This window comes from Callionymus lyra, chromosome 7 (genome assembly GCF_982586985.1).
Source record: "Callionymus lyra chromosome 7, fCalLyr1.hap1.1, whole genome shotgun sequence".
NCBI classification, from domain to species: domain Eukaryota; kingdom Metazoa; phylum Chordata; class Actinopteri; order Syngnathiformes; family Callionymidae; genus Callionymus; species Callionymus lyra.
The window spans coordinates 27837570-27904479 of NC_141824.1; the positions used below are offsets into that span (position 1 = coordinate 27837570).

A 66910-nucleotide genomic window follows, 5' to 3' on the forward strand; every position below is an offset into this window, starting at 1 on the left:
CTCTCGTTTTTCATTCCACCGGTCCCTTATTCTGCACGGGAGGATTTTAATTACATATTCACCACCATCTGGTGTGCCCGCTCGTCTCTGCCCACTGCCAGTCGGTGCCAAAGATGCCGACAATTTTCTCCACGGCGCATAGCTGGAACCTCATGTTTGCTGTCCCGGCGGACGTGTCACTACACTACATGCTCAGACAGGCAAATCCAAAGTGTTGAAAGACAACACGCGCAAAGTGAAGGTTGATGAGAAAAGGGAGAATAAAACAAAGGCTGTAGGAAGTCACACAGAGTAGATTTTCCACCTGACAAACTACCAGCATTTTAAAAGTCCAGCATTTTTGTTTGAAATTCACAGATCATTACACATTCTTTGCTAATTTTATAGAATAATTAATTCAATCTACAAATCACACCAATAAAATGCAACTTTTCTCCTCAGAAATGTTTCTTTCTTCATATCTGTAATTATCTCCAAGTTTAAGTAGTTACATTCCTTTAGGTTTCCTGCATAATATAATGTATAATATGATCTTAATATTATATAGCCTGTCAAAATCTACAATCTGGTGGAAATATAAGGATTGAGCAGTGTTTGCATGATGATCTCTGAGGACACAGGAGTTTATGGCGCCAGGAGAGCAGAAAGTTGTACTGTCATGCAAACATATGGGGGACATAAATAAATTGATTACATTTGTGGCATCATTGTTACAGTTTGGCTAATAATGCTTGTTGAAAAAAAATATGTTTTAAAAAATGCAGTTCAGACAAAAACAATGCTAATGATGATGTCAATAATTACTTAATGTCAACATGTTTTAATAGACATTACATAAAAAAAACAAAATAACAATTTAAAGTATCATGGAGAGTATAACAAAATAAAGCAGTTTTAAGATGTGCTTTGATACTAAGCTCAAGACAAGATGATGCTTATAGTAATAGTTAGTCTAGACAATTATTCACACGTTGGTTTAAGAAAGGAACAGAATTGCAGTTTACAGCATCAGCTGCTAACTGAGAGCAGCTGCTAATGAAAACCAGTGATGGCACTAATTAGACAGTTTCACTGTGAACTGAAACACATTGTCAAGTGAAACAATTTTAGATGAACAAGGTGTTGGAATTGTATACATTTATGGAATTGGTTTAAATAGCTTTGTCGATTGAAGCATATTTGTGTCATATTTGTTTGTGGACTCCTACTTAGTTATGTGTTGTAGGCATGTCAGTAATTTATATTTGTAGAGCGCTTTTCCAAGGTCACAAAGCACTGAAACAATCCATAGATGTTTCTTGAAGGAGTCAGTAGACTCAACGACAGCCTGGAAGGATTTCTCTCCTCTGGTCCTGAGCCGTGTGCGTGGAACCATCAGTAGATTCTGATCCACAGACCTGAGAGCCCGAGCTGGGGTGTAAGGCTGGATCAGATCAGTGATGTAAGGAGGAGCCTGACCATGAATAGTTCTAAAAGTAAGAACCAGTATATAAAAATTGATCCAGAAAGAAACTGGCAGCCAATGCAGAGAAAATGTAAGTCCTCCTACTTGAACGGGTCAGAATTCTCGCTGCAGAGTTTTGTATTAACTGCAGGCGAGACAGCTCCTTCTTGTTAAGACACAAAAATAAAACTATTATAATAGTCTAAACCATTTTCCTTAAACCAGTTTAGAGATTTTCCTCAGTTGAAGGAAACAGTTTTTGGTCAGTTTTTTGCGATGTTGCAGTAGGAGGAGAATTTTGGGCTGCAGGAAGTCTTGGTCTCTTGCTGCTGCCCCCACGACCCAAGTTTGGAAAAAGAAATATGTGTTTTTGTCAGCTAGAAAATAGTTTTATTATTGAATATACTGGTTAAAATGTTGAGAGTGTAATAAGCTTTTTTTCTTGGCGTGTATGTGTTGATGTAAAGCAGTCCAGCATCCAAACTGTGTTCTCTTGTAGTGATGAAGCTTCATTAAGCAGGTAGTGCACTTTGTTTTCCAAGAGAAGCTTCATCCGTATATCTCTCCTCTTAGAAGATCTGGGCTCTTTGTTGGTTCTGAATATGAACACTGTTTTTTGGCAGATTCTGGATCTGTTTCCAGGCCCGGTTTCTCTATTGTTTGAGTAGAGGCGACTCTAAAGCAACCCAGTTGGAGACCCATGTATTTTTAAACCAGTCCATCAACCTTCGCCAAGTCTGGACACGGTTGATATTCCTCTCACGTATGGCTCAGAGAATCATCTCCCACAGGCTTTGTGTTGGATACTTTGTGGGTTTCACTATTATTTCCAGCATTCCGATGAGCTGCTCACATGCATCATTCAGCAGCGCCGGGAGCAGCCGGACCGCACTGATTAGGCATCAGTTGAACCCCACGCTGACTCACAAGGTTATCTTAATGTTTTTTAACATAAAAAGTGTGAGCCATCTGCTTGCAAAGCTGACTCAGGGGATTTCTCAATATTTACACTTAAAGGCCAGAAGAGGTTCAGACAATGCACGTTGCATCATTTGTATTTCACAGCTACTGCTGCTAGAACTGCCGAGAACTAAGCAGTCGTGTGCTCATTTTATAGGATTATTATTTGTAGCAACTCAACAAAAACAATACTATATAATTATGTCTGTTGTTATCTGTAAAGCAAAATCACTGAAAAACAGATTATTATGGTTTTTCTTTGTCTTTTTAATATTGTATTTTTTCTGAAGAAACATTAGACTGCTGACTTTTATCATGTCAAGACACTTTGAGTTAATAAACCTGTAAACTAGTGATTTATTTTTTCCTTTTTTATCTGAAGTTCGGTCCGTGGATATAATGCTGACATTAAACTAGTACGCAGTGCAAAGAATGTTGGGGACCCCTGGTGTATAGGACAAAAAATAGCTGCTTGCTGGAGGTCTGTTCTCTCTGAATACTTTTGCTGGTAAAAAATATTTCAAACTACAGTATTTTGATATGCATTTGATTTTTTTTGCTTTGATTTTTTTTACTTTATTTTCGGTTTACATTTTTTTTACATTTACTATGTACAAATGGTTGTTTTAAATACAAAGAAAGTATAATCATAATTACTGGTTTATGACAACCAGTGTTATTGTGAGTTTTCTGGGAAATATTGAATATTTAATCCAGATAAAATCATGGTATAAAAAGTTAAAATATTGATTACCTCTTATAGATAAAGTCTGTGATAATGGAAACACTTTTAAAGTTCAGTTTTGATTTTTTATTCATATTTTCTCCCACTTGTTCCTGTGTTTTCTATTTCTTGAGCCTCATTTCCGATGTCACAAAAGCACCAGCACCCTTTTAAAGCTACTCATTTTCTTTAACTTATCCGTAATCTTTTACGAAAAATGGTCTCTACTCATCTTAAAATATCGGCAAGTTTGGCGGGTAAAGAATTGAGTCAAAAATCATCTTTTGACCTTTTTTCTCCTCTGGATAACATTTCATTCTCAAGTTTTGACTTCATGGATTTGTTCTTGTTTCTTTTGTTCTCACGGCTCAAGGTTTCTCTTTTTACTCCACGTGATTCCTGCGGCTCTCCTCCTGTGAAGGCCGTGCTGCCTCAGCTTTCCGTCCCACAGTTCTGCACATCGTGCCCTCGCCCCGTCGACCTCCCCGAGCTCAACCCGTCAACCCGGCACGCCCTCATGATTGGACACGAAGGATGCATCTGGAACCAAAGGGCAAGGAGTGCAAGAAAAGAGGGGGCTAGCTGGAAAACGAGGGAGGAGGAAGGAAATAATGGGAACAGGGGTGGATTCTGGAAATTGAAAGTCCTCTTCCTCAAATGTGCGCCGTATTCATCACCTCAGAGCGCAGACGATTTCATATCGCTTTCCTTTCACTTTCTCACCCTTGGCTGCAGGTCAAAGGAAAAAAGGCAATTTCCCCCTCAGCACGTGCGCGAGCTGCCCCATTGCTCATGGATAAACTGTACTTGTGAAAGAACCAGACATTCATCACCAGGCCTCCACATTCATCCCAGCCCCCTCCCACGGTCCTGAGCACAGCTGAACTTTCTCCTTCAAAGACAGCTCAGCACGGCCCGTCAAGAGGGGGCAGCGTTGGGCCTGCTGCCACCTTATTCTGTGACCAAGCTGGGGCGACATGCCCAATGACTGAAGACCATCTCAGTCTTTCTTTATATCAGAAATACACCTGAGCTCAGAGCTGACATCAAGCTTGCAGGCAACTGTCTACACTGGGAGCGCTTACAATATTTACCATAGCATGTTAGCCTTTAAGCTTCTGCTAAAAACAATCTTGAAATAAAGACTTATTTACGTAAGGCTTCAATACAAGATGGACATTACAGATGAGCAGTATTGGGGTATTTGCATGTTTTTAAATGTGACTTTTTGGACAGAGATAAAACAATCCCTTAGTTGCTACATTAAAATGAACATTGCACTTTGTCTATAACTCTAAAAAGGAACAGATTACTCTGAAAATAATCCCAACCCTTCGTGGGCTTTTTTATCAACGCCTTTATGTAGAGTAGTAGGTGAAGCCTCTTTACATCTGTTTTATTGATATCTATGTAATACCACAGGGTTGTTGAAGGTTTTTGGTTTGTGTATTTGTTAGAAAGCTCAGGTTTGTTGGAGTGAAAACACTTCAGTAATAGTGTAGTAGTCTCATTCCATTATATAATTCCTACGCCCTTGAATGCATCATTTTTGACACTAAAAAGTTGATGCATGACTTCTTTGTGTTAAGGCCATAGTATGGTGTATGTTTTCCTTAAGCATGTTCAGGTAGAAAACCCTTGAAAGCTTCAACAATGTGATTATAATACAGCATGTGAAGTACTGCAGGGAAAAAGGAAGTATTTGAATTTACCTGCATATCAACAACCATGACAACAACATGGGGCACGAGGTGCAGGAAAATCGCAGCCGCAAACGTTTGTGAAAACACAATTGTTCTCTGTTGCATCAAATTTCCACATAGGTTCAAAAACATCCAGCACTTCAGAGGAGTGGAGGGAAGAGAAAGCGGATGGATGGTGATTATTCCGACTGACTCTCCCTTCCATTGATCCCTACCCATCACAGGGCCTATAAATATTAATCGCAGGGGGCTTTGTTTTATCAACCTGTGTGAAGATCAGTTCACAGAACAATAGAAGTACTGGACATGTTTTTTTTTCCTACTCCAGATTGACTGGCAGGCAAGCTTGGGGGGAGGGGAGGGGAGCCTCGGGGGGTGGGGGGGGCAGCCTCAGCCAACCGCCTCAGGGGCAAAACGTTCAAGTCAAGGGCAGCTCAAGGGGAATCTGGGCTGGCACTTAGTTAATATTAGCCTTTTATGAGCTAAACGTAGATGAAAAAACAACAGTAAGGTTAGCTTGTTTCAGGTAAAAATTTAAAGAGCAGGTAAAATGTCTCAAAAGTCCATTTATTTTACGCAGTTTGACGATGTTAATCGTAGAGTTTTCACATCTTGTGTCCAAAATTCACTGGACCTCAATAGTATGTTTCTGTGAGAACTTATTTTGATCTTCATCTTTTATCAACAAACAAGGTGAACCACAAGGTTGTAGTTAAGGTCCCATTTCATTAAGCTAAACATTTTGGAAAAGATGATGTTTCTTAAAAGTAATTTATTTTGTTATAAATATTTTGCCTGAATGAAAGAAACATTTTCTAATAACTTCAGTTTTATACATATATACTCTCTTAAAGATGAAGGTTATGAGACAAGTACTGTATATATCTGTATTTACAGGGACATCTGAGCTTGCTACAAAGATTTAAAGAAAAGTGCATACTTGTACCATAAGATTGCCTGCCGCATTGAAAAAATGTGTAGTTCTTGTTGTAACTAATAGCAGTATAGTTATTCCTCAGGTATGTAGAGTACTCATTGTTATTCATAATAATATAATATTATAATACAATATATTTTAAGATATATTATATCATTGTATCATTTTATTATATATATATATATATATATATATATATATATATATATATATATATATATATATAGATGTATATGTATATACATATTCCTGTGTTGTGTTTATCACTTTTTTGTTTTGCTGTTGTATTAGCATGATAGAAAATCATTGAATCTCCGCTGAAGTCAAACAGATGCCAGAACACCAAATATCTCACCATAAAATACAAGAGCTTGTCTGAAAATATACAAGTTTCCTGACATGAGGTAGTCCGATATGGTCCTGCTGCTAGAGGGCGCTGACAGTGATGGAAAACGAGGTTGGCTGAAAGTTCAAACAGGAGAAAAAAATGAAACCAAGACAATTGTTTGACCCCCGGACCGAGCAAGAAGCCTCATCCCAGGATGGATCTCTGCTCTTAATGGAAGTTTATGAATTAGAGTCAACGAGAGCTGGCCGCCTTTTCAATCCAGGAACAATATCTCCAACATCATTTCTACCAGCGAGCAGATCGATCGATGGACCAAATCTGCTGCAGATTTTTATGAGGAGTTGAGCTGTGAGGGTTGGACTGATGCAAGAGAGTCAAACAGTAGGAGGGTTGGCAGATTATTGAAGAGGCGTCTGGATGTTCTGTTGTTTTTCTTTCTGAGATTATTACGATCGCAGAGGGATGACTGTGTTCCACATCTTGTGCTTGAGATTCTCTTGGAAAAAGAAGACAGTTTTGACAAAATTACCATTAAAGGACTAACTGATTGATCATGGGTTGGCCGGGTTTCATTATAGTGTAGAAACACAGTAGGTGACACATTAGCTTAAAACAATTTGAGGGTCATTAAAATGAGTCAAAGATAAGGATGGTTTTGAAAAGAAAGACACTGTATCATGAAGCCTCTTCAGCTGTTTCACGAAACCTCATGAAGCCACAACTATATATACATATAATTAAACTGAAAAATACTTTCCTCATCAGTCATTTCAACTGCTTTAAATCTGTAGCAATTATGTATCAGAAACAACATCAAAAGAAAATCCCAAATATCCCCACACAAACGGATTTTCATTTTGATAGTTGTACGGGGGGAGTTGTTGAAAGATGTGAAACAGATTGTCGGAGGGCTTGTAGCTCTTACAATCCACTTTTGAAATCAACAGGACACCATTATTTGTTGTCTGCCTTCAGAAACCACACTGCTAATGGAGTCACTGTCTGGCCAATTATTTTCCAACTGGTGGAAACAAAAACCAGCAGTGCAGATGGAGTGACTTCTTTGCTGAGAGGATGTGAGAATCTTTCCAGCAAACCTTTGTTTTTAAACTTTTAAAGCACTTCAATCCGATCTCTGTGTTTTTGTGTCCAAAAAAAGGGATGAAAAAGATCAAAAGACAATTTTGCTATGATGAACTCGGAATACATGAAGAAAGTTGAAGAAGAATGGTTAACATTAACAATAAAACACGGTAACATTGTGTAAAACGATGTCAGAAATAGCATCAAAGATGGACACAGAGAAAACAGCAGTAAACCAGCAGACAGTTTTATCATTCCAGCTCTTTGTTTTCCATCTAAAAGCAATTTCAAAGAGCCTGCAAAGTTCTTTGTTCCATTTAATTCCAGCCACTTGTGAGTCGCCGGCGTGACCTCTGAACACGGTCCTCTGCATCCTCAAACCAGTATCACCAGTCTTCCGTCGGCAGCGAGCCAAGTGTCGACCCTGTCACGCTCCGATAGCTCAATTTAAATGGATATTGGATGAACTGTTTGGAAGCGATCCAGCCGTCCGCCACAATTAGCCCACTTTACTGGCAGCTGAGAAGAAAGTCGCTTGACTTTGAATGAGCGAATGGCTGGAATTTGATTTTCACTGCCTGTGTTTTGACCATTTTTCTTTTTTTACTCTGACTAAACTGTCTAACACAAAATATAGATTAAAAAGTCAGGACTAGAAATATCCTAACACCACATCAAATTAAAGAATAATGCCAAAAACACGAAATAAAATTAAAAAAAACGAACAAATATGACATTTAAAAAAAAGTGATTTCCAAAACGCCAACTGCTTTTTGAATAAAAAACACTCATGTTAGGCAAGAAAAAATGTTTACATCACCAAAAACACAACCACACAAAACACCTAAAACAAACAACCTCAAAACCAAGGAGTTAGGAGAGTGGTTAAGTGAAATAGCTTGATGTTGAAAAATAAAAAAAGGACTCAACAAATAAATAAAACACAACAATAACATGACCAGAAGATGGGATTATATTTGAAAGCCAAAACACACATCAGCCCAAGAAAATACACTATACGACAGGTCAAAGCAAAAGCAGACAATACATTTTTTTTTAAGCAAAAACAATGTTCACTTTAATAAAAGTGCACGACTGTTAAAGCAGAAAACACAAGGCCAACAAAATACAAGAAGCAGAGTCTCTAAAACTCTGGATCCCTCTAAAAGCTAAAAAAGAAAACACCTGAATGGAGAAGCAAATGCTTAGAAAAAGACACCACATATAGCAAAAACAACAGAAACATAACAAAAGTGCAGAGAAAAAAAGACGATGTAAAGAGAAAAACAAAACACTAATCAATAGAGCTATAAAAGAAAGCTAGAAGGACAAAAGGAATGTTGTTTCCTGTGCGTTCAAGGAAGAAACACACAACTATCAAACCAAAACACAACCAGTGTCAAAACAAATACAACACAAGCCAATAATCAAACCAACAGATTTGTCTGCATTTGTTCCAAAGTGTGTTGTTATCATTGATCCCTCGTGGAGAAGCAGGTATGCATGTGGCCAGTATTGAGGTGTCAGCGTAAACAATGCTACACACACATTCACAGACAGCTTCTCTCTCTGCTCTGCAGCTGAGGACGACCTGCGATTCAAAGTCAACAGCTGGATCAGAGTCTCAGTATGCAGGACTCTCCGCCAGGTAATGGGTGAAATTGTGTCTGCTGCACAGCTTATAAATCACAGCTCTGGCAGTATTTATCTGCGTCTCAGACAATCCTGCTGGGAGACAGAGACGCTGAAATGAGAATCAACAGCCTGCCTCCCGTCACGTCGCCTCACCCTCGCCTCGGGAAGGCAACTTGTGGGGGAGAAAGTGATAAATATAAAGCAACTTGAACCCAATGTTCTGCTCACCTTCGGATGGAAAAGAGGTTGAAGGAACTGAAACTTTTTCATTCTTGTGTAGAACAGCACATCTAATTCACTTTCACTCTAACACGTCTATAAATGTCTTGAAGCGCAACACCAGGATTCAGGACACAAGGACTTGATTTTCTCCTTCACAAGGTCAAGTCTGGCAATATAACAGCTGCATGTCTGACACCACATTTTCCTGGGAATGACACGGACACAAGGTTCCACTGGACGCTGACGAGACATTACCATTAAATGGCATATAAATAAATAATAAATCATTTACATTTATTAAACAATATTCATGATCCGGGCAGCAGAATGAGTTCTTGAACCGTGATTTTCTGGTCCATATTGATCTAAATCTCCCGGACAGGAGCAGTTGTAACACGGGGTGTCCCTGGTGAGGGGGTGTCGGCAACGATCCTGCCTGCACGCCTTGTAACGTACAGGTCCTAGGACCCAGGGATGGGAGTCACCTTCTCAGCAGAACGGATAATCCGACTGCAGTCCGTTCTTGTCCGGAGCTGTTGCAGCAGAGTACCACACTGTGATGGAGGAGGTGATATCGACAATATACAGATGCTTCCAATGAAATTAAAAATTAAGTTAAATGAAAGAAATTTGCTTGTGGAGTGTTTGATGGCAGATGAAACACAGATAAGATGGATGAGCCTCCAATAATAATGTTAGTATCACAATCAGACTCATTTGTACTATCGACACCCCTGTTATCAATACTTATACTTTTTCACATTATTTTATCGAGCAGTGTATCGATATATACTGTATGTATATATATATATATATATATATATACATATATACAGTATAATTCATGGAATTTGTTCATGCTGCAATGTGTGGTTCAACTATGGGCAGCTAGATGGCAGCAGTCGTTACATCCTCCACAGCTAAAGAAACAATGACTTCTTGGCGATGACTGGGGGCGAGAGGATACAGTCTGATGTTTGGACATATTTTGTACTCAAAAGAAATAGCAGTAACGAGTAAAGACATAATTCATGCAGTCTGTAAATTCTGTAACACAAGGAAATTCGGAAAATGCTACAAATATATACTTTTTCCTATAATACTGTAATACATCGCGATATATCGTATTATTGCCCCTGTTGTGATACCATTGAATCATGCCAAAACAAATATCCTTGTTATATAGCTAACCACACAAGAAAATACCTATGAGAAGCAAAAACAATCAGACCCTCCGGGGCATTTTACTTTATCATGGGTAAATAAATGTACATCAACTCTAAAACAAAAGTGGGGACATGCCCTTGTTCCTCACAACCAGTCGTGCTGCTGCATTAGCGGCTCTGGACAGGAAGGACAGCTCAGACCCCAGGAGAGACGCACAATAACACACAAGCGAGGGTTTCATTGTGATTCTACGTGAGTCTCAAGTGCGAGCGGCGAGCAATTCAGGACTCTAATCGCTCCCGCTGTCAGACCACCACCCCGAGTGAGATCCAGATGATTGCTCGAGCAAATTTGCAAAGTAATGACGCGCTTTGTTGCGGAACATCTCTGGGGGAATATTGCTGAGAGCACACTGCACTCTGTTGTGATAAAGAGACGTGAAAATTAAACATCACAGAGGGGCGAGAATTAAACGCTTGACGGGTGAAATGATTAGATATCATACACATGAGGTAAACTCTTTCACAACATAGAGATGATATTCAATCAAACAAGGGGCCACAAATGCAAACTCAGTTTAGGATGTTACCAAACAAGTCTTTCAAGCGTCACTTCTTTAACAGCAAGTCTCATTCCATAGCGTATCACCTACAACTGAAGCATCACCACAAAGTACAACAGCTTCATGAAAAATTGTCCTCATTTACGACACAACATTTAATCTACTTAATAATTCAACTATAACTTTCCTTGGATCAAACTATTGAGCACTGATGAGGAGGTAACTGGTTTTCAATCTTTGATCTCTGACAAAGTCAAACAAAAATAACATATTTACGGACACTTTTGTACGGGAGCTTTACGCCTTCTTAACGGGACATTTCACAAATGTCCAGTCTGTCCGGGGGATAAAATCCTTCAAATGTCCAGGTTTTCAATTTGTGTAATGTGTTCCTCTAAATAAAAATCTCACTGCCTCAAGTCCCAATAGGAAAACAAAGGGAGTCATTTATTAGAGCTTTTAACACAAAAGGACATTCTAAGTAACTGTGACCCTGAATAACATGATGCTCTGCCGCCCAGTCATTCGATTCAAACTGTTCATTTTCCTTTAGTATTTAGTATAGTATTATAGCCATAATAAACATTAGAAATAATCCACGTCTATTTTTCTTATTGTTTTTGGTTTTGAATTATTTATAATTTTACATAATTGACACAAGTGATGTTATTGTAAAGAATGTACTTTTTGAAATGTATGAAAAAAATAAAAAATATATAAAAAATTGAGATTATTGATACATAACTATTACAGGCCATCATTTTGTTGAAGACATATTTTTGGTGGGTAATTTTGTTGTGGAATGCTTTAAGTAAAATATTGTATTGTTAATCAACACATCTTTACTCACCAACAGGTGTCTTTTTAGGAATTCTGAATTGAGGTAACTGTACATGAAAACCCTGACAATTTCTGACAACTTCCCTTCACGTGGTAGTATCCTTCTGTAAGACTTTCAAACATGGTCACCCTAAATAACAACTGTGGTGTTGTCACTCGTTTGATGACTGGAGCATGACTGAACTGCCGAGCAGCAAGAATCACTGAAAATGTTTCGTGGACTCTGTTGGGTGATCCCACTGGCAAAGCAATTCCCATGCTGGTTGAGAAAGGATGAGCTTTTTCAGATTAGTCTGCTAATCCTCAAATGAACGCCTCCAGGAGAGTAGCAACATGGTGAGCATCAGTGTTTTCATTTGTCCTTACCTCCTGTGGAACCAGTGGGACGAGGAGTGTCTGTTTCTGGGATTAATAAACGTTTTTATCTTGTCACTGATGTGAGTGTCAGTGTGTGTCATGTGACACACACTTTACAGAGTAGGTCAGAGACAGTGTTTTCATATGAAGTATTGAAAGACCTTTGAAATTTACCAGGAAGATTAAATAATAAAAACAAGAGTCTTCATTTTGTTTGATAAACAAAAGGAATAGAGGAATAGATTTACAACATTGCAGTTACATTTTTATGACACTGGGGGGAGACAGAAACACTATTACAAAATACTAGATTTGCCATTTAAATTAGTGTCAAAACATAACTTTCTTGACTCACTCACATATTTCAAATGTTGAATTCTTGCTCGTCAAAATGCAAAAGATTGATGACGCGCAATGACAAACCTTGATTCTTGACCAATCACAGCAGAGTGGGTGTGGTTACAGTTAACAATATGTAATATTGGATAATATTAAGCATTTTAAGTGGGCATGTTTAAGTACATTTTCTAGTTTACATAATTAAATGAAAAGAGAATTTTGGACAAACAGAAACATAATGAGTGCACATTAGTTGCCTTTTAAATGACGGGAAAATACATTATTTCTCTTCAAATATTCAGAAATGTTTTAGACATCATTCATTCAATGTTGTAGTGACTTTGGAATTTTTCAATCCGTTTGTTTTATTAACAAAAACAAATTAAATGTGAAAATCTCCTTCCTTCCACAGCAGAAAACCGCAGCAGCTGCTCCAGTGAAAGGCCGAATCCCTGTTCGAGACTAATAAAAGCCGTGAAGGATATGAGAAGGTCTATTCTTGCAATATGACTCAGTCCAGAGCGCCCGTGCCCCCACAGGGACTTCCATCATAACCAAGGGAAACGGTTGAACACTGGCTGCCTTTTTTTTTTTTTTATCTTCGTCTGAGATCAGTGATTGGATTTAAAAAGACCGGCAGAGGAGTCACAAGTCGCCTCCTCGGCGGAAAACCAATGTTCCACAAGAGCACACATTCATTACTCCAGATAGATCTCCATTAAACAAATGCCACATGCATAATTAGTCGGCAGGAATAATTACGATTATGATGAGGTTTCCGTGGAGCCGTGCGGGCAAATTGTGATTGGCATGCGGAAAATACTGAAGGCTTCAATTTGAGATAGTCATCACTTCCTTTCTTTTGAAGGTAGAGAAGGGATTCTGGGCTGTGACACAACACTCGTTTAAGTCATGGAAACATCTTGTAGCTTTTATGTTGAAAAACCATCTTCACTCAAGTTCATTCTAGAGCCAAAGGTTTTCTGAAGCTTTCTTTTCCAATTGTGTGTGAAATTTTAGGTGGCTCAGCCATCATGAGAAGGATGTTAAGAGGAGACAGAAATCCATTCTCAAGATGCTGCCCCCACGACCTGAACCTCAGATTGGCCCAAAAAACATAAAAGAAAGCGTTAGCAATACATTTTTTTAACCGGTTGCCGTGTTACTTGCCATGACATACAAATGTGGATTGGATCACTACTGGGATGATACTGGTGTGATTATCTGAAGACCAGTCATGTCTACTTCAGTCCAAACTTTAGAACTGTAGGCAGGTGCAGACACAGCAGGAGGAAGACGAGTCGATGTCAGACCAGACAGGATGTGCTGTGCTGGGGACGGTGAATACAAAACGTATCTCGTCAATGTGGCAGTGAAGCTTCAGCTGACTGACCTCAACACAAACACATTTCCTTCAATACCAACGAATTTCTGAACTTGTTCTCAGACAGAAGCCGTCAGCAGTGACAGTGTCTTGACTGTCATCCAGCATGGATCCTCCAGACGAACAAAACAAGACAAAAAAAAAAACGAATCCGATATGTTGACATTTATTGTGCAGTGGCTTTTATATACATACATTTTATACACCCAATTTACACAAACAGAAATAAATTAATCTGCTAATGTTCTTCTGGCTTTAGTGACGCCACCATCTGGACAACGTTGAGATAGCACAATAATTTCAAGTGACACATGATTGACAGTTATATGATGAGTCTTAACTTTAATTAGTGTTTATATTTTATACCTGCAAAAGAAGCAGTTTGTGGAGTCTTTGTGAAACATAGATAAGGATTATACCCCGGAGTGGTGAGGCATGCTAAATTGACAGGAGAGTGAATTTTGTGTGAAACTTTATTATTAATAGAGTTGCATTCACCAAAAAGTACATGATATATTGTCGTATTTAACCAGGATTAAGATACTTTTGAAAGACAAAAAGCAAGGACTTGGCTTTGTCTTCTGTCATTTTGGAAGAAAAACATTTTTTCATGAAAAAATAAAATATAATTTCTTAAGAATTCAAATAGGTCTTAATTCTCTAGACAATTGTTCATGAAATGAATAGTTTACAATTCTGAATAAAAGATCATTGAGGAATGAGATGAGTCAGCTGTTTCTATATACATGTAGGTTATATATTTTGCAAAATGTGACCCACATAACTCGCTTGTGATTTACAACTAGTTTCCGAGTGAATGCAATCCACTTTAGGTAGATTATGATTAAATAATCTGAGGATATTAGAAACCACCAAACATTAGGAGAACTCACAAACTGCATCTTTTATCATCAGTGACGACTAGCTATTGTGCTACACATATTGATTATTGACAAACACACCAAGATAAAATACAGCTCCTATCATTAGTGTTTTCTTCATATAAAAAATCTCATCTAGTCATGTGGAAAAAATAAAAATACAGTAACCAGAGTGGCCACACACACGCACACACACACACACACACGAGCATCAGAAAGTGTCAGGGAACAGAAAAAAAAAAAAACCATCATCTTTGTCGTTTACACAAAAGTGTGAGTACAAACCTGCTGTCCAGTTCCAGTCTACACATTCTACTGCTAGTTTAGGATTACACACCGACACCAACTAGAGTGACATGCTCAGGAAAACACGACAACAGCTCCTGCGAACGCACAAACACAGAGAGGATCTACAGGATACACCGACGAGTCTCGAGCACTAAACTGCAGCATCGACTCTTGAAAAACATGCAGCTGGAGTTCTACAGTACTATCAGTTAGCTGGAGGTGAAGACCCAGAGTTCGTATTGTTAATTACAAAACAATGACTTCTTGTCGTTTTTTTTTGTTTTTTTTTAAATCATGGCTCCGTTGTTCCATTTGCCTCACACTCGATGTAGCTCAACTCTCTCTCACTGACGACATGCAGCCGTGTCATCGACACAACACACCAGCTATTGCACACGAGCAGTCGACTGCCAGACGTTCATGCGAAATGTTTCAAACATCAGTGGGGATCAACGATCGTACATTTCTTTGGAAGACTAAATAGTGAGGGACAAGAAACCCAGTGCCGACATTTAAATCTACAGAGCGAAAGAGAGGAGTGAGAGCGCCCCAGTGTGAGAGCACGAGGAAACGAACATCGGGAGTGTAGGAGATGACAATTGCACCAAAGAGCACAAAGAAAATCATTCACAAGCAAATTCTAGCATTTTTAGCATGTAAATATAATACATCCATATTCCACATTCATCGCATTGTTTCTGTTAAAACACAAAAATAGTTAAAAGGACCGTCCTGGTGAAGGGACGGTCGTGTTTAAGAGATGACAGTTAAAGAAAATTGCATGACTCCTCCACCAACTAAGAGAACCAGACGGTGAGTCGTAAGGCGTGACCGTGGGCGAGAGAGTGCGGGTGACGGTGCTGATGGACCTTGTGTTGACCTTCGACTCAGGGCGACTGAGAACCCGACCTGTAGCTCTTGAAGCTACCCAGCAGACTCTGGACGCCCTTCTTGACCCGCCGTGCCACGGAGTCGGCGGGAGGGGTGGGCAGACAGGAGGACAGGCTCGGGGGACGCGCGTCCAGACATTTCTGGTAACGGAGCTGTCGGAAACACACACAAAAAAAGAAAATCAACTTCCTCTTTAATATTATGAGGAACATTAAACTTAAAATAGCAACTTCTGTCTTTATAACAGAAACTTTCCTTCAAGAAGCACCCCTTCAGTATGTAGCAAATTATCCTGCTTGCCAAGAGCATTTGAAGTTGCCAAGAGAATAAAAAAAATAAATAAACAACAATGTTTACTTATATTGAAGTGGTTTCATTTTCTCGTTAATCCCCATTAGCATGAAACCACACTGCTGCTCACTGATGGTGATTCTTAAAGCGGCCACAACAACAAAAATAACCATGGCGTGACTCATAACTTGATCGCTCTACAAATGGGGTGTCAAACTCAATCCCATATTTTAACTGTGTATCGTTTGTGATTGTTAAAGCGCTTTGTGACCCTGGTCTAGAAAGGCGCTCTAGAAATAACCATCACTTACTTACGTACACAAGGGGACAAAATCTTTTGGCAGTCAAAGTTGCGGGGCCAAAAAAAAAAAAAATGTTTTTACACAACTGTCTTTAAAAGAGAACTATAAGTCCGATCATGATTGTTTATTCTTTGGGTATATCTTGACTTTCTCTGTTTTTTATGGTTTTATTTTCTACTGCTTATGTTTATGTTATCTCATTTTGTTATTTTATTCTCTACTGCCACCAAAAAAAAAAAAAATCAATATGTTGTGTAATAAAAGTGGCAAAAAAAAATCTGATTCTTCAAACACTTTCATTTCCTTTAACATCAGTTTTACTCTTATTGGAAGTCTCTGTTTAGTTGTTGACAACCATAATCTGTTTTTGGCTTATCTTAAACACTGATATCACAAGAGATACGATATCAACATAAACATTAATTTAATTTGCTTCAGAGGCAAACATCACACGACCACCTAAAATGACTTGTTGGGCCATATTTGGGCCCCAACTTTGATACATGAGCTCTACAGCAAAAGGGATTATAAATATGACAATGGTGTTTTCACATGTTTAAGATTTGGGACTCACCATGCACGCGGCCTGGACGGCCTCGCTCAGACTGGCGGCGTTGGGCTCACACCAGAACTTGTGACAAGTGAAGTCTCTGATACCCTCGGCCATGATGAACGCAAACGAGTGCACGTCCTTCCCCACTCCCATGAAGGACAGGAAACGCACCCTGCACTCAGACAAAACCTCCTCATTCTGGAAACAAAGTTGGGATCATGTCACTCTCAGTTAAGACAAAGATGGAGACATGACTTTTTTTGAGGCAAAGATTTGTTTGGCTCTTTAAATCTTCATTGTGTGGACCAAATAATGTTCTTTTAATATGAATTCTATGTAGTTCTAAGTGTGTTTCCGGCAATCTATTTTTATCCAATTTTTTAATTTTTATTATGATTGTGTAACTTGTATCGGTATTAAGTGTAAATAAAGTTGTGAACAGTGTTAATTAGATACTGCAACCAATAAAGTCTACTATATAGAATGATATAGAATAAAAGAAAATAAGCAATAGGAACTATAATAATAATACAAATTAGAATAAAGTTAAAAATATGAATTAACCTGCCTGCAGGAATATACAATGAAATAAATAAAAATGCTAGTAATAAAGTGAGTCTAAAGAGCTGATAGTAATACGTTATGTGGAACCTTTTAAATTGTACTCCTAAGGTACAACAGGAGGAATTTTGAATTCACAGATATTGGAAATGATTCCGAAATTTGTATTATTTGTGCAATAATTCAAACACAGGGTCATCGTACCTGTTTGGACAAGATGGTGAGGGTCGCAGGAGCCACATTCACAGAGACGGGAGTCCAGTCGTTCTTATCTTTGCCCTCGATCGCCGCTTCCAGGGTTTCATTAATAATGTCCATCCCTGAGAGGAAATCACATTTTTGCTAACAGATTAGCATTTTCACCAAATCACATGGTTTATCCATAAATCTTTGTAATTCTAAAAAAAACACACACATACCCACAGGCTTCGCCACAGGCTCACTGCCAAGGTAATAAACTTGGAAGCGCTGGAATAATTCATTTTTCGGAACCGGAAACTCTGAATGGGAAAACATGAATAATCACCTTCAAGATATTTAAATAAAAGCAATCAAGAATCAATCTTCACCTTCCACAGGGATGGTCATAGATTTACCCATAGAGTTCAGCCTGCTCACTCCGGGCCGGGTCGCCTTCCGCTCCATCATTATCTGAACCGGGAAAAATAAATGTTTAAAAAGCCGAAAAATGCTTCTTCTAACCTTAACAGAAGCCTGCTGGTTACCTTTGAACACATCTCGTGTAAGCTGGTTGCAATGTTTTTGGCAGGTGAGTCGCAGCGGAACACATGACACTTCAGCACCTGGGTCAGGTTGTCTCGGGCCACATAAGCAAAGTCCCTATGAAAGTGAATCAAAGAAATTCAATCAAATACTCTTAGTAGTATTGGCAAATCAGCAACTATAATTTACTTGTGAAATCTTATAATGTTAATATAAGTATACCTTTCCCTATGGATGTCAAAAAAGGCAGCATGAAAGAAAAACAATTGTTAGAAGTTAGCGCGTTAGGAGAAAAAAGGAAGTCAATTGTAGTGATTTAAATCATCCAGCAGAGGGCAGCACTTTCTTTAGCACACATAAGAAACGTGTTAGGGCAAAAGTCAGAACTTCAAGACAGAATAAATCCATTTTCTTTTGAACATGAGACAACTTGAGAGGGCTTTAATATGACAACCACTAAAAAACAATGCATAAAATTCCTCCCTGTTGTCCAAACTGACCTGCCGTTGTCCCGTCCTACTCCCCAAACTCGGATGCTGCCAATCGGCTGAGTGTGAAGCAGCGTCTGTCCCAGCGGGTCGATCAAGTTCATGGTGTCGTTCTCCAGCACCATCAGCATATCTTTACCCTGTCGAGCCAAACACACTCCGACGTCAGGAACCAACGTTTTTTTCCTTTTTACCATTTTGATTAAAGAGTTTTCACCTCTCCCCAGATCCCAGCGGTGTCGTGCAGGTTGTGTTTGTGGTAGGAAAGTTGCCGGATGCAGTTGTTGACAGCAACGCTGCTCTTCCCTGGTGCCATGTCCTCCTCTGACATCTCCACCCAGCCCAGAGATCGGACTGCAAAACACTGAAGGGGAAAAAAAAAATGACAAAAAATGACAACCATTTTGAATAACCTCAACACGGTTCAGATTTAATACGTCCTAATATCCTCCAAGATATTCTCTACATCACAAACATAATTACTGCGGAAATTGAATTGCAGCAGCTTGTCTACCTTGGTCTCTATGTCTGTGCAGAGCGGGGCGAGCTTCTCGTCATCCTCAGAGTGAGAGCAATTGTAGCTTTAAATAGAAAAGCACAAAAAAGATCAGAAGAGCAAACCGAGAATACAAATAAACAGAGTGACAAAGCAACCTACTTCAGGTTGATGGATGCATAGCGGAGCGTTGCGCCTTCAAACTCTCTCAGACTTTGATCAGATGTGGCCTCTTCCTCTTCCTCCTCCTCTTCCTCCTCCTCCTGAGGATGAAGATTAAAGAGAGTAACAATTTATTAAGTATTAAGACGCCCCTGTCTGAGCCAGCTGAGAAGACTCTTTGCTCACAAGAGATCATAATAAATCTAAACAATTGACAACTTTCTGTACAAGACTTCATGAAAGAATTAATAAAGATCAGAAAAATGTAAATTGTTTAAAATGAAGAAGCACCCATGCATATATACATTACACACACATATATATATATATATATATATATATTATAAACATATATACATGTTTCTTCATTTAACTATTCCAACTCAAAAAATAAAACATGATGGTAGAAACGGAAGTAAAATGATGTATTAATGACAACTATAATATGAATCCAACTCACCTTCCATGACTCTCCTTCACCGGCTCCTTCTTCTGTGCTGGAAAACTGAGCCCAAGATTCCTGAGAAACAAGAGCAGAAATGGATTGTACAAGATTCTTTAAAAAAAAAAAAAAATTTAAAAACACAATGGAAATCTGGGTTAGATTGAATAATGTTCCTCCGTTTATGTCACACATCTCACCTCTGGCTCCTCACACGGGGTGGTCTCCAGAGACATGGTGGACGACATCATGGAGCCCCCCACTTTTCCGTGGGGTGACGGAGGCTCCCACTGTGTGGTGCCTGTGGGGATGTGCCAGTAGTAGGTGCCCGACGTGTCTCGCACCCGCATCCATCCTGAGGGCAGGTCAGTGTCCGTCTCAAATGCATTCGAGTCCCAGAAGGACCCTGCCGAGGAAGAAGTGACATTTCAATTAAGGTAAAAAGAAAATTTGAAGAAGGCCAATTAACCTGTGCCTGAAACTGAATATTTTCCATGTTCGACACTCAAAAGGGATTAAATATGTCAACAAGCTGTAAAACAGAAAGCTTTTACTGCCATTAAAGATCTTAGAAAAAAGGCTACTACTTTGGTAGCGAGTTGATTTAATGTACTATATTCAGTTTATCTTTAAAGCTAATTCATATTCTTCCAGTTTTCTCATCTATCCACAAACAAGCTAAACTTAAGTACCTCTGTTGCCATTGGGTGACGCATCAGTGGGGTTGTCCTGAGGAGTCCAGCTGGTCTCCTCATCACTGTTTGTTCCGTTTAAGTTGGAGAACAAGAGGCAGGCATTCCTCCCGCTGACGCCGCCCTCCTTCGCCTCGTCACTCTGGTCCTCCGCCACCTTCTCTCCTGTTTCCACTGTGGATGTGTCCTCCTCTCCCAGCTTCTCCTGCTTCTCGTTCCCATCTTCGTCCCTCTCCTTTTCCTCGGCAGACTCCAGAGTTTCAATGAGAAGTGGCTCATTCAAGATGTTCTTGGACTCTTCCTGACTGAGCCTGGGAGTCAGTGCTGACTTGGGAGACTTGCCGTGCTCCTCATGCCCCTGGTGTTCTTCCTGAGTGGGGTTCTGATGGTGGAAGTCCTCGTTGTTGCCATTCTGGCTGATGTTGCAGTTGTGGTCCTGGTCGTTGTGGTTCTCAGCTACCTTGCGCAGCTGGTTCTGACCTTCCTTCAACCACTTGATATTGTTGCCAGTTGACTCCTGATCAACCCAGTGGCTTCCATCGTTCAGCTTGTTTTTCAGCTCTTCATCTTGTTTTTGTTTATTGGCAACGTACGCCTTGTCTTCATCGCCATGGCCACCCATGTTAGCTATCAACAAAACTTTAAAAACAGAGGAGAAAAGATTAATCATTCGGAGTTAACTACTAACATTCAAGAAAGGCGTTTCATCCAGACTTAAGGCCTCTTTGCACTTTTTCGATTACCGTTTTCTCATTACCGACCGACATCAATGTGTGTGACTATGTGTAGACAGACATTGATAACAGATACAAACGTGGATAGATTTTTGCACGCAATCAGAAGTTAACTTCTGTCTGGCTTTGTCTCCAGATAAGGAAAAAAAATATTATTTATAATAAATTCAAGTTAAAAAAAAGGCTCAAATCTCTCTTTTGACTGGTCAGAGTGTTTAAATTAAGAATTGTATTTGGGTACCATTTGAATATGGCAATATTGGTTTAGATATGTATTCACAGTTTATTTTATGGTTTCATTTCTGGCTATCTAATATTATACTTTGGTGGTCTATGAGATTAAAACTAATGTGTTGATTTAAGTTTTGCTTAAATTGATCTTGGACCTCTATTGTACAAAACTTTCTTTAATTTAAATTAGAAAATTCTTAGGTCTCACCCACTCAAGATGCTTAATTTCTCTGGAGATAAAAATCTTGTTTACCATAACCACGCCCATCCTGCTGTGATGGTCAAAGTGATAAGGTTTTTTACTACCCGTCAATCCCAGAAGTCTTAACCTCCAAGGGACTTGTATAAAGAAAGCGGGGAATGATTACAGCTCGATGGAGACTATGAAGTAATAATTGGCTGTGCTCTTGTAACCTCTAGTTCGCCAAGACGGCAAATGGGGAAGAACTTTATAAAGTAATAACTTCAAAACATGAGAAAGGAATACTTATATATGAGTAAGAGTTGGGTTCTCACATTAGAAAATCTTCTCACTTTTAATTGAGTGTGAAAACACATAATTGATCAACAGATACTCAACGAAAGCATTGAAGTGACTTGAGTAAAGGACTTCTTTGTTAAACTGTTTAGTTAAGTACATTCACAACCCAAGTGTAAATAGTACAAGATTATGATACGTTACACAACATGTCACTTCAGCACAAATATTGTCACCGCCTTTAAATAACAGTGTCATCATGCTCAGATTCATGAGTACAAGCTAACTTAATTATTTTATATACCATGGTATTATCCATATCATGTCAATTCATTCTTGTTATTAAAACGTGTGTCTTCTTCCACTGCTTGATGTGTGTGTATAAAATATACATTTTTAAAACCTTGAACCCTTCTATCTCTCCTCTTAAACACTGGTGAATGTTTCCACATTGACAAATTAAAGAGGATTATCCTGCATAAACTGGGCTGTAGTACTGGTTAGCTAAACTGTTAGCAGCTAGCTTGGATAAGTTACGGCCTTCTCAACACAAGACATGTAAAATAACTTAACGGTGGTTTTATTAAACACCATCACAATACGTTTAGGATTAAACTTTAAGTCATTAAAATTACGTTTCCGTCAGTTTGGGCCTTCGCAGCGCTAACTATGATGGCACTATATATATATATAAATATATAAAACCGAAACATTACATTCAATTATTACTCATTATTAAACTTTTACAAACTGAGAAATCGAGTTTCCAGTTGCCAACAGTAACTTGAATCCTACGCGAGCACATACTCAGCGACATTGCTCGGATGCCATCACGGCAGCTGGATATAACGGGCAGCATCGGCCATAGCGCCGTCATCTTGGCTAAGCTAACGCTAGCTTGTATGCGCAAAGAAGAACAGGCTCGCGAGACCGTGATTTGTAACGGTTTTTATCGAAAAAGAGCTTCAGAACTTACCCTCGGCCCCCTTGGTCTCGAGATGCAATGCCGTGTGCGCGCTTCACTACATATTTCCGGGGATCGTGAGGATCGCCTCGTCGCTAGGTGTTGGTGGGTTCTGTCAGTGGGCTCGACTGGTGATGGAGGACGAACTGCGTCACGGATTGACGTCACGGCCCGGGTGCAGACATCAGACGGTAAACATAAATACAAACTTAAATCTAATCGTTGGGTTAGTAGGATGAAGCTTAACAGCTGCCAGATGCATGCTACTTAAACAAAACAGTCCTAGAGTCTATTTATATTCACAAATCTTAATATATTTATCTCCAAAATATCACTACAAAATAAGTGGTGGCTCTTATAAAACACTCCTTTACTGATCCTTTATTACTGAATAATGACAAGATTTTTCCACCACTAAACCAACATACAGACGGCTGCTTGACCACCACAATAAAACAACGACCACACATACTCCAAGATGCCCATACGTTTCATTTTAATATAGTCATATATATAAATACATACATTTGTATAAGTCTTAGTTGACTTTGGCTTAAACAGGTGATTCGGCACATAAAAGCGAGCTGGTGAAAACAGAACATGGACAGAGAGGACAACATTCACTTGTGAATCAAGACGACCAACGATAACATGAAAGACAGACAGGTAGGTTGACAGTAGATGTACCATGTGATGCCACTTGTGATTAAAAAAAAAAGAAAGAAAAAAAATAAACAATTTAGATCACAATTCAGGAAGAAAGAAATCCAATATGTGGTCAAGTTATTAGAGTTTCAATGTTATATAGCCAAAATAGAAATGGCTATATTTATCTTAAATCTTGGAGAGGCTTTTTACTGCAGCATTTTTCTGTGATGATCTGGTTTGTCTTCAACAGATTCCTCAACACAATACACAGCAGTTCTCCACAGAATGAAACAGCACAGAATGTTGCTTCAATTAACAATCACTGAACAAGTTTACTGGACGTAAATCTTCTTTAGTGGATTTTAAGTGATGCACGCTTTGCTTCAATTAAAGGAAAGTAGATACGGAGACTCTAGAAACCTTACTTAACATGCAAATCCCCTTTGTGGCATGTGATTTGCAACAACTCTGCTTTTATTCTGGCAACATAAGCGCGGTCACCTTAAGATCTACTTACCTGAAAAAGTGCACTCGGAAAACACTGAATTGTATTTGTCGTTTTAATTATCCCAATTGCACGCTTGGCTGCGGAATTCAAAGGGTTAATAAGATCAGTAATTATCGAAGTTATTCAAAGAAAAAGTTGCAGTGACATTCATTAATATTACATTTTTATATTCAGATAACAAATGGAAAACAGGACAACAACAATATGTTTGCCATCAGTCTGAAGGCAGCAATCCTTGGATATTACAGAAAACATTGTGTTCTTCTAATGGTCTCTCTGTCCCGTTTAAAAATTGACATTTTTGTTTTATTCATCAGTTCTTTCGTTCATCTCCTAGACAACTTATGACGCAAACACATTAACCTGCTTTGTTATATACTCAACACCGTCATGCTGTCACTTAAGAGATTGTACTCAGTCCACATAATTAAAAATGCATAGCTCCTGTGAAGACAAAAATCAAGACACCAATAAAAACTTGGTAAAAAGACAAAATAAAGATTGTTGCCGAGTCTTCTCAGGAAGAGAAGCTACAGTGGCGACGGATGCAGAGGGAGAGTTTAAGGCAATACTGGTAAGCACCACACCACGTATCAGACATATGTGGGTTAACAAATGTACCCAGAAATTCAACAGAAGAGGCCAACATGGGATCTTTTCACTTGTCCTGCATTTTCTCCAGGATTGGCACGATCATGTCGAACTTGGGCCTCTTGGCTGGATCCTCGTTCATGCAGATCTTCATGAGTTTGCAGATGTGGGGCGATATGCCAGGTGGGATAGTGGGCCTCAAACCTTCCAAGGCCACCTAGAAGTGAGAAGATGAATGGTGTTAGCCAAGAGTCTTGTTATGGGACAGTGGATTTAAAGATTTTGAACTTCTTTAAAGCACTGCCAATACCATTCTTTTTTTACTTTTTCAAGACAGCTCGGTCACAGAACACAGATGATGCACACAAGGACCATTTAGGGAGGCCACGTTTTAAGTGATAAGAGTCCAAATATAATGGGGGAACTTTTTTTTTTAAAACATCTTTCAATACATTCTAAGGACATGCTTTTTTATTTACATTTTCTCCTTTTCATTTTTTAAGAGTAAAGTTATATTTGGTGCTAGACTGGTTGAATAGTGAAGAATAAAAGCATGTCCTTTTGAGATGATCAGTTTCATAATTAACTCTGACCTCATGAGTCAAAGGGCCGTATGTGGCCCCCTGGCCGGACACACGAGTCTAATCCAAAGCTAGAGCTGGAATTCAATTTACAGCCTTGTCTGAGGCAACAAGTATGACAATATTTCTACATACCTTCATGCCGATCTCCATGTTGGACAGGTCAGCAAACGGGACTTCTCTAGTGACCAATTCCCAGAGTAGGACTGCAAAACTCCACATGTCTGCTGACCGCCGATTGATCTCCTCTGGCTTCTTCTGCAAAGCTAACAAATACAGGAAAGGAACATTTGTGAATAAATATTACTAAAACAGCTCTTCACAGATCATTGAAGATTTCTTCCTTTCTGGAAATTCAGTTCGGTGTTTACATAGTGACCAGTCAGTTGACTCATTTAAAGTTGTGTAGTGAACATTTAAATAAAGGCTAGAGGGTACTGTGAGAGTCAGACTTTTCAAAATCACAACAGCTGAAAATATGTATTAGATCTATACAGATACTATTAGTGTATTTTCATCTCTGCTGCACATCTTTAAAAAGCTCTCTGTTTATTATCTGCATTCTCTAATCTAGTTTGTTTCCAATGACTCTACATTTGAGTGCATCTCTGGAGGAAATCTGCTCCTGATCACATTTGGCCCTTGCATTTGCCCCAGAGCTCTGCGTATTCATCGTTCTGTGGCTTCACTTGTCAATTCGCATCTACTCTGCACCACATACTCTTACCTTCAGGGGCAACCCAGGCCGGCAGGTACATTCTCCCGGGACACTGGAAAGAGAACTTGACGTCCGACATGCTGATTCTGGCTGTCTTGTCTTCATCTATCTGTTGGATCACAGAGCAGAGAGAGAGTTATTTTTGAAACATCAGCCAGATTTAGACTGTGCTGTGGTGATGAAGCACTTTTTTGTACCATGATGCTCTTGCTGTTGAGGAAGTGGCGCGGGATCATGGGCTCAAGTGTGTGCAGGAAAGCCATACCACAGGCAATGTCCAGAGCAAACTTCACAGCCTGCATCTGATCCACCACGACCACTGGACAACGAGAAACACTGAGGTTAAGATTTTGATGCACAGAGTAAAAAAGAAACAGTTTAGATCCTCATCTAAAGACTTTTGTTAACCTCCTAACTCTTTGATCAATAGTTCCAACAGATGGCCGTCATGAAGAGCTCTTGACTTGAAAATTGACCTCAGGAAAAGTAGCAAAAAAGTAGGAAAGCAGTGGAGAGTGAAAGTAGATGTGCGTTTTATTTTTTTATTATATATTTTTCATTATTTCTTGATGATGTGAAACATATTTTAGTTATTTAGTTATTTGGATTATACAAAACAAAATATTATAAAAAAATGTAATCAAAATTTAATTATATTTTGATTATAATTATAGTTAATTAATTGAATTAAATTGTTTTAATGGACAACATATCTCAGGCAACAGAGTGGTTGGCTTGTGGTTTTTGATGTCCCTGAATAAGAGTGATTGCTACAGATGGTAAGCTGACACATTGCGTTGCAGCCTACTCCTATCAAAGTGTGATTGTGTGCTTGAATGGGTGAATAATGACTCTGTGAGAAGCGTTTTGAGTGCTGAAAAAGCAGAGATAACACTACAAGTAAGAAATCAAACTTAAGCGTATATGATGAATGCAAAGAGTTACATTGCATGTTGTCCAATCCTTTCAGCAGAAACACATTCTTCTAATTTAACAAGCAATAGCATCATAACTAATATTAGGACCAACAATAGCACCTACATTATATCTATAGTGTAAAGACTTATTTTCCCCCCTTCTCACCCTTAAATGTACAAAATAGTAAACTACAACAAACGTATACAATAACTGTTAAAGCCCGATTACACCTGATCACAGTAAACAATTCTAAACATCCATCAGTGTTTGGCAAAACCTCCTTTTTCTTTTAAAAATCTTCCGTTATCACTATGTCACTTCAAAAATTCAAAACCAATGTGCAAGTGAAGTTGAAAAACATGTTCTGCAACAATTTTCAAAACATTATTCAGCATAAAAAAGTAGACCTCAAAACACCAAAAAGAACGATTTCAAATTCAGCCACAATCCCAAACCACCAGTCAAACAATCCTGTTGCGCAACATCATAAAACACGAATCAGTAAAAAGAAAAGTAAACATCAGCATTTTCCAACTATACAGACAGGATTTCGACTTAAAATCTCCACAGTCTTTTTGTCACAGTTCAGCACTCGTCAGCACTGAATCACTACATATTGTGGAGCTGACAAGACTTGAGCGACAGGGTAAAATACTCACTGGTGCCTTCATGCAGTACGTTGTAGAGTGAGCCGTTAGGCATCCAGTGTGTGATGATGATGGGGTGAGGGGCGGGAGGAGACTGACATGCTCCCAACATGGGTAGGACATTCGGGTGGGAAAAGATCCTTGAGTGGAGCCCGAAGTGGAGAGAGACAGACAAATGGAAAATAAAACACACACAAACAAAGGATTTGACATGAACACTGGGTGTTTTCGAGACAGGTTAACAACAAGGATAAAAAAAACAAAAAATAAAAGGTGCCACGGACAAAACAGAAAAAAAAATCCCCCAAGTAAATAAATTGATAGGAACCTGAGTTTAGGATATTCCTCATTGAAGTCTCTGCTTTTTCTTGTTGTCCAGTCGCGAACTTTTAACACTTTGACAACAATTTCATTTCCCTGCCAGCGACCCTGCCACAGCTGAGGAGCAAAAACAAATCTTGTTAATATATGGCACACGTCCTTAACAATTAAATAACAAGACAATGTTTACCTCTCCAGATTGGTTTTCATTTATCCTTGCCAGAAATGAAAGCTGCTTGTAGTCTATGCCTGCTTGTTTGTTCAAAGTGCTGTTTCCTAACAAAGACATGGAGTCGCTCTTCAATATTCTGAATATTAAACGTCTCACAAATCGCTTCAATATGACAGAAAAGGCATGAAACAAACTCACGTGGACGAGTTCTTGTGGTGCCTTTCCAGAAGTTGTCTTTGAAGGGAACTTTGGTTAAGTTCTGTCCTAACTTCTCAGCTTTTTCTTGAGTAGAGAAGAAAGATGTCAGACGAAAGAAAAAATGATTGGATATTTGAAATTTATTTTACCTTTGAGGATATCTTGCAGATGGGTTTTGGCTTTGTCCAGGGGAGTCTCCCCATATTTGTTACATATGCTCACTTGCGCCCCATTTAATACAAGGTCCTACAAAACAACAGCTTTAGCTCAATTCTTCCACAATGAATCAGACGGATCTTTTTTGACACCACCAGGGGGCAGACTCACCTCAGCTACAAAGTCTTGGCCCCAAAAGCAGGCATAATGCAGAGGCGTGTTGCCATGTTCGTTGGCTGCGTTGGTGTCTGCTTTACACTGGATCAGCTAAAACTCAGCAACACACCAGAGAGTTTATGAAAAACATGATGGAGCAGATCTTGTTTGGACTCTACACAAGGTGAATGTTGCCAAGAAAAATCGTGTGTGGCCTCGGGTGAGACAACTTAGACGCTATCTTGAAGGAAAACGGTATCAATGACATAGTGAAGTAAAGACCAAAAGGATGTTTGTACAGAAAAGTTTATATTGGTTCAAACAAAGATTAGATCACTTCATTCCCTTTTTAGACACAAATAATATTGACACAGGCAATTAAAATAACTTTACCTAGAAGGATGTAAGACTATCTGCCATGTATCTGTCGGTTATAATAACTCCAAACAGGGATTAACTATTTAAATAAGGAAATGTTGATAATAGAAATAAATAAAATGTTATTATGAAATGATACTACTACTACTGTGTGTTGTGCACCATTGTTATAGAACACTACTGCCACCTGCAGTCCTGCTGGGCTATATTTATAACAATATTTTAAATTCTGAAAAGGGTTTAACTTATATAGTGTGTGGTATTATGAAACCCTTCTCAGAACTTCCTCAAGGGTGGTTCAAAAAGCTTAATAATTATAGTTCAGTAAAAAAGCTGCCACAAAGATGATCTTCGAGATACGACCGGTGTTGCGTAAACTGATGACTCACGATGACGTCAATTTAGATTTCACAAAACCGAAGATTTACTGTTGTGACTAGACTGATTCAGACTCAAGCTACATTAGATGCATTTCAACATTCACAATAAAAGCTACCTTTCCCACAATGTCTCTGTGTCCATGGCTGGCGGCCAGATGTAGGGGCGTGTCGTCTCCACGGTTCATGACATTAATGCGAGCCCCCCTCATGATGAGCATGTCCACCACGTTGGAGCGACCCTCTCTGCAGGCCCAGTGCAGGGGGCTGAAGCCGTGATCGTCTCTGCAACAAACAAAAAAATGCATCCACCATTAGCATCGTCTCAGAGGCATAGGAGAAAGTACTTTCCATCAGTTCCAGGTAGTGGTGATGGGTTGATGAGGCCTTGACAGCATCAACTATACAATGAAACCAAGTTTCTGTAAATAAGTATTTAGAGAGCCAAATATAATAAAGCAAAGAGTGCCATCTAGTGGCCTTTCAGAATTCAGACACTGTATCACGATACAGTTGATGATCATGATGCTTAATCAACCCATCGCCAAGTTCAACAAAGATGCAGTATCTAATTATTTCTCTTAGCTGTTTCATTTTATTGTGCATTCACGTCATTTAAAAAAAGTACAAGGTTATATCTGATACCATTGCAAAACATGTACTACGCCCATTGTAACAGGCTGTGTTTTCATTTTTGTTTTTCTCTCCTTTTTTTGTCGTAGATGCGCATGAGAGAAGATCTTGATTAGAAGCGTTCTACATTATCGGAGGACAGTAAACTTGTCGAACCAGTGGGTCATATAAAGAGATTGTGTGCCGCTGCCAAAGTTGTGCACTTGTCCTGAAATGGTGAGTGTGCATGCTAATGCGATGAGAGGAGTGAGGCAGCATTATGACTCTGAACTCTGTGACCGCACCATCAATTCACTGGTTTGTATTTAAACATCCACGGCAGTCAGTTAAAATTCAGCAGCAGCCGCCGGCCCACAGTGCAGCCTCAGTCCCACAACACACATCCATCTGTGCATGTGTGTGACCTGCCGCGGCAGTTCCACGTCGGTTCCAGATGCAATTTCCTCTCCGGCCAAAAGGCCAAACTCTTAAAAAAAAAGCAATTAGTTGAGTTTATGGGAGCAGAAATCCCCCTCAGAGGTTTGGCTCAGTAGTTTAATTTGTTTGTACTGTTGGGCTGCACTCACATTTAAGGAAGTAATAAGTGTGTGAATCACACAAAACACACAAGCCGAGAGAAGAGGTCATCAACAGTAGCCAACGGAGCAGTCTCCAAATTCCTCTTTGGATGTGATTTAAGTATGTGTAGAGATCAATCTTCACTCAATTACAATAAGACACTTAAAACCAAAATCAAGATGGATTGTCACCTTGACTGCCTTCTCAGGTTTAAAACTCAAAGGACAAAGAGCATTTTAGAACACTTAATCAGAATCAGACAAGAATATGGAAAAAGACAAATGCTACAATGTAATCTAACAATCCTTGTTCTGCATTCTGTAAGAGTTTTTTTAGGAAGAGATATCCTCTAAGCTCATCACAACTAGTGAGCCAGGATCCTCTCATAGTTACCCGCTCCAGTTTGGCTACCAAGATTTATTTAGGGCACTTCCACCTGCTAACAGGCCTCAGATTGGCAGACGGAGGAAGCCTCTGTCTGCACCCTGTCTGTCTCTGCCCCGACGTCCGCCCCAGGTCAAATGACTAGAACATGACGAGGTAAGTAAGTAAGTAAGTAATTTATATTTATAAAGCACTTTTCTAGACCAGGGTCTAGTGAAGGCCCACCACAGACCTATAGTGAGATCCAGTGACAAAAGCAAGTTTGTTAAACTGGGTTAGATTTCCCCTTCATAAACCATCATGTTGGTGTCGACAGGATAGTAGTAAGTAAGTTAACGTTATTTGTAAAGCGCCTTTCTAGACCAGGGTGACAAAGCGCTTAACAATCAATTCAATTCAATTTTATTTAAAGTGTCTTATCATAACAAAGTTATCTCAAGACACTATACAGTTGAAATAAGACTGTAGTTGATTAAGGAAAAATAGATCCCAGCAATTCAACAAAGAGCAAGAAGCGAAACACTGTGCAGTGAGCTATGGCGAGAAAAAACTTCCTTTTAGAAGGCAGAAACCTCGAGCAGAACCTGACTCATTGACGGCCTCCTGCTTTGACCGGCTGGGAGGAAGGATGGGGGGGTAGACAGGGAGGATATAGTGAGAAAAAATCAAAAACAATATACAACTAAAATACATGCTACAACCCAAAAGATTGACACCATCTGAATGCAAAGTAGAGGGGCAAAAAAGTGTATTGGCAAATAACTGGCGATACGATATGATGTGTGACGATACTATATATTACATATATATTGCGATATTGTAGGAACAACAATATATTCTTTCTTTTTTCTTTTAAAGAAACTAACCTTTTCTGGCTTTTACAACAAATAATATACTTTCTTTCATCAAATGTGAATGTGCTTCTCAAAATATTAAAATATATAATCCTTGATATAACGTTTTATTTTATTTCGAAGATTTTTTATTTTAATAATCATTTGATCCGTGATCATCACGATTTAAAAGTAGGTTAGAAAGGCGTTTAATGGTGTTATGACTAAACTAGAGTTGTTAAATGTATTTTTGTGTCATCACTGATCGTCCTGTAGATTGGGAAATTTAAATTTAACGGAGCATCCGCTGACCTCAAACACAAGGAACTCAGTGCCGTCAGCCTTTATTCAACCAGTATTAAACAGAAACTCTTCATTTATTGGATTGAGGCAGATTCCAATAATGAAGTCAACATTAACACCTACAAGAACGTTATGTTATTGTTGACTTTCATGCGGTCTACTAAAAGTGTCTCTTGTCTCTACAGAACAGCAAAGTTAACTGCTTCGTTTTGTTTTCCTTTTCTTGTTTCAATCTGCTCATATTCTTTGTTGTGATGCGTCTTTAGTTTTCTTTGCCTAATAAAGTTAGTGGTGTTGAATCTTCTAGCGGGATTTGCAAACATTTGCTCACATCTTCATAGGAGCAGAGTTGCTGCTTTACAGGCGCCGGCGTGACATCAGCGCAAATATATATATATATATATATATATATACGTATATATATTTTTTTTAACTAGATACAGTCCTATTAAATATCTGGATATAGTATCAGGAATAAAAATATTGCAATATATAGTTTTATCGATACTTTCTTAAACCCCTATAAAGTAGTAAAGCAGTTCTCCCTACCACAGTATATGGGGCATTTGTTATTGGGAAACTCAGAAAGGAAAAATCTTTTAATTATATTGGTCTGAAAGTCTGTTAACAAGTCAGAGTAGTAAAACAAACTCTGTATGATCATTATCTGGAGCTTATAATCCATGCACTTGTGTCTTCTTGGAGCCATCTCGCGTGCAGTTAAGTGAACTCGAGTGAACTGCAGCGAGAATTTTGACCCGCTCCTCTAGGAGAACTCATATTTTCACGCTGTGTTTGTCTTATGTCTTGGCCTTTTAGAGTTTTTAAAAATTGTAGGTATTTTTATGTGCATTGGTTTTGATTGTTCAAGCCCTTTGTGACCGTGGTCTATAAAGGGGCTTTACAAATAACTATCAATTACTACTTACATTATAGTGAGACATTTTTCAAGTGGGCAATGGCCAGGGCAGCTATACAATTGAGGTATGGGCGTCTGGTTTGGCCAGGCCAGCACAAGCCATGAAGAATCACAAAGTGTTAATACAACAATCACACATACTCTTTCATTGTATGTGTGCAACAAGATAAACATAAAACTATTCAGTCTGTGTTATTTAACATTGTAATTCAATGGTCTCTCCAGTGATTTACATACATATTTATGCAGCTAATCAACTAATAGTTGACAACATCCTTATGGACACAGGAATAAAACGGTGAAATTGAAGTCTTCAGAAGGAGTCTGCCTTAGGCCACAGTGGTCCAAAGGAGTTGGTGTGCATTTGATCAGACTCATAAAAAGATTAAATAAAAAATATAAAAATAAATTTAAGGGTATATTTTTGGGGATCTCTGTAGTCTGTAGAGTTTCCAAAAACAATCTTATTTTGTTAAGAAATCTTGTAGTGGATTGTTTCATGTGATTTTATTTTTCAGTGAAAGATGCTCAGCAGAACTACACCTGCCAAGAAACAAACCTGGACTTGTCGAGTGGCAGGAAAGCTGCGTAACAAATTCCTGGAGTGACAGTTCAAATTCACACTTTGCTTGCATGTCATTTTGCTACAAACCGTATGTTAGAAATAAGGTAAATCTTGAGGGGTTTTGTTTTTCCCCCTATTTAAACACAACCAGAAGATTCTGGAAAATACCATTGTTTTGAGAAGAAAAAAAAAGGACACTGGCGAAATGAAATGGAATCAATTTAAGGTGGTATTTGATGAAGGTAGGAACAGACCTCCACTCTCCTGACTAAATCCTCAACTTTGCAATTAGTCCATCTAGGCATGGGGGAAAGATCGAGGGGGAACAAGTGGAGCTATCCAATTCCTCCGAGAGACGAATACCGGAAACTCTCAAGTGGAGGAGGGGGTTGCTGATGTGCTCTGTGTTGGTAGTAAGTAAGAGGAATTCACAGAAAGGCGCACACACACAAAGATCCTCTGTCATCACACATGGTTCTCGCAGTCCTGCCCACTACAATAATCCCCCTCCAGCTTTCTGTTTGGTGGGTGGTAGTCGGATCCCTCGAGGGCTGTGTGTTACTCCTTATAAGGAGATTAAGCATTCCACTACAACTCCTTGTCCCAGAGAAACATCAGCATAAACAAGTGTCATCGAGCAGGATGCTTTAAGAGAAGCAAAAAGGTATAAAATGAAAGATCGGCAGTCAGTCACGAAAAGTCAATGAAAGACGATTTACAGGGAAAAGGAATGCGTCTTGCAATCGGCTAATGGATGAGTCACGTTTCTTGTAGATCAAGTGTCAAGAGGCAACCTTTGTGGGAAATAAATAGTATAATTGAGAGAAAATAAGTTGTTTTCAGATTTAATCTGTCAATTAATGACCCAGTTGACTCTAAAGAAGAAAACATCTTTATTACTACCGATTTATTCTTCATAGTACCCAGACATTAGCAGTAGGTCAGATCCAATGAAGCTGAGCAAATCACAAAAAAAATCTAAATTATTTCTCAAACTGAAGATGTTCATCTGCACAAGACAATAGCAAACAATGAAAGCCTAAAGTAGCACATCAAAGCATACAGATAAGAGTATCATGATACATTGTCTGTTTATTAAAAGTTTCACTCACATCTACTAATTAAATGAAACCTTGCATTCTAAAACTGAGAGTGCCCTCTAGTGGCCTTATAAAATGTATCATGATACAGTTGATGGTGTATCATAAGGCCTCATCAATTCATCACTCAGTGCCACACAATACCCTTAACCAGTGGTCCCCTACCCCCAGTCCAGGGGGGGTTGTTACTGGTTATATTTATAATTACTACCTGAAAAGTTTAATTAGGTAAAAGAAAATAGATTTGCTCTGAAATACTATCATTGGGCGACTCTTGACTAATGAAAATGCGTAAAACATAAACTCTAGAAACAGACTATGTCTCAGAGTGTTCATTGGCACGAAGTCTTCTAAAGCTGAGAGATACATACATACAGAACACCATCGTCGGCATATAATCAAATATACCTTGATGCAAATACACAAAGTATATTTGAGGTCTTGCTCAAATATATCAGGTCTTGCTGATTCAGCGTTATGGTGAGATGTTTTTTTCATGCACTTAATTGTGGTCCGTGAATATAGATCTGTCTTTTTTTAACCAGTCCTTGGTACAAATAAGGTTGGGGAACCCTGCTCTAAACCAATTCCCAGCGTTGGTTGTTCTACAGAAATCCAATATTGGCACAGAAGAGCACAAACTCAGCACAAGGCACACCAGGACACAACAAGAAAAGAGACCATGTTTTACTACAGTATAGTACAGTACAGTCAAGTCAGATGAGGCTTAAAGAGAAGTTCATAGAAGGGGAAAAGGTCGGCTGGACATACTTTTGTGTTGTTTTTTTGTCAATAAATGGCCTTTTAATTTACATTGCAAGTGTACAGCCCAAAAAGGTTGGCTTCCCCTCCTTTTTTTGAGAGTTGAATAAGGTCTTGTAAAGAAAAAAATGGTAAATATTTTAAGGGGAAAAAAGAACAGTCATTCATCATATTCATGATGATATATTCATATCATTCAAATAGTCAGCACCAACCAAATCTTTCACCCATGTTGAACCAGACAAGTAGTTAGTGTTTCTTATATTTTATCAGTGTTTCAGAGTAGTTTAGATCACCATTATCACAGTGAGAATCAGGTTTGACTTAAGAGTCAGTTGATCCTTCAGAAGATACTCAGAACTAAAAGGCGATATATGTTTTCTAGTAAACATGAATCCTGCAGAACGCTGTACGTCTGCCAGGCTTCCATCATCTAACACTGGGAGTGGCAACAAGTGTGACTATCGTAAGCATCACATGCAGCTTCCTGTCTAATGTCAGGCTTTTCTATGACTCTGCAAACATAAACAGGGAAATGGGTTCAATTTGAGGCCACAATCACCCTGGTGGGAGGCAGAAATATCTCCTTTAACATAGTAATAAATTGTTGAAAAAACAATTGTGTCCCATCTATTTTCCAATATTGTTTCTGTGGAATGACACCGACACGCTTATGTAAACAAACTTCTACCCTCTATTTGTGTAAACTGTGCCATACTTTAATCTTTGAACAAACTTAATACCTGCTACTGTTAACCAATAAAATATGCTGTAGTAGTAAAATGTGACACTAAACAATGTTCCCTCCGGATAAAAAGCATTATTGTTAAGATTATTTTAAAGCAGGAAGTTCACGTCAACAGGGGTTGTCAGCTGTATCCTTGAAGTGAACAGTAGAGGCAACATTCTTGTAGAAAGGAAATATCTGTCAAATGTTCAAACTTGTCAATGACCACATAACTCTACTACAACTCCTGTGATGTATTTACAGCCTTGATAACATTACTCCTTTGACTGCTTTAGAGAGCGGTGTTGAGTGGAGGGCATCTGCAGTGCCTGTGCCAGCACTCTTTAAGAGCTTTGTTCATGTTCAGCCAAAGCATTTTTAAAAATAGATGGACTTAGTAAGTGACCATTAAATGAGAGTTCCACTCACCCCTGATTCAAGTCATTCTCCGTGTTGTCCAACCATAAGCGAACTGCGACGGCGTTGCCTTCACGACACTGTGTGAAAATATCATCCATGCTCCCAGGTGTCTTCTACTCCTATAGTTCACCTGTGCAAGTCCACGCAAGACTGAGGCAGAACAAATAGCAATGGCGGCCAAACGGACTCTGTTGGGTGCAGGCGAGCATCAGTCTCTCAACCAGGGACAGTGAGGGACTAGATCATAGTCAATAGGAGTCAACTCTGCAAAAAGACAAGAAAGAAAGATATGCAACAAGTCATTACTTTTAGAGAATTGAGCAAACTTGCGTCAGAAGCTAAAACCGGAAGGAAGTGGAAATAAGATCAATTTCAGTGCAAAAGTTTGACTGGTTATACATTTGCAATAATATACCATTCAATTCAACAATAATATGTTGACATGGGTTCCTGGATACAGATGTGAATAATTAAATATTCCAAGCATTTATTAAAAGTAATAGACTTTAATACACCTTTCCAGCACAAAACTACCTTCCTAAAATGGTACTATGATGTTTGAACAATGAATGAATTAAACATTGTATGAATAAACATATACTTTTTAAATGTAACCGTATTAATATTCAAAGATACATCTACTTTTAATTGTCTACATACATACATGCTACAAACACAGATAACGTTTTCGGTTAATGCACCTTTTCAAAGTGAATGGCATTCCTATGAGTTAAAACCTATATTAATAGTCCTACTATCAAGTTGTGACAGGAGTAGAACTGCTCGGGTAATGGCTGTGGTATGACGACATGGGCTCAGTGGCAACATCGTTGAATGTGCCAAGACTTAAAGGAAGTCATTTTTTATTTTTTGTTATTTTTATCAGTAAGATCATTCATTTCTCTCAGTACTCAACAGCCTCCGATTAGCCTCATGCTAACTTCACAAACACCTGAAGAACACTCCATAAACTCTAACCACGCGGACGAAGCACTTTGGATAAATTACATAAACATAATAAAAATTATAGAAGTACGTTTGTCGCTTCTTAAGTCATAAAAGATGTAATGGTGAGCAAAAGTGTCGTGTTGTGCTAGGAGGCTAACGAACGCAATTGACCGCGCGGAGTGACTACAGACACAAGGATAAAAATCACTTTTAACAGGCAGGCGTGGTAAAGTATAATGTGTTTGCTTACCGTGTGTGTTTCTGTTGTTATTGAAAGATCAAGCTAAAAAAATTAGCCGCGATATGTTGTCTCAGATTGACTGACTGTTCGTCCACACCCTCCGTCTGGACGCGCTGGCGCTGCGGGGCAACAAGCGCCCTCTACTGGCGCAGGACGGAGTTGCAGTTCGTTTCTTACAGCCTGAGGTCATACATTTTCAAAATTAAAATGATGAAGTGTGATAAGTCGTTTCCATAAAAACAACGTAGTTCAATTTTAAAACTTGATAAACCTTAATATTTATTAAAGCAAATTATCACAATTGTTTATGCTTTATGACCCTGGTCTAGAAAAGCGCTCTACAAATATTACTTACTGACTTACATACATATTATAATTTCTTGTGAAATACACTGAAGGAATCCAAACTATAATTGCATTCCTTGTAATTTATATTTCATTAGAGGTGGTAGATGGTGGTAATAAATGTGTTTATCTGTGTTCAATTGTGGCTTGATATAACATTTGAAGTTTTGGGCAATTTAAACCACAAACGCATATAATCACAAAATCTGGTTATGAATTGGTTGCTCTGTTTGTGTTTGTGTTGTGTTTGTGATTATTTTTCAGTGTAGTCGTTAATAAATACTTCAGGTTATCAGATAAATATTCTCATATATTAAGTAGGTCATACTTTTTTTTTCACAATTGTTTATGCTTTATGACCCTGGTCTAGAAAAGCGCTCAACAAATATTACCTACTGACTTACTTACTTAATTATAATTTCTTGTGAAATACACTGAAGGAATCCAAACTATAATTGCATTTCTTCTAATTATATTTCAATAGAGATTAACTTAATATGAAATACGCTTTTGGCAATTGTATCACTCTGGATAGCAGCTCGTATTAAACTGACTTCTATAATTATTATTCCGTTATTTTGATTCTTAGTTCCTTTCGTATACTACCTTCAAAAGTGTAGTTTAAAAATGTGTTTTGCAGACAGAATGTGCATACATATATTCAATTCAATTTTATTTAAAGTGTCTTATCATGACAAAGTTATTTCAACACTTTACAGTTGAAGTAAGACAATAGTGGAGAAAGAAAAACAGATCCCAGCAATTCAACAATGAGCAGAAATCAAAACACTGTGCAGTGAATAACTAAAACTCAACTAAATATTGAAAACGATCGACATCCACTAAAAACTCAAGCATACCTAAAGGAAATACAGATCAAATAGTTAATGAACTTGAAAAATCGGATCTTTATAGTATATATTTTTTTAGTATTGTTTTGATTGTTTAAGCGCTTTGTGACCCTGGTCTAGAAAAGCGCTCTATAAAAATAAATTACTTACTTACTAACTTTCATTAATAAAATGGGATAAATTCAAATAAAAAAATACAACAAAGTATATACAATATACAAATAAAAATACAATAAAGTTGAATAAATAGTTGCATAAATATAGCATTTAACAAAATAAATGTATTATATACATGTTTTCACTATTAAAAGAATATAATAATGAATTCAGCGATGACGTAGTTGTTTAGCGCCTGTTACGTCATCGACGTGCGACTGTCGTTGTGTTTTGCTGTACGGTAACGTGGTCTGTTGAAGCTGAAAGAATTATCATGTTAAATATTTTGTATTAAATTAAATACAGATTCACACGAAGAATACTTTGTTGGGATTAGAAGCGTCGTATACATTTTCGTCCATACGGCTGGTGAGAAACTTAATGGCGGAAGTTTGTGAGGAAACTAGTTGTGATTTTGCTGGTCGTCGATTTGTGAACTTGTCGATGTGCTTTCAGAGTCTTCGAGCAAATATGTTTCTCGAGGAGGAAGACTGGAACGACGAACCAGACGCTCAGATTTTGAGTAAAAAACTTCTTCAGAATGCTCGAAACACAAAAAAGAGCGAATACCAGAAGGTATTTAACAAATGATTTGAATGTATATTTCTTTGTACTTATTTGAGCGGATCATTCGGTAAGATGGTGGTAATAAATGTGTTTATCTGTGTTCAATTGTGGGTTGATATAACATTTGAAGTTTTGGGCAATTTAAACCACAAACGCATATAATAACAAAATCTGATTATCAATTGGTTGCTCTGTTTGAGTTAATATTATTTTTCAGTGTAGTCGTTACTAAATACTTCAGGTTATCAGGTAAATATTCTCATATAATAATATTTTTTGTCATAATGGTTAGAGATCTTGTGTTAAAATCTTCTAAATCCATTCAATATTTGTAATATTCTCTGTTCAGGTCAAGCCTGTTGGAAAGAAGAGTCTGATGCGGACCTTGAAGACTCTCGGATCAGTGCCTGAATGGAAAAATGAGGACCAGCAGTGTGACAGTGACAGTGATCCTGACACAGGCGCATCACTTGGCAAGAAGAAGAGGAAGAAGAAGAAAAGGAGCAAGCGAGGCAAACACACAGAAGACGCAGAAGAGCAGGAGAGTGAAGTTGTAGAAGTAGAGGAATGTAAAGAGAAAACCCAAACTAAGAAAAGAAAGAAGGAAACGCCTGGTGAGCATTTAGCAATGTTTCTTCATAGTTATTTACATTAACTTTGTTTTGTTTTTTTAAGTCCCTAAAAAAGCAAAACCCACATCTGATCAAGTGGAGAAAAGTGGACCTCCCAAGTCTGAGGAGGCAGAAGAACAGATGCACAAAATGAACAGAAAACAGTGGAAAAACAAGATGAAGAGGAACAAGAGGAAATGTAAAAACAAATTCCGTCCAAATGGGCCAGATGAGAACAATTCAGAGTCGGCAGATAAACAAAATCAAAAGGTGGAAATTCCAAAAGATTGCAACAAGAAGGCGGTTGAGAGCAAGCAGATGAAGCCCAGACCACAAAAGAGGAAAAATGCTGAGTCTTCCGAAGCAGATGTGAAGAAGAAAATTAAAGTTGGAGTTGGATTAATTAATGGATCCAAACAGGAAGCTGTCAATGATACGAAGAAGCTAATTCTTTCACCAAAGCCTACACCAAGCAAAGAGCAGATCCGTAAAAAAGATCAACTTCGGAAGCTGATGCAGCGTCAAGAGAGAGTTAAAGAGCAACCAGTGGAGGAAGAAGAGCTAGAGGAGAAACCAGAGGAGAAACCAGAGGTGAAACCTGAGGAGATGGCGGAGGAGAAGCCAGAGGAGATGCCGGACGCCTCTGCGAGGCTCCGCTCACGCATGGAGCAGCGTCTGGAATCGGCTCGGTTCCGCTACATCAACGAGGTTTTGTACAGTACCAGCAGTGGTGAGGCCAGACGCATGTTCCAGCAAGATCCAGAGGCCTTCTGGGTTTATCACCGTGGGTACACGACTCAGGTGCAGAAGTGGCCGGTCAACCCGGTGGATTCCATCATCGCATACATCCAGAAAAAGTAAGAGATGACCACCTTAAAGTCAAGCTGTGTGTCAGTGCATTTACTCATCAGGGTGCTGGGATGATATTTCCTTGTGTGTCAACATGTTTCCAACATTCCAAAATGTTTGTTCAAATAACTATTTATGTAGAAGAAACATCTGATTTAAATATGATCGCATGCGTTTCAAATGTGTTCCATGATTGAAGTGTGTGGATGGTCAAATGATTGTTTAAAACAATGAGTAATGATTAACTACACACTTGGCTATTTTTTTTAAAGTAAGGGCTTCAATGATCTTTGTGGTGACAAAAAATCACAACACCAAGGTGTCTTTGTCGCCAACTAGCGGTATAACAATCAATTGCAACTCAAGAGGCAAACAAGTAGTTTTTCCCCGTAAAATAAATGATTTCTCTTAAAACTTAATTCGAAAATTTGAATCTTTATTTAAAGTAATCAGAAACTTTGATTTCCATTGCTATAAACACAACATTGGCATTTTTGTGGTGTCAGTACAGAATGAGTAAGTTGAGTAAGTAACCCTCTCCTTTCTAACACTAACGTTTGTATTCAGACCAGCGTCTCTCGTCGTCGCCGACTTCGGCTGTGGAGATTGTAAAATTGCTCGCAGTGTGAAGAACAAGGTTCACTGCTTTGACCTGGTGTCTACGTGTAAACTTGTCACCGTCTGTGACATGGCGAAGGTGAGACCATGAGATGAGGCTCACTGTCAATCCAGGTCAACAATGTTCTGCCTCCTCCGTTAGGTTCCTCTCAAAGATCGCTCTGTGGACATCGCCGTCTTCTGTCTCTCGCTCATGGGGACCAACCTGGTAGATTTTCTAACCGAAGCCAACAGAGTCCTAAAAATGGGGTGAGAACTCACAATGGTTAAATCAGGGTCTACATGGGTCAGTGTCCAGCATGTGTGATGGTTCTCTGTGGCTCCTGCAGTGGGGTGCTGAAAGTAGCTGAGGTGGCCAGCAGGTTTGAAAACACCCGAAACTTCCTGTCAGCACTTGGCAATCTCGGATTCACCATCTCGTCTAAGGTAAAAAAAAAAAAAAGTTTTAAATCACAAAAACAATTCAAAACACATTGTTAGACAGTATTTAACTTGCCTTATTTTTTTAGGAAATTAAGGACTCTCATTTTCACTGCTTTGAATTCTCCAAGACAAGCGAAGCCCCAACAAAGGCCAAGAATTTTGGACTACAGCTGAAAGCGTGTGTGTACAAGAAAAGATAAATAAATGTTTTTATGTTATTCTGAATGTTTTTCAGTTTTTTTGCATCATTTATTTGAGTCAACTGTGGAAACTCGACTATCAAGTGGTGTAATTAACCTGTTGACCACAAGAGGGAGCTCAAGTAAAGGGTTCGAAGACATCTGGTAAGCAGTCGAACAACAAAAACAAACATTTGAAAATGAGTAAGTACAAAGATGAATACAATCAGCATGAACTCCAACTTAATCCCTACATCTTTGGCTTGATGATTGATCTTTATTGTTCACTGTACTTGCCATCAAAGCTGACATAATTGACAAAAGATCAATTATCTTTTCACAAAATTGCTTTAATGAAACACCCATGTTGGAAACTTCACGCTTTCCGTCTGGTGTAAAAACAGAAAGATGGAATTAAAACGGGAAACGGTATGTTTTTGTAAACTCTTAACTTGGCATGAATAGTTTCCAAGTCTTTGGACGGAGTATTTGCATATTTTCAGTTCCACAGGTCGGGAGGGCTTAATACTTGAAATCACACGACTTGTGTGGCCCCAGAGATCAAAACACTGTTCAACAGTTCTCTTGACATGGATGATGATGTTGTTAACCTCATAGTTTTCACAGCCCCTTATTTGCCTTGATTCTGTCTAGTCTTAGAAATGTCATTGCTATCACTGTGGAGACGGATTCCTAACTGAACAATCAGTCAGAAAATATGACATTAATTCATGACGGGAAGTTTAATTTTGTGGCACAAAACTGCGGATTGATATTTATTTATCTTATTTGTCTGTACATTTATTCTCCAGTGAGACAAATGCATCAGGCCATTTTTAAAACGTTCAATCAAGTGGTTGTTTTTGAACTGGTCCAAACTAAAATGACCTTGTGAAGACGTTCCGAACTAATGACCCTTAATTTATGACCTTCCTAGCCATCAACACAAGGAAGACCTGCTGCTCTCAGTGGTGACCCTAAATGTCACTGAGTAAGTTTAGCCGAGTGACCCCCAAAGATTCCACTGCTCATTATTAATCATTTTTACTGCTATGAATTCCAAAACCACCACATCTTCTCTTCCAAGTTGGTTCACCATCAAATTGTTTATCAAAATAAGATTAAACCAGAGATCACTTTCATTCACACTGTCCCCGACTAGAATATTGACCATCGACCCAAGTCCCCATCACTGACCACTGTGACCCAACGTCATGATGAAGACCTGCTGCTGTCAAAAAACGACCTGTCACTCAAAGCGGGGGTTAAACAAGTCATCCTAAATAGCCCGTCGGCATCTTTCCTGTGTACACTGTGAGGATCCTAAATTAGACCCAAACTAATTAGAAGCGTCTCTGAGGGGCGACGGCACCTCAAGCAAAGACCCAAATGCTCTATTATAGTCAAAGTATTCAATTGAAAATGCTTGATCTTATATATATTTTTTTCTAGTCTATTTAGTACTTTTTAATGTCTATTTTGTCAAGCTAGCGGCCATCAACAGGTTCTGAGATGTTGCTGCATTTGAAAGTATTTACATAATCTTCCTTTTTAAAATATTTATGACCTCTCATTCTTTATTAAAACAGTTTCTTTTCATCTGGGGTTGTGCCATTATTCATGATTTATTTCATGTCCCTAAAGTGTATTTATGGTGAGTTCTGTGCCAGTGATATTCCTTAAATTCCCAGCCTAGACCCAAATTATTTATTTATTTATATGCTATGAGTGGCATTTCAGTCGTGGTGCCTAGGGAACGGGGCAAGTATCACAGATATCAGGAGTTGTTGTTTCCAACTGAGGAATTCAGCAAATGTATTTAAAAGTATACAAGTGTTCAAAACAAACGTTTGAATCAACATTTTCCAAAACATAAAGGAACAAGTTAAAGGTAGGGTAGGTTATCTTCACAGCTCCATGACCTTAGTAATACTGTGTACTAATGTACATTCCACGTGTGACTAAAATGTTTATTTTTGGACTACAAGAACATTTGTAAAGTAAGTTTTTCTTTTTTTGTCATTTTCCATCTCAATTGAGTTGGACAATCATTCAAATATTTCATTTATTTTAAGCCTTTTTTAATTTTGCTAGAATGCAATATAGTGTAATCGTTTTCTTTTTAAATACGTTAATAATTCAAATGGAAGGGCCTGGAAAAACCTGACTTTATTTAGGACCCAGAGCAGGTATTTCTTTTTTTGTCAAGCTATCAACAATCGAATGTAGTTCAAAGTAATTTTTGAGATAAAAACTGTATATCATGGTGATAGAAGTGTGACCACATAAGGATATCTCCCAGACTATGAATTGCGAATTACTGGTTTTAAAAACACAAGATGAATGTGTGTTTTTCATAAGAGCATATTCAACAAATGGTCACGTGGGCCGCATTAAACAACTTGGTTTGACAGCAGTGCAATAGTGTGTCCAATGTGAGAGTGACATTGATAAAAAACTTTGAGCCTCAGCAGTGTTTGTTTCCATGGACCGATGCATTGCTCAAGGGGTTATTCCAGGCGAACATGTATATTTAAAAGACACACAGTTGCAGTTTTCAAACAAGATGTCGGGGTAAGAGAAGGACACCCCACCTCTGACAGTGAAGGGCGTACTCTGGCACGCTGCCTTCAGCTCGCAGCTCTACCTGCTGACCACGGAGACTCTCCTGAAGCGACAGTCGCCACCGGAGCTGTGGTGTCTGTGTTTGATTCAAGACTCTGAGGGTGGACATATCTGAGGAGACGTTGTTGACACTTTGAACTCAACATTACCGTGTTTATTTCACATCTTCTCAGTGCACCTGGAATCAAGCTCTCACACAAAGGTAAGGTCACGACCTTCATGAAGAGCCGGAGGGAACTGACACTCCCTTCATGCTCAGAGATTACCGATGTCGGGCCTTTGGCGTTTCTAGGTAGAATCCAGGTGAGAATCACAGCGACAGCCTCCCCTGTGCAGTTACAAAGCGCAGCCCACAATTCTGGGTCGGGATTACGGATCAGTGAGACCCAGAACTGGCGCTGAGTTGATTGTTCTCCGAGCAGAGCTCAGTCATCTCAGACTCATTTTATCACTATGATGGTTGAGTCAGGAATGTTTACATCCAACCCAGTCTAGTTGATGTTAGTCTAGTGAGAGTGACATGACCCGGCCATGTGTCGTGGATGAAATGAGTTATTTAAGGTTGGTTTTTTTTCACGTTTATAGAGTCATGATTGGGTAGATGGATGAATGAGTCTTGATTGGGAGTATTGATGGATGAGTGGCTGGATGAGTCATGATTAGGTGAATGAATCATGATTTGATGGATGAATGGATAAATCATGATTGGATGGATGAATCATGATTGGATGGATGAATGGATTAATCATGATTGGTGGATGGATGGATGAATCATGATTGGATGGATGAATGGATTAATCATGATTGGTGGATGCATGGATGAATCATGATTGGATGGATGAATGGATTAATCATGATTGGGTGGATGGATGGACGAATCATGATTGGTGGATGAATCATGATTGGTGGATGGATGTCAGATGGATGCATGATGTATAAGTCATCAATGGACAGATGAGTGATGTATGTATTAGTGATAACCATATGGTTGAGTGAGAGATTTGTGGATGGATGAAAAGCATGTCCACCCAGGCCACGTCAAACTCAAGGCAAGTCCAACCACAACTAGCTGACAGTGTCATCACATAAAGTTGTTGACCTTATTAAGTCTACACTAAGTAAGTAAGTTAAGTAAAGGTTTTTGTAAAGCACCTTTCTAGACCAGGGCCACAAAGCAACCAGGTTCAAACAATCAAAAACAATATACAGCTAAAATACTCATACTGAATATTCATACTATAAAAGATCCACCATTTTGTGAGACCTTTGCGTTCTGGCATTCGAAGATGTCTGCGATAGATCTCTCTGCTTGCTAGCGCCCGTGTTCACGTAAGTTTGTCTCTGACTTTTGCATAATTCACTAAACGAGCATTTTTCTTAAACTCATCCATGTTTCTGTCCTTCATTCCACGTACGAGGCTGGGGAGGGGTCGGTTCATCGGAACACAAAATCCCCACATTGTTAAGACACGAAAATAAACTATTACACTAGTCCTTACACTAGACACAAAGCATGGATTATAAACTTCAGATCGTGTTGTGACAACATTCTCCTATGTTTAGAGATTTTTCTCAGTTAAAGGAAACAGTTTCTGGTAGTGTTGAACTACTATCTCATAATGTAGTGCAACAGTTGAGGTTTATTTAACAAATAAGGTTTGACATTTGATTATGGACATTCTTTGTAAATTTGAAAATTCACTGCAGCCTACAGCGACTACAAGGCTACATTCTGCCTCACTGTGTTGAGTTGCAGTGATTCGGGAATATGAGGTCCATAACAGCTTCTCACTTTCAGCAAACAAAACAAAACAATCCCAGCAGATCTGTCTTGTTTTCAATATCAAGATGCTTAAGACATTTCTGATTTTTGTTTTCCGACTTCAAAATTACAGCCGGACGTCCCTGTGCACCGGGACGGAACTAAATGTTTGTGACAAACAACGTACTGCCGCTGGAATATGACTCGAGAGCCCTCGGTGTCGGACGCTCCGCTGCACACACTGCCCAGAATACAGAGGACAGGAAATGCACCGAGCTCTGGGTCAAAATGAAACCTTCCACTCCGGGGCCTGTCTGCGTCACATGACTGATGCCGTTGCCTCGACATGCCAGCTTATTGTAGCTGGAGGGGCGGCTCAGAACCGCTCGCCATGTTTCCACTCAGGGCTGGAGCGCGGTGATGTCAGGTGCGTGGGAAAAGAGCAGCGAAACAAACGGCCAAACACAACATCTGCTCACACACGGACTCCAGCGTGATTTGTTGAACGCACCACAGAGTTACACGCCTGCTCTCCGGCTGCTTCAGCGCCGGGTGATTTATCGCACACTCTGCAGTCGGATCCAGAGCCGAGCGGGCCGGGAGGACCAGGACTTCTCTGACTGAGTGGCTTCCATTATGAGAAGTGAAATTGAACCAGGAGTCTCCAGACACGCCCGGCGGCAGCAGCCAGGACACGCTGGCTGCTGGAAAACTCTCTTCTGCCCTCATCCGACTTCATCCATCACGGAGCATCAGATCTAGTATGACAGGAGAAACTCCTAGAAGACAAGATGAAGTGGTGAACATCAGAAAATACAGATAGTGATGCACAAACTTTAGGGTTTCGTCATCACCTAAAACCACGGCTGATTTGTGACATTGATAAAAAGCAAGTGACACATCCTGTGAGGCCGCTGTCCAACAGCAGCACATCTCGAGTCAGCTGCTCGTCTTCCCCATAGAAAGGAAGAAAGACTGCTATTGATTCACTAAGAAATCCTGATGTCGGTTTCCTGCTGTCTGTGGCTTGTGGTTTGTAACTTTTTGTTCTAGTTTGTTGGCACGTGTGCATCAAGTTTAATGTATTGATTTTGGATCTGGAAAGTAGGAAGATGTTCCATAGTAAAGTGTGAATTTTATTGGAAAGTCAAATTAATATCCAGTGTTAATGAAAATGCTTTCCGTGAACATATATTAATGAATTATAGATCATTTGAAGTTCTGGTTTAGACTTCGTGTGGCCCTCTACTTTATGCTTTATAAAATTCACATAATTTCCAAGAATGTCCAGCTTTACAGGTAAAAAAAAATTAGGAGAAGATCAAAACCTTTGGAACATTAGATAACCATCTCTACACCAGTCCTCTTTGACTTGAATCTGGGATTTATATTTTTTCATGAGATCCTTGAGAAAATAAACATAAAAAAAATACCTTAAATTTCTCCCCGTTGCTTTTTTGCCAATTCCAGCACTTCCGTCGCCAGTAAACCAGGGTCTTAATAGGGAGGTGTGTTGGTTAGATTTAACCGAACCAAATAGCTATTTTCAAAAGAATGGAAAACACACAAAATCTTTCCAGGAAAATAGGCATTGTTACAGTTTTCTTTAAAGCTTTGAATAAGTATTATTTATGGGCAAATGTTTTTTTGAAATACAGTACATATCAAAAACCCAAATTATGTTGCAATTCCTAGGCCTTTATTCGCATCAGACAGTTATCAAAAAAAAGCTCATGCAACAGCATTACATGGAAATCTGCTGCCTCAAGCAAAACTATAAACCAGTGTTTTTCTGATCTCATCAATAAACATCTTGGGAGCTATTCATCTTTGGTGCTTGAATTGAGCTAAAATCTTTAATCCCCCATTAATCTCTTTAATTCTGCTGTACTTTTCACAGGAGTTGAAGTTGAATCGTGGCACATTTCCAGTGATCTGGAAGTGGATGATGGTGACACTGTCCTTCCTGTAGCTCCAGAGACTTGTTTGTTTGGTTGTTGATTGTTGCTGAGATAGTACAGACGTCTCTTGGGGTTGACACAACATCTTAGATATTTTCGATCCATAGTTCACATGTAAATAAGTGACACACAAAGCGATGGTAACGTGATAACTTGTGACACCTTGTGACACCTTGTGAATACATTTTGGTTGGTGAATCACACAAAGTGCATTGACATGACCACAGGGATGAGGATGGAGCTTGTTTGTGTGTCTAAGTTGATCCAACTCTGGACTTGGATGCCGGTTTTGGAAGCCAGTGCGATATCGGTGTCGGGTCACCATCCGGACGCGGTTCAAGAGACCACCCAAAAACTTCACCATCTCCGCTTTAACAGTCACGTTTTGGCTTCTCTGAGTCGTGGGAAGAAAGGTGAGAAGAGTTATTTCATCCGCAGGCGCTGATGTTTTCCATCAGGCTATGAAGTGCGCTCTAAAAGCTAGTTGTGCGGAATGCCAAATACGGGAGCTGCTCGGGAAGAACGCTGACTCAGGCTTATCACCTGCTCCATCTGTTGGCCGGACTGCAGCCGAGTGTCAAGAGCGCCCGACGTCAAGTCAGAGTGGAGACAACCGCACGCTTTTAATGCAGCACATCAGAGTCTATTATCGTATACACCAAAGGAATATAGGGCCACTCATGAGAGGAAGCGAACACCTCAGATTGCACCCGTGCCAGGGATAAAACAAGGCTTCCAGTTTCCATCAGTTAACGCTTGAAGTTACGACTGCTGTCAGGGCTGGAGAGGCCCCTGCTGATAAAAAGATTCTGGCTTTAAAACAACATTGACCGAAACATTTTAGTTTCTGACCATTCCAACATCTGAGGGGCTTTAAGTTCTAAGATTGTTGCTGTGAATGATGATCCTTATAAGCCATTCATCTTCAACTGAGTTCAAGATGTTTAGTCCACAGTTTCTTGGTATATATTATCCAAGTGTATATTTATGATCAACTATTGTCAGCCATTTTTGATCCAAAATTGCAGTAGTTGTAAGTAAGGTGACGATCAAATTGACAATAAACATATTTTACTAATCACTCTTTTGTGTTTTTTTCATCTTTTTTTTCAACTTTTATTATATCCTTAAAAGAAGAAATCCTGCCTTTCCTTTTATCCACTTTACTTCTGGCCTCACTTTATGTTTTTTTTAAAGTTTAGCTCAAGATGAGCTCAAGAAACTGCTTTAAAGTGAAGCCGTTTTCATGCTATTGTCCACTTTAAAATAACTATTTATATTCTATACATCTTCAATTAGCACAGAAGTTCTGACTGCATTATAATATGTTGCTCTGAACATCGACACCAGGGATGTCAATCTCAATCAAACAAGGTACCAAAATCATTAAGCACTTTTGGCTGCTGGCCAATTCATATGAACCAAACTTCCTTTAACTTGTAGTATCACAATCCCTTCAAATTCTGTTTCTTCAAAATCGGTTTAACTGTTACTCAAAGTCTGTAATTGTTCAACTCTATGATCTGGTTGTGATCCAATCTTAATCACTGGCATCTTTCTCGCTCAGTATAAGAGTCCAAGTACTTCCAAGTACTTTTCTAGAATCTATGCAAGTTTATCAGCAAGTGTTGAGGACAAGATGGACATTTGAATTGAGATGTTAATCTAAACATAGCAAAATGAAATTTAAAACCAGACACCAGGTCTCCTTCTGAGCCTCAGCTAGGGTAGGTGACCCTGAGTGAGTTAGACTTCACGGGAAACATCAAGTTGAGCATAAAGAACAAATATAACTATTTTTTAAAGTTGTCATTATATTATATCAGTGGAATTATATGTCAACTTATGAAACAATAGTTATAATTATATTTATTTAAGGCTTGTAAAAACAGCTGATTCGCGTGAGACTGGAGGGAGAGTTACTCAAAACATTTTCAACTTCACTAGGAAAAATTTCTTTAATGGGATTGGAACGTAATAATGTCCAAAAGTGGCCATTCAGTCAACCAAATTAAACTTTTATGTTGGGTTATAGGTAAGACATGGCCACTCAAGTTTTTACTTGGATAATTCAGCATCATGGTGCAAAAACACATCATAAAGCAAGGCAAGAATTAACTAATGAATTTTCAGAGCCCGTCCTGTAATTCACAGTCTGTCAGTGTTTGTGGAGCCCAGCGAGAGGAAACTGCCTGCTGAGTCATGATGACGCCGCACAACAAAGATGCAACTTTACCATACGCTTCCACGCTTGCGGAGGTATGTTTGGACGTTTGACCAGGGAGGTGAGTCCTATAGGAGGTGGACAAGGGTGAGTGAAGACAGTGAAGGTGCCATTGGAGTCTTGCAGGTGTTTGGTTGTTGATGAGCCAGCAGATATGAGGTCTCGACACTGAGTCGTTGTAATGGGTTGATGAGGCCCCATGATGCAGCATCAACTGTGTCATCTCAGTTTAAAATAATGCCAGGTTTCATTGATTTAGTAGATCAGAGGGCCATCTAGTGGCCTTTCAAAATCACAACACAATTGTTGCTGTATCATGAAGCCTCATCAGTCTCCTACGACAGTGGCGAACACAGAGGTGGAGATTTTTACCCTCACTTTTTCTCCTCCCAGGTACATAATCTCCCCGAGGACAGCTGCTCTACATCATGTCCAGAATCTGCCCTCCACCTGAAATCAATGTCAAGAGGTCAAGAGTTCACCCTTCACTGTCCTAAATCTGCAAACACAAGCAGAGCGGTCTTGAGAGCCCAAATGGGATCGTCCTTGTTTCTGTGAAGCTGATGGATGTCCATTGTGCGGCTGGCGCTCCTTTGTCTTTCAGCGGTTAAGTGAAACTATGATGCATGAGGCCGACTTACGGGGTCAGTGGTTACGGGTCTGGCGGTCATTTCATCATGATTAGCGCGTGTCAACTGATCAATACGAACAGAGTCAACAGTCGTGCTGGAGGTGCCGGCAGGTTGTTCCAGGACTTCATGACGCTTGACAAATAAAGCCGTTTCTCACCCTGCGCACATCTACTTGACGACCCCATTATGTTAATGGAATGAAAACAGTCCGGAGTTGCGCCAAAGTCCACGCAAAAAACCTCCGTCGACCTCAACCCGGGAACTCCGGAGGAGGACTGCGGGAGGGTTTTCAGAGGGGAGGGCGTTTAATAGAAGCTGACAGGCAGCAGCACTTGCAGAGGAGATGGTGTGTGGACATCGATGCATACTAAATACCCTTCACCCCTTTTTCCTCTGTTTTCAAAGTGCATGTAAGGACAGTCACCTCTCAGTCCAGGACTGAAACTTTTCACTCAACATCAGGTGCTTATGGAGTTCAAGCACCGGTCACAATCTCCTCCTGTGTACACAACACTCCTCTTGAGTCAATACAATAGTTTATTATTTTTGACTCTATAAGGTTGACTTGAGTATGTCTTGATACATTTGTGGAAAAAAAAGAAAATCTACGAAGTCCAGCATGCTTTATTTAAGGTTAACATTTCTGTTGACTGCAAGTATACACACGGTAAACATGAGGATTAGATACAATAGACATATATACAGTATATATTTTTTAAATGAATATGAAAAGTAACAGTTCAAAATATGAAATTAATTAAATAAATGATTTAATTGCGCGCTGGCCCTGGTAAAAAAAAGTCCAAGCTGCTATTGGTAGTACAAAGGCTTTACCAATAAATAAGAAAACAACTTTAAATGTTACAAAACAGATAAACACTCAGAAACCTTAATCATTCACATATTTATATCCTATTGTCAGGCTCAGGGTCGTATGGAGGAACCAGCACGAACTTTCACTTCATGGTGGGAAGCAACATCTTTCATAGATAAATCCACTTTATTTGTTTATATTTAATACAATATCTCTTGTTAAGATCTTCCTGTGTATTTATTATTGTTAAAACATTGTCATGAAACTGTTGTTGTGGTTAATACCCCTGAGTTTATTTTCTTAGAAGCACGGTTATTTATAAATCAAACTGAAAACACAATTGTTCCAACAAGAATCTCCGTTTTAGGAGATTATAGTTCCATTCCAGGGACTTCCAGATACAGGAAATTGATGCAGAGATGGATAATATGTGAGAAAACAAATGTTTTTCTGCTCCGAGAAAGAAAAGAATCAGTTGGTAGTGAAAGAAGACAATCCAGTTTCTTAAAAAAAAAAGCTCAATTTAGCCTTTAAGGTAAGATTTGATAAATGGTATTTTTTGCTCAGATTGACATCTACACCGACGTGCCCTCTTGCAACTTAAAATCCACTTCCTGTTAACTATATTGAAAAAAAAATGCTTAAGGCCCGAAACTTGCTTTTTCCCCAGTAACTGCAATCAATCTCTGTGAATTGATACAGAATCCTTTCATAGTTCACAAACTTATTCAGAAAGGCCCAAAAAAAATGTTGCTCCATCTACCAAACTTTCTAATTGTTCACTTGGCTTTTCAATAACGCTGTGATCTTCCAAGCAATAATGGAAGAGAAAGGAGGTTTGGTGGCTCAGCCAAGTTACTTTTTTGGTAATTATCTTTCCCTCAAGGTTCCCTTGACATTGTTGTATATCGATATTGATGCGAAACTATTTTGAGGATGTTTAATCAATTGTAAAAAGGAAAAGGGAAAACAATTTTCAGTCAGTTTTATTTTCTTATTTCTAGCACTTATGCCACTCCATAAAATAATAGATGTAATCTTAATAACATAAAACAATATGGATGATCAATTAGAATAGCTTCCTTTGTGTGTTGTGAAGTACCTCATAATAATGGTCATAATAGAATTTAAGAAAGCTATTGTTTGTTAGCATTTCGTCTTAAATCACGCTAACATATATAAATGTTTTTAATTGTATAAGCCAACATATTACCCGGCAGATTACTAACAACAATGGCTGTAATTCCATTAATCCAGAATCAACAAAAGATAACAATAAAGACCCAAACATGGACGCGCTGGAATAAGAAATAGGAATTATTGCTCCTAGTGAACCTTTTACCTCCTTGTGTAAATACATGTTGGCTAATGTTTTTTGGGGACTTTATGTGTGTGTTTTTCTGGCTCTGGACGGCTCCATGGAAAACTATCTCACGCCTCCAGCACTGCTGCATCAAAAGCAGTTGGGCTGAAGCGGTGTGTCTATACATCACAGTAAATGGAAACAATGTGGAGAGACTCCAACACCACTTTAAAGCGAAGGGACAGGAGAGGCAGAGGAATAAATATGCTGTATCGCTTCAATTAAGCGTGCTGGCGTCATAATTCACCTGCCCTCGCAGGTTATTACCAAAATAAATGTCAGCCAAGCGTGAAAAAAGCCCACCTTAAGGATAGAAACCTAGTAATGGATGTAAATAAAATGTAATATATATATACACACACACAACACCGTCAGAGGTTGTTTCATACTTCCAGAAACTTGAAAGCCCAGAGGCTCCATACAAAAATCATTACTCCATCAGCAGTGGTAAACAAAAGGATGTACGCTATAGAACCTCAACTCCAAATTCTTTATTCATAGAGTCTATAAAAAGACAAATGTGGTTCGATCTGGTTCTGACCAACAAACAACTCACCATGATCATCAAGCCCCCAAAACAAGCCACTAGTTTTCCTGGTTTGAGTGAGTCAGAGCAACTAAGTGTTGCTAAATGCATGTTGTGTTGTTAAAATGTGTCCACGAAATTCCTTGATACTGAGGACTAAGTGGGCTTGAATGATATTGAGGGTACGGTGGAACTAATGATGGCATTAAAAACTTCCGCATAGTGTGGCCCTAGGCATACCTTTGCTCTCAGGAAATCTAAAGTAAGTAACCGATTTTGTTTCTAACCAAGAACTCTTGTTGACCATTTCAATTGTATTATTCAGTTTTATTCATTACCAAGTTATCATGTGAGCATTTCTTTTATATATCTTTTCCTTAATGTCAGACTAGAGGGTAGCTCATCTTCGCCTTAGGGTGGGGGGACGGTTTCTGACTGTTGTTAAGAGAACTGCCTCAACCTGCTGAGGGACTTTGACATCTATGTTGGCAATGACATTGAGACCTGAGGGGGCATGATTGGAAAGATTGAATCAGAACCCGAATGGTGCTTTGTTTTTGGACTTCTGGGATCTTCACAGATTATCCATAATGAAAACCAAGTTGAAGCATAAGGGTGTCCATATGTTAACTTAGGGCACCAGGGCACCCTAGGTTGCAGTTTGACGATCTGACTTGCAGCAACAAGTCTTGAACAGGTAAAGAGAGGAGAGGCGCTGTCAGCCATTCACCACCGGGTGGGCGAGTTGGCTTCAATGGTGGTAGAGGACGCTGCACAGACATGGCAGACCTAAACCCATTCTAATGGTCCGCTGTGAAAGTCTGGCAAAGTCTGCTGTCAGAAGGACCTTCAACTCCGGCTTTCAGGAGAGCTTCAACTACATTTAGAACATTGAGTCTGAATGGGCCATGTTCCGTGCCTCAATTGTTAATTGGTGGCTGGTGTCTGTCACTGTGTACATCCCAGAATCGTCTGGTGGACCCCACCGCCTGGCCACCACTGGTTGACCCTGCTTTCAAACTGAGAAGAGAGGCATATGAGTTGATAGGTACCAGCAGGCCAAGGCTTGTCTAGAGACATTGTGAAACGGTGGAAGGAATATTTCAAGGACCTTTTTTGATCCTACCAACGTACCTTTCAAGGGGAAGGCCTGGTACACATCTCTGGGGCTGAGGCTGCTGTGGTGGATAAAGGGCTGCTCAGTGGCAGAGCCCTGAGTTTGTCAAGGCCTTTCAGGTTGTGGGGTTGTCTCTACATCTATGCAACATCAAAAAACACAGTGATGACATAAAAATGTTTACTTCTTAGAACAAAATAATCAGAAATTTGTCCATCAGGCATTGCATTAACGATCTTTATGGAGTATTTAGAACAACTGGTCTATAAGAACATTTTGTTTTTAATCAATGTAAATTACTGGAAATAAAAAAAGAAATACTCAAACAGAAGCTGGACCATATTATGTACGTTTTCTGTTTTTCATAAATATAACCCATCAAATAAATAAAGTCATATAAATATTGTTTATTTTATGTAATTATTTATGCATATTACTTCTACATTACCTAAATTATTTTGTTTCAAATCAAATTATGTTCTATACATTTAGGGGTAAAGAAAAGTCATAAAGGTTCAGGTACTAACAACAAACATCAAACCCTCAAAAATACCAGAAAAACACAGCATCACTCTTTAATGTATGTTTACAGCATTTGTTTTTATTTCATTCACTTATTATTTCTCTTCTGAAGACCGGTCTGACGGCCGCTCACGGTTGCCCACCCTGCATTCATTTGTGTCTTCTGGTCACTAACCAAAACATAATCAAGCTCCCGGTGATGAAGAGTTTGTGGCGTAAGGTGTTTCCGATCTCCTCCTGGAAGAGGTGGGAGTGTTTGTTCTCCAAAAACATCCGCACTGACTCGTGCGTTCCCTTGATCCCACCTCCACATCCCACCACAACAAACGCCAGTGGGCTTTCCAAAGAATGTTTGGAAGAACCAAAGGAGACCCAGGAAGTGTTGGTCACTTCCTTCCCACACTCGACTGATCCGTAAACGTGTTCTTGTTTTGCAAACGTCTTGATGAGCGACAGTGGGGAAGAGAGACAGGAACTGGATGACAAATAGAAACTGGAAACAACTTTATTTTGCATGATTCATTTTACAACTCTCTATTTTATGTTGCCATGTTTTATTTCCTGTTAAATTGCAGCAGCCTTTTGTGCTGAGTCATCACTAGTGAAGCAGGATAAAAGAAATGAGCTGACGCAAACACCCGCTTCGCACGTTCGGTAGTTTGTGGTTTGAAACGCCTTTTTTACATTTCTGTTGTAAAAAGAGGCTACAGGGCCAGCAGCTCCATCATCTGTGAAATTGACTTTTGGAAGACGCAAATTTATGTAATATTGAGGAACTCTTTCAAAATTGTTTGTTCATTTTAGCCTGAAAACTTCATCAGTCAATTAACAGTCTTAAAACTAAAAAAAAAAATCAACTGGACAATATTAAATAGAAGTAAGTATTAGTCAGAGTTTGAAACTGTTGGGTGTTGGTGAAAATGCGGAGCGGGTCTGAAAATCATGTTCCTTACTGTACATTTCATTTTCTTATTGATTCCTTAGCAATGAAATGAATCAGAAATATATGAAACCTTTTATTTGTTTCAATCTCTTCCTGTCATTTGCACCTGTTTCAGTTAAACTGTCAATCAATTGTTTACTAAGAGTAATACACAATTTAAAAATAAAAGTCGATCGGGGTTACCGTTAGATAACATTTTTATATACAGTATATTAGGAAAAACAAACAGATGAAAAATATATATTCTTTGGAACTTGATTTTTTCCAAATATAAATGTTTGTTCTCCGGGAGGCTTATTATTTTCACTTTATATCTAACATAATAATACAAAAAAGTGACTTTAAAAATATAGAAAAAACCTGTAACTGTCTATAAAAAATAATAAGCCTTGTTATATTTCATGTAGTTTTGAACGATTATTTCCTAATGTCTAGTCTGATTGGACACTTGGCAGAATAAATAAATAAATAGAATTCGGAATAAAATAAATATAATAAACATGGCAACAAGTCTCCTGATCATTTAAATCTCATCCAATATGAAAATTTCAGCTTTTTACCTCCTGGCGTGCACTCTGGGATGAAGTTGAGTTAATTGAATCAACACTGACTCTCCCAGACAGTTTGGTCACATGTTGGCGCTTCAGCACATTTTGAACTTGTCGGCTAACTTCCTGTCGAGCCAACATCTTGTCCTCATAAAGAGTTTTTTGACGAAGACGCGGAAGGAAAATCAATTACTCACAAATATCAACTCTTTGTGGAACGGTCGTTGCTGGCATCACTCAAACCTTCTGTCTGTTTTTCAAGCTTATTTGTCGGTCCTCCGGAAGGCAAAGTTCCGGAGAGTTCATCACTCACATTTAATGGAACATTTGTTTCTGATGGCAAACATTTGACACAGTGTTGAGTCCGTGTCTTTAAACCACAACGTAATCTCATGCACATGAAGCAGGACATGGTTGTCGGTTAATTCAATTACCTGCTGAAGCGACTGATCCCTGAAGGTGGGAGGAAGCTAAGGAGGAGGAAGAGGAGAGGAAATCTGGAAACCTTCAGACGTGTTCCCAGAGTGCACCGTCTCAGAGTTAATGCGTTTCCCCAGAAATGTATTGTTATTGTCTGCCTGCATTTATAGATCCAGCAGATGTAAGAGCAGATCGTCGGCGCTCCAGATCTGCACACACTCGAGGTAAGAAAAAAGGTAGACAGACAGGAAGAGGAAAGTCGTTGATCTTGCGAGATTGATGACCTACCAAACGTAAAGTCTGCAAATCTGCTTATCAGAGCCTCGATCAGTTGTTGGAACAAAGAGCAGTTCTTGTTACCAGATAAAGAAGTCAAACGTAAACAAGGACGACATCTACCGATATTCAGCTCCTTAAGGATTCTGAAAAAACAACAATGCCAATTAAGTTTATGTTTTTACCCCATTCTCCAAGCTATGTCTTAGGCACCATCATTGCCAAAAGGTTGCCACTATGTAACTTTTTTTCTGTTGAAGATCATTGTATGCTGTATTGCTGCTGTCTTGGCAGCAAGTACATGGTCCTGCTATGAACCCTGAAACGATGCACTCTTTGGCGGTCAGTTTTCTCAAAGTACTCTAAACCAGCCCATGAATTCCATGTGTGTGATGTCATTCAAGCAGTGGCGGGTCATGCATTTCCAGGCCTTCAGTTGTACTCTATCCACTATGTAGCCAGTGTATTGAAACCGGTCCTCAAGATCAAGAATTGAGCAATGCATGCTGGGTGGTGACAGTGGATTGACAAGGATAAATTAAAATGCTATATCTGAGGATTGCTAAATTGTTTGGGGGGTTAAGTAAACAATGACTGGTCAACTTATGGATTGTCCATTTGTCAGTAGCCTTCAACACTAACTCGCTCATTCAACTCGCAGCAGATGCTGTATGCTAGCTCTGACTATCTAATGGTGGCGTTTAAGCCTCGTTTAATTAGCAGCCACTGAATTCAAGCAGGTTGGCTACAATGTAATTTAGAAAGTCTCCTTAATGAGTAGGTTTCAGGTATTAGATAATATCAAACAATTTTAACATTTTGTTTCAGTCAAATCTATTGATCGAACGTGACATTGGGCTAACAATACATAGCAACAAAGCTAATGCTGCTACGACACTTTAATAGTGGACATTTAAGATCTTCCCTTGCATAGAAACTTTTAACTGATAATGTATTCCTATAAAAGTATGTGCTATGAAATCTGTTGTGAGCCTTTTAAATAGACAGAAAAAAACAGGACAGATTTAATCGCCGGACTGATTATTATTGACACGTGTCATAAGCGTGTGTGAGGTTCAGCTTTGGCTTCATGTCTAATGGCAGATGAGTCAGTGTTGTTTTAATGCTGCAGAGAAGCACCTGGAGCCACAAACCTTGCACATCTGTAGAAGCATGTTTCACTGCAGCGTGACAGACTCTCTAGCTGACTGACAAACGTGGTGGTGACTGTGACAGAGGAAGGACTGAACATCAGATGAAATGTCGGACAGTTTTTCTGGATTGTTTTCCTAAACCGAAACAGACGAGGTGCAGGATGCTGTCTGGGTCAGTGCGGCTCAGACAACAGCGGCAGGTTTATTCTTCCTCCAGGGGTGAACGCAACATTGTCGTTGAAACACAAAACAGATGTTTTGCACGCCGGTTGGTTAGAGACACAAGCCCTTCAGAGTTGGCACTTGTAGTCTCTGAACAATGTCCACCGAAGTGGTCATTATGAAGGAAACCTGAACATCCTTATACCCCAAATCTCCTGGGATTAGCTTCTCATCGTTTGTGTCGCCCTCTTATAGTACAAACAACTCTCAATGTTGATTTCTGTTGGAAAATAGGATTTGTTCCATTGTTACTTAAAGCTCATGACCACAGGTGAGTGTTCTCTTTTAGCTCAGCTCTTCTTTCACCATCCTCCTTATCATCATCATCATGAAATGACCATCCCAACAATATTGAACTAAAAGCAGAAACAGTTGAATGCATTGTGAAAGATATTAATGTGACATAGAGTTAACTTCAAATCCAGATATTTTATTGGACCATAATCATATTAAAGTAATTAGACTTTCTGTCCATTTTATTTAACATACAAAAATTTCAAGTGTATATTATACCCTGTTTTCTAAAATGTTGATGTTTTGTAATTAAATGACACATCTGTTTTGTATTATTATTGCTATTTTTATTAAGTTTGCCATTTTGGGTCTTTTAAAATAAAATCGCTTAAAAAAAATTTGGGTTAAATGATCAAAATAGAAATCAACATAATCTCTATTCAACTTTATCAAAAAAAGTTTTCCTCATTTCGATTATTTTCTGCAGTATATTTAGACATATATTATTAACATTTAGGTCACGTTAATCAAACTTACCTCACAAGCTATTTAGAAACATCACCAACTGGTGTTTTGGAAAGATTGTGCAACATGTTGTCGGGAGTTCATCAAGAGGAGCAGACAAAGAAAAAGGATTAAGAAACCCCAAAAACTTCAGCAGACAGAAACAAGAGTCTGCCAGACGGAGCTGGTGAACCAAACTCAGCAGGACTAAACAAACCAGAGGAAAACAAAAGAAGCTCGAGCGAACGAGTTAATAAGCTTCAGGAGGACGGATGAGCCGACAGCTGATAGAGCAAAGTTTCTAATGAGGAACAGGTGTTTAAGAAAGCAAGGAAGGGAAGGTAATACAGAAGGTTTAAAAACAATGTGTGCATGTGAGTCAGCATATTGGAATAGACCATTTTAACTCTAGAAAATATGTTAAAACTAAGAAAATAAAATGTTTTTAAGCCATGTTTGAGGAAAAGGGACACAGTTAAATATTAATAATTTTTGAAAATAAGGGTGTACAATTAGTGTGCTGATAAATAAAGAGCTTAGCCAGAGGGTGAGCATTCACTAACAAAAGAATTTAAAAAAAATGAGCGATGTGACCAAAGATTGAAACATAACATGACTGAAGAATATTTCAGTAAAGTTTCTCTGACAGAATCAATCTTTGCAAACTGACTGGTAAACTAAATTGGAGTTAGAAGTGTCCTGAGAAAAAGAACATCAGCGTCTACTGTCGTCTCCCACGCCTGCCCTCGACTCGCTGACACAACAAGAATGTTCCGGTGCAACCGGAGAGCCCGGGACTGTGGCTCCGATCGGACAGAGACGGAGCTGCTAGACGAGCAGCTGATCAATACTTGATTATAGGCCTGCTGGTGCCCCTGCATGTCGCCCACTCCCCTCATTACACACTTTACACAAATTATTTCTGTGTGTTCTACTTGTCCTCTTTTAAAACAAATATTTAAAAATCCTTTTGTGGCAAATACATTTTAAATCAATCAAAGTGAAAGTCTTGAACATTCATTATGACCAGGAAACGTGACTCATTGTGGTGATGGTGGAGTGTTATGACTGCAGCACATCCACCTGATACAGGCAGATCGGATCTTAAAAGGCTGTCCAGGGATTGAACTTTAGCATCACTCCTCTTTTTTATTTCTAAAAAAGGTAAAGATCTAGAAATGAATCCCATAATACCAGATTGTAGGAAGACTCAAGTCGCTAACGACAAGATTAAAAGGGAGGAGGTCTTTAAATTTGTCGGGGTTAACGGAGCGAGCGGATGTTTGGAGAACCACCTCAGGGGAGGCTTATTCAGGTTAGCTTCTAAAACACAATATAACTTACCACACCAATCTGTTCACAATATCAATAGCTTGGGCTAATCCCTGTGTGTCGTACACCAGGGCAAGAGTGAGATTTAGTGTCATGACGCGCTCGTCAAAAAAATAATTGGCCATTTAAAAAGCTGATTTATACCTTGAGACTAATGTCCTCACCTACAGTTCACGTCAGCTGTAGCATCATAAACCTGTCATCTTTGACAATGTCTTATGAACAAGACGGTTAAAATGTAAAGATCAATTATTAATTCCTCAGAATTTCTACTTTGAAATGTTTGGCTTTGGCTGGATATAGATTTAAAGCACCATGAACCTGACATCTATAACAATGCAATATGGCAAAGACGGTTAAAATATAATGAAATAATTATCAATTTCTCTAAAACTGATATTGTGTGGGACAGTAGACATGATCTAGAAGAAATCTATAGCAGTCAATGACTGTAACTCAAGTCAACGTACTGATCTATCGCGTCTTAAACTTTTTTAAATGATCTGATATGCCACAAAATAATGGATAATAACAAAAATGCATTTTAAACAATACCAAGTATGATGTTGATAATGATAGATTAAAAGGCAGCCAGAATTGACTCCTTCTAAATGGGGTTTGGGGAATTTACCCTAAAGTTTGTCCAAAAAACTCAAGATTAAAATGTGGCTATTTTAACTGAGAACTAAGAAACCCAAATTATTTATTTAATTAAGAAACCCGTTATTAATTAACAATGAACTATGTTTTCTGTGTTCTGTGTTAGAGATACCAAGACCCGCCTTATCTATCTTTTGATTGGTTTACAGCGCATGGTGGTTTCCGTGGTTGGCTAGATTTACGCATATCGGATGTTTTGGTATTATTAAAAATAAAAATACAGTTTTCGATTGGTAAATGACATTCATAGCGTAACACTTGGCAGCTCTGCAAACAAAAAACAGGCTAATCTTTTGAGAATTAAAATAGTGTGCCAGAAACTAAATAAAGCAACACATATTTTAGTTGATCGTCCACATTAGCATGTATAGCATGATAGTCATAGCGATCATGTTTAACTGACAAGCTAAGTAGCAGTATTCAATCAAAGTACCACAGTGTGTTCGGTGACTCTTGGATTCTGTGGCTATGCAGAAAAAAAGGGAATATATTAAACATTTGATATTTTCACGTTGCAGCCTGCTGACCAGGGAATGGCACACACTCTCACACACGCACTGGTCAGGGGCCTCTGAAATCCCTGTGGCGCCTCTTATGTACGCAGTGCCCGGTCAACCAGCAAATTCCTGCCCAACATTCTACTGTAGATCTCAGCTCCTGGTCCAGACCTGAAGGAAGGTTCTCAGGAAATGTGATCCCTCAGACGACACATTGACCAGAACTCTGCTGTCCCAAAGTGACCGACCGTCTCCTCCTCTGCCAATATCACACACTGTGACCTCTGTTCCTCCGACACTGACTCAGCACTTTGAATGATTATGGTGCCCAGGGTGTGAGTTGGTCTCATGTCGTCGTCACTTCAGATCGGAAGAACAAACATTAATCAGCGTGTTTACTTGTTTCAGGTCATGAAGTAGATTTATCACTCATACATTCTGTCCGACTGTATCTGGCTGCAAAACATAATCAAATATCAGTGAATTATTAACAACTTTTAAATGGATGGACCCTTCAGAATCAGGTCCGTGTTGGGTCAGCGGGTCGTTTTAAAAACAGATTTGAACATGGAAGGACAATATGTGAGGGACAAATGTGGGTGTTCGGATCAAAGGTTACGAAATACATCTGACCCTGTAACTGAAGTCATCAATAGATTCACATTCAAGATATTGAATTATTGGCTGAAGGACGGCTTTGTTTATTTATGGATTTCTACTGTAAAAAACAAAGTAAACGGTTATATTGAAATTGTCCTTTATTATTTATTTTATATATTCTTTTTACTTACTTTAAGCAGTTTGATAGAAATTAAAAATTGTTTTATTAAAAATAAAACCAATTAACTTAACAATCAATCAGAGATGGAGTAAAAACTACATATCCAATGTGTTTTTTAAATAATTCTTGGTTGTGTGTCTGAATATACTTGTGAATCGGTGGTAATTTTCAATCTACGATTAGAGAAACCAAAGTTACCAGCCAATGCATTTTAATTCTGTTGCGGTGATGAGAAGAAACACAGAAAAGATGAAAATACAAGCTCCAGTCAGCAGTGGAAACAAATATTATAAGTCTTGACAGTTTAATTATTACAATAAAAATGAAGTAGTCAAACAGATGTTGAGGTTTGGTGTCTTTTAGAAACGTGACCTGATTTTTAAATATGATTTCACTTCACCGTTGAGCGAGGATAATTTAACAGGCAGAGAAGAAAGTGACCTCCGACCTGTCGAGACACGCCTCTGTTTGGACACAGCTGTATTATTATTTTCTCACACCGGACCAATTGCTGTTTAACGACATCCAAACGAGTCTATTTTGAGTTGGTGTTAATAATAAGCAGCGGGAGAGAAGTTTTCTGTGACTGGAGCCAGACGCGAGGCTCAGACAGTTTTATTGCAGTGTGGGATTACGCTCGGCCCGGAATGAAAGTGCATCCTCAGACCGCTGATCCTGGCTGCTGCCGTAGGGCCGTGTAGTGACCTCCAAAATCTAGCTCGGCCCGCGGCGAGCTTCTACACGAACAAGCAGGTTGCTCAGCGAGAGGAGGAATGCTGCGTGACATTGTTCCGATATCGCGGCGGGAGACGCCCGGATATTCGGCTAATTAGAAAACCAAAGCAGCCCTGACTCGGCAGATTCTCCAGAAGATCTTGTGAGGCACTTCTTTTACAGTCTTTTGCGGGGAAACTTGTGGGAAAACTTTTTAAACGCAGCAATAAATGTTAAATAAATATGTTTTTTATTGTGCAATAAATGATGTTGATTCTTCCAACACTGAAGCAGCCCTGGGACACTTAGAGCATGAAATCCATCATAAAAAAAGAGTAAATAAATACAAAATGAAAATTTTTCAGGACACATGCTTGCCTGCAGTTCTAATACTTGCATAATCTTCCATTTCCCAACATGAATGTTGATGTTTTCTCAACAATACATTTTGATTATTGCATTTGTCTAACTTTATATCTTGTTTTCACAACTTGCTTTTTATTAGTCCTGCCAGGAAGGTCATGTTTGAGCTTTACAAATTTGTAAACTAATTTAAAGCTATTGTTCGTTAGTACAATTCAGAGTTGCCAATGTTTTGTCATTCACTTTCTAATTCCTAAGTACGGAATTGGCAAAAATGTGTCTTTTTGGAACCCAGAAAGTTAAAAAAGCTTTTAAATGATAATGTTTAATTTGATAGTATCCACTATTTTATCATTTGGCAGGGGAAGGGGAAGGGACCGTCTCAGTGCTTTTGTAGTTCAGTTTATTTATGATGTCCAAACAAATCTACGTCAAAAACTTACAGGATGTCTCGTTCTAAATAAAGAATTGAACTAATCACTTGCCATCAGGGCTAGAAATCAGCAGGTGGACAGAGTCAGCTGGTCGGTCCACACAAAACAGAACCAGGTTGAATAGATACGCTCACTTTCATAGCTTCTCCAGGACTGATGCCGAGTCAGCTCAGGGTCAAAGTCAGAGGAGCTTTAGGTTAACTCCTTCAGAGTATTCTGGTATTTGAGAAGGAAGTAAAGGTCAACACATGAGTTCTGCCTTTTACCTTCGCCATCACACCTTTCCACTGGCTGAGCCTCGCAGCATCCCAGAGAGTCCTCTCCATCCGAGCGGCCAGTGGCAACATGTGATTGGTCAGCGGGGAGCAACTTGGCATCATTACTGCCAATAAACCTGAGTGAGCATCAAAGCGGCGTCTGACAGGAGCGCTGGAGCTGGAAAATAGCTGTATTTTGTCTGAAAACCCATCTCATCCTGACGCCAACTGAGAACAGGGTGAGGTCTTTTATCTAACAATCCAGAAATGAGATGAGATTTAATCAGCCAGAGAGGAGCGATGTGTTTTATCCTGTCGAGTCTTCACTTTCCAGTCTCCTCCTCATCCTCAGAAGCTGCAGGTGCAGCAGCCTCCGTCTCCTGACCGTCACAGCGTGAGCTTCAGCAACGGCCGGTGTTAAGTCTCCGTAATTAAGACGTCACGCTGCTCGACTTTAAAAGCTCCTAAACGAGCCTCCCGTCGTCCCCTGACCCGCTCAGCCCGCCGCCGCTGATTCGATGTGACGCCAGTTGTGCTTCACCTCTTCCTCGCTGCCGCTGCAACACATGTCCTCGTTGCGGCGGAACAAAAGAGTGCCTCTCTTCCTTTTGTCTGCAACCCCCTTTGTCTTCAGGACTTCTGTATATGAACATGGCTGCGTTTAATTAAAGCCAACGCTTTCATTGTTTAACGCGGCTGTGATGATCGGGGAGTCAAGTGGTCAATTAAGAAACAATCGTAGGCAGAGACGACGGATGTGAAACATGTTTCTGCTCAGATATGAACAAATGATGGGAAATAAAAGTCTGGTTGAGGATTTGTGTTTCCTTTCCTACCTTGCCCTTCAAAAATACTTGTTTGTAAAACGAGGATAAATAATCCTGGTTTATATTGGAGAGGGCCGGGGTTTGGAGTCTGTAGACCTGCATCTGGATCTGGGTCGTTCTTTCATCTCTTTCTTGAAGAGGTTTTTCAGATTTGCTAATGCTCAACAGCACTGGATTTGGCCACAGTTTGCTGGTAAACTCTTTAAATATGAAAAATCCCTAATACATGGCCTTTGTTATTCTGTACATAGGAATTTTGTTTCTTAACCTGTTCATGGTCTTTGTCTTTTATTAAACTGCCAAAGCATCAGAGCGTGTCGGCATGTTCCAGTTCACTCATTCATATGAGAATTTCAACTACTTGATGCCTGTGGGACCAGTTATGATGTAACACTGAGTGAAATGCAGAAAGCTGTTCTTAGAAAATTGTCTACTTTCTTTTCAATCAATTGCTTGAACTATCAGCTCTACTCTGGATTGATAAGGTTCCAAGGAAAATAGAATGGATGCATGTTTTAGGAGAACATAAAGCTTTTTCTGGAATGCCTCAGAAAGTGCCATGCAACTGGTGTAAGATGTTTCATTGACCTAAGTTGAATCAAAGGGCCACGAACTATACCGACTCAGCATCTCAGGTACTTAGTGGAATGTACCATGGATTGCGAGTAATAGTCTAGAAGTTGGTCTCATCCCTCTATATTTTTGCTGCTTCTTGCTGTATGGAATGAAGTCGCTGTCCATTTCTCTCCAGCTAAGCTAACTGGTAAAGATAACTACGTAGCCTTAGAAATGAGTGTATCAGAGATTCATGTGGAGAAGTTTGTAGACAAGATTTTGTTGGCCAAATGATTTAGACACATGGAGAGGATAGATGGACAAGAACTAGTGAGTGAAGTGAAGCAGGACATATCCGGGACATGTGAATGATCAAGGTAAAGGTGGACAACTTGCTGT

General features: G+C 39.1%; 4 protein-coding genes across 4 annotated transcripts; 1 reads left to right on the forward strand and 3 right to left on the reverse strand.

The window, feature by feature from the left end:
• Positions 1 to 13856: 13856 nt before the first annotated feature.
• apbb1 (amyloid beta precursor protein binding family B member 1) lies at positions 13857 to 23032 on the reverse strand. Its single transcript, XM_087795252.1, has 14 exons — positions 22896 to 23032; positions 20477 to 21115; positions 19985 to 20190; positions 19803 to 19862; positions 19343 to 19443; positions 19199 to 19265; positions 18902 to 19048; positions 18697 to 18824; positions 18199 to 18313; positions 18043 to 18124; positions 17893 to 17973; positions 17678 to 17793; positions 16934 to 17110; positions 13857 to 15918 (listed from the first exon to the last, which is right to left on the reverse strand). The coding sequence occupies exons 2-14, from the start codon at positions 21096 to 21098 to the stop codon at positions 15763 to 15765; spliced, it is 2058 nt and encodes a 685-aa protein (XP_087651378.1). The 5' UTR covers positions 21099 to 21115; positions 22896 to 23032; the 3' UTR covers positions 13857 to 15762.
• A 325-nt stretch (positions 23033 to 23357) lies between these two features.
• LOC148076000 (scaffold protein ILK) lies at positions 23358 to 37777 on the reverse strand. The gene is made up of 13 exons (XM_087795306.1): positions 37655 to 37777; positions 36466 to 36720; positions 29372 to 29537; positions 28513 to 28608; positions 28335 to 28431; positions 28186 to 28269; positions 28006 to 28091; positions 27823 to 27932; positions 27507 to 27634; positions 26127 to 26248; positions 25939 to 26038; positions 25347 to 25477; positions 23358 to 24847 (listed from the first exon to the last, which is right to left on the reverse strand). The coding sequence occupies exons 2-13, from the start codon at positions 36552 to 36554 to the stop codon at positions 24698 to 24700; spliced, it is 1359 nt and encodes a 452-aa protein (XP_087651432.1). The 5' UTR covers positions 36555 to 36720; positions 37655 to 37777; the 3' UTR covers positions 23358 to 24697.
• Positions 37778 to 39227: 1450 nt separating this feature from the next.
• rrp8 (ribosomal RNA processing 8) lies at positions 39228 to 42290 on the forward strand. Its single transcript, XM_087795305.1, has 8 exons — positions 39228 to 39366; positions 39454 to 39573; positions 39914 to 40178; positions 40240 to 41032; positions 41592 to 41721; positions 41785 to 41891; positions 41972 to 42068; positions 42152 to 42290. The coding sequence occupies exons 2-8, from the start codon at positions 39469 to 39471 to the stop codon at positions 42263 to 42265; spliced, it is 1611 nt and encodes a 536-aa protein (XP_087651431.1). The 5' UTR covers positions 39228 to 39366; positions 39454 to 39468; the 3' UTR covers positions 42266 to 42290.
• A 330-nt stretch (positions 42291 to 42620) lies between these two features.
• LOC148076002 (uncharacterized) lies at positions 42621 to 51017 on the reverse strand. The gene is given in 13 exon segments (XM_087794935.1): positions 42621 to 42633; positions 44839 to 45000; positions 45033 to 45111; positions 45114 to 45267; positions 46886 to 46974; positions 46977 to 47038; positions 47113 to 47410; positions 47486 to 47497; positions 48530 to 48588; positions 48590 to 48677; positions 48724 to 48947; positions 48949 to 48986; positions 50829 to 51017. Coding segments are annotated over 13 exon segments (1467 nt in total).
• Positions 51018 to 66910: the final 15893 nt, after the last annotated feature.

What these genes read in the sequence shown, in the direction of transcription:
- apbb1 (XM_087795252.1), bottom strand. Translation starts at nt 21,098, where the DNA reads ATGGGTGGCCATGGCGATGAAGACAAGGCGTACGTTGCCAATAAACAA. An exon ending in GCCTGTGGCGAAGCCTGTGG is followed by an intron (nt 17,794 to 17,892) that starts GTATGTGTGTGT and finishes ATTTCCTCTCAG; the next exon opens with GGATGGACATTATTAATGAA. An exon ending in TCACCATCTTGTCCAAACAG is followed by an intron (nt 17,111 to 17,677) that starts GTACGATGACCC and finishes CTTTGTTTCCAG; the next exon opens with AATGAGGAGGTTTTGTCTGA.
- rrp8 (XM_087795305.1), top strand. Translation starts at nt 39,469, where the DNA reads ATGTTTCTCGAGGAGGAAGACTGGAACGACGAACCAGACGCTCAGATT. An exon ending in CCGTCTGTGACATGGCGAAG is followed by an intron (nt 41,722 to 41,784) that starts GTGAGACCATGA and finishes CTCCTCCGTTAG; the next exon opens with GTTCCTCTCAAAGATCGCTC. An exon ending in GATTCACCATCTCGTCTAAG is followed by an intron (nt 42,069 to 42,151) that starts GTAAAAAAAAAA and finishes TTATTTTTTTAG; the next exon opens with GAAATTAAGGACTCTCATTT.
- LOC148076000 (XM_087795306.1), bottom strand. Translation starts at nt 36,554, where the DNA reads ATGGATGATATTTTCACACAGTGTCGTGAAGGCAACGCCGTCGCAGTT. An exon ending in GGCCTGGGTTGCCCCTGAAG is followed by an intron (nt 25,478 to 25,938) that starts GTAAGAGTATGT and finishes TGTATTTGTTAG; the next exon opens with CTTTGCAGAAGAAGCCAGAG. An exon ending in ACATGGAGATCGGCATGAAG is followed by an intron (nt 24,848 to 25,346) that starts GTATGTAGAAAT and finishes TCTCACTTCTAG; the next exon opens with GTGGCCTTGGAAGGTTTGAG.